Below are 72,089 nucleotides of genomic sequence, written 5' to 3' on the forward strand. Positions count from 1 at the left end.
CTTCAGTTATTTTATGAACATCGGAGAAAATTGGAAAACGGCTTTCTGGGGGCAGGGAGTGCATTATATGTTGCTGCATTTAGTAAAAAGCCAAAAAAAAAAAAAAAATGAAATGTGGTCCGTAGTGGATGGGAAACCATTGCGATTTGGGATGATAGAATATGCCCTGGTGACAGGCTTAAGATGCAGGGCATTTCCAAATGCAGAAGAGCAAGAGAGAATAAAAAAGAGTAGGGCAGCCGATAACTTGGCTAAAAAGGTTTTGGGGGGGAAGGCGTATGTTCAAGATGTGCCTAGTATGGTTCATTCATTCGATCATAATGGCTTCAGACTTAACAAAAGCCGTTAATGTGGATTGGGTGAAGTTTGCAAGCAACATGGACTTCTTTAATGCTTATCCATAGGGACAAGTATCATTTCAACTAACCATGGACTCCCTGCAAGGAAAAGACATGGCGTTAAAGCATCGCCAATCTGTTGAGAAGAATAGACCAAGCATGTACAATTTATTTGGCTTCCCTTGGGCCATGCAGGTAAATATTAATAGCTTTTTGTTATATTTTTTTGTATTGTATGTGTTTTAATTATGATATGGATTGTTTTTTTACAATGTAGGCTTAGATGTATAAGGTCGTCCCTATCTTGGCTAAGGCGGGGGGGAGGATGAGGACTTCCGATGAGCGACTGCAATTTCCTAGGATATTATAGTGGCACATCAAGAAGTGTACTCATTGGGATTATGACAAAATAGACATAGAAATTCAAGCGGCTCGGGTAAGATTAAATGATTAATCTTTTGAATATGCAGTTGCTTTTAAATGTGGCTTAAGTTTGATTAATTTTTTTTCTTCTTGTAGGGAGTCGTCCGTCCTTTCCTCATCCCCACTAGGGGAGAAGAGTATGTTTCATCGTTTGATGCAGCAGATGAAGGGATAGAACAACTAATGCGGGACCTAGAAAGGATCCCGCATCTGAAGGCAGTTGCAAGACCATTGCTTGAGAATGTTGAATAATATTGTGAGTTTTTGGGTATTTTACTGTTTAACTTTTTTGGGAATACTAAAAGTAGTATTCCCAAAATGCAACTAAACGAAGCCTATAATATTGTAATTTAATGTAATTGATACATTTCACATTTGTACAAAAGCAATTGAGTATTTCTTTCCTTCTTTTGAGTTTGGGTTTATTTAGTATTCTTGTTACATAGAATTGATGTGTTGATGCAATTAGTTGTCAAATTCAGGAGAAAATATGGAATTAATGTTTGTTGGTGATTTTAGTTTGTCAAAATTCAGGAGAAAAGTTGCAAAAAATATGTATTGCCCATGATCACTTAAACGATCCAAAAGTGACTAAATTATCGCTTAAGCAACAAAAGGTTTTCCATACAGGATCACTTAAGCAAGATAATAAATTGCTTAAGCGATCATGCATCTGGGTAGATCTTTATTTTGCCTTACACATGATCACTTAAGCGACCAAAGATAAAAGTAAAGAATCATTTAAGCGAGACAATAGATCGCTTAAGCGATCGTGCATCTGTGTAGATCTTGATCCTGCCTCAGACTTGATTGCTTAAGCGATACCGAAATTGCTTAAGCGACCGAGGGTAAAAGAGAGAAATCGCTTAAGCAAGACAATAAATCGCTTAAGCAATTGTTCATCTAGGCAGATCTTGATTTTGCCATGGACATGATCACTTAAGCGACCAAGTGCAAAAGCAAAGAATCGCTTAAGCGATCCGTTAATCGCTTAAGCGATCATGCATCTGGGCAAAACTTGGTTCTGCCATGGACATGATTGCTTAACGATACTAAATCACTTAAGTGACCAAAGGCAAAAGCGAGGAATCACTTAAGCGATTGTGCATCTGGGAAGAACTTGATTCTACCATGGACATGATCGCTTCAGTGATACCAAATCACTTAAGCGACCAAGGGCGAAAGAGAGTAATCGCTTAAGCAAGACAATAAATCGCTTAAACGATCGTTCATCTAGGCAGATATTGATTTTGCCATGGACATGATCGCTTAAGTGATACCAAATCGCTTAAGCGACCAAGGGCAAAAGCAAGGAATTACTTAAGCGATACATTTATAGCTTAAGCGATTGTGCATCTAGGTAGAACTTGTTTCTGTCATGGACATGATCGCTTAAGTAACCAAGTGTAAAAGCGAAGTATCGCTTAAGCGATCGTGCATCTGGGCAGATCCTGATTCTGCCTTGTACATGATCGCTTAAGCAACAGAGGGTAAAAGTCAAGTATCGCTTAAGTGATCCTGATTCAACTTTGGACATGATCGCTTAAGCGACTTTGGACATGATCGCTTAAGCGACCAAGGGTAAATGTGAAGCATCGCTTAAGTGGTCTTGATTGTTGCTTGTGCGTGATCGCTTAAGCGACTTTACTAGATCACTTAAGCGATTAGGTCTAAATGCACAAGATCGCTTAAGTGAGAAATGAAATCTCTTAAGCGATCCAGTGTATTCTGATTATTTTTATTGACTTTCACAAGATCGCTTAAGCGATGAAAGCTTATAAACACTTGATCGCTTAAGCAATGATATGATCTCTTAAGCAATTTTATTTTATTTTATTTTATTTTTTTTGGAGTAGGTTTTTAACCCTATAGTAAATGACATTAATGTGAACTTCGGATTTTCACAACATCACATGATTGTTAACGTTAATGTTAAGCAACATCGATTAGTAACACTTATTAAGGCCAATTAAGAAAGATTATTTGCAACATAATTCCATCAACACATATTAATGTTACAACCGTATGATATATGGATTAATGTAATAGTGCACTAGCATGACACGTTAGTAGCAATGTCCTGATTTCATAAATATGGATGATGTATTTGAGAACGATTAGATTGAAATAAGCTTCAATTTTGACTGTACTATTAGTTTAGTGGACCATGATCTGTCTTGTGTCAATTGATTTGATTATTTATATCACTTTATCGATTTTTTTTCAAAATTATATTTTAATTAAATTAATTCTTCTAATTAAGTCTTGACATAAACATGGTAATAAACATGAAAAAGAAATATTAAAGTATAGAATGATTCTATATAATACAAATTTTAATGTTTTGAAAGTATGAAAGTAAATTACCCTTAATCGTTTAAGCGATATATTGTTTCGCTTAAGCGATCTCACCTCTTTGTCTTTGGTCGCTTAACAATACCTTGTTTTTCTTAAGCGATGTTGTCTATTTAGCCTTGGTCGTTTAAGCGATAATAAATCACTTAAGCGATCTTATCAAAGGCAAAATAAAGGTCGTCCGACTATAGTGGATCGCTCAAATGATATTTTCTCTCTCTTAAGCGATCCAGTATGTTGAGCCTTGGTAGCTTAAGCGATCACATATGAGCGAGGATCAAGATCATTAAGCGATGCTTATCTTTTACCCTTGGTTGCTTCATGATCGCTTAAGTGATCATGTCTAAGATTGTATATAGTCACCCTAGTGAAGGATCACTTAAGTGATTTAAAGTCTCACTTAAGCGATTCTTCTCTTTTGTCCTTGGTCACTTAAGCGATCCTATAAGGCAGAATCAAGATCACTTGAGCGATTCTTAACTTTTGGCCTTGGTCACTTAAGCGAGGGAGGCCATTTTGCTTCTTTTCTGATCGATCTTTTGATATTGTGCACGTTTGATTGAGAAATGAGGTATGTTTCTACTAATGTGCCACACTCGTGACTAATTCAGTAAATTGATTGATTGATTTATTGTCTTGATATGACAATTATGTTGATAATATTTATTTTGCTTGTCTTACTTCTTTGGGCAACAATCAATGCTATGCAAAGGTAATATACGAAATTTTACTTACTTAAATCCCTATGCAAAGGTAATATACGAAATTTTACTTACTTAAATCCTTTGTAAAATGGATGAAAATGAAAAATAATTGATTTGATTTGATACGTTGTAAAGGATGATTTATTCAAGGTAACAATTAAATTGAAAACATAAAAAATTGAAAACAACAACTCTTCAACGGTTGGTCTTGGCAACACTCTCGATTTCATCATTCTTCTTGATGACTTAGCCGGAAATACAGGACATAAAATCGGTTTAATGCACCACAAAAGAGAAACATAATAACTCCATCAGATCGCTTAAGCGATCTATTAGTTAGATCTGCATATAAGAAAAGATTGCTTAAGCGACCTGACGTTGCTTAAGCGATTTGGTTCTCACCATATCTAATCTAAGTAGCAGATCGCTTAAGCGATCTGGTGTTCAAATCTGATCTAAGTAGCGGATCGGTTAAGCAATCTCAGGTTGCTTAAGTGATCCGATGTTCAGATCCACAGATAAGCGCAGATCGCTTAAGCAATTGATTGTTATCTGTAGATTTGAACAACCAATCGTCTAAGCGATCGGCTGTTATCTGCAGATCTGAACATCAGATCACTTCAACGACCTTAGATCGCTTAAACGATCTACTGTTCAAGACTGCAGATAATAGCCGATCGCTTAAGCAATCTTATGTCACTTAAGCGATCTGATCTTATCTGCAGATTGCTTGCTTTCTTGCTACTAATTAATTCGAACCTAATTTTCTAGATCTGCATGTGATCAATTCTGGCAACTGCTTCTCTTGTGGTCAGGTTGCTTGCAAATTGAGTACTTATTCATCATCCGAGGAACCTCACAAGTGCCTTACAAAATCTAAAGCTTCTATATCTTTTAACCATAGAAGACAATTTTTCAATCTTTTTACTTGATGGGTTTACCTTTATTCACTATTAAACCACATTTTTGGTGCCCAAATTTTTTAAATATTGATTTGCTCTTGAATAAGGTCAATCCATGGCCTTACTTTCTATGTGTTTTCAAAATCTATGTTAATTAATTAATTATTCCATTTTGTTTAATTTTTTTTTATATATGGTGCTTTGAAAATGTGTTTCATGTTATGATGGATCAAATATTGGTGATTGATCCTTTAGGTGGTATTAATTGGTTAAGAGATTATTTTTTAATACAGTAATACTATGTATATAAAGTTGGGATAGTAAATGATGTGACTGATGATATTTTAGTATCACATTAAATGTAGGATTTTGTGGTGTGATACTGTATATCTTACGATTAATATAGTGTTCACACATTGATAAACCACATCAGTCAGATCCTAACTTTGTATATTTAACATCACTCTTTAATATCACTAAAGAATTTATAAGGTCGATTCTCTTGAATTCTTCATGTCGGTACTCTTTTTTTAGTTCTTATTGATTGAAAATCTACAAAAGATACATCGACGAACTCCGACAGTCATTTGCCGTAATATATACATTTGAGGGCATTTTGATTTTTTTTAAGGATTTTAAACCCTAGAAAATATGGATTTTTGTTGTAATGCTAGTACAAAAATGTAATGGGAGTTAAGGAAGTAGTTGAATTGACAAGGGGGCCAATGCCAAAGGGCCTACTCCCAAAACTTGTGAATTCAATTGAAAACGTTGATCTCTTGGATTGGGCCATCTAGTGATAAGAGTCTTTTTTTATTTCTTTTTAGGTGGAATATAAATAGTATAGAATTGCTTGAATGTTGAGCTCATCTTTGAATTTGTTTATAGTGTACAGGACAGGAAGATAATTAACATGGTATAAATTTGGACTAGACTTGTAGCTAAGATCCATACCAGTAATTCATCTCACTCCCGAATCAAACTAGGCAGATTTAGTTTTATCAAAGTTTTTATTATGTTATTTATTAGTCCTCATAAGACTATTGATAGTGATGAGTGACAATATTTTGATTGATATTATGATTAATTATTAAGTTTAGTAAAATATATAATTAAATAAAAAATGAATTTGACAGTTTGGTTATTCATCCTTGTTCAACTAACTCAAGAGAGTAGGGAGTCTAACCACAACATTTTACTAAATCAGTAATGTGGGATAAATACAACTTTTAACAAGGTCAAATCAAATCCACACAAAAGAAATGGAAAATTCAAATGTTAATATGTTATCCGAATAGGAATTTTAACTCTAAATTATGTTGAATAATCATTTTATTCAAAAATCAGTTTAAGCTATCAAATAAAGTAAGTAACTAACCACTTAGGTGTGGCTGGATGACACAACTTTGGGTGACCCAGAGGTCTTGTGTTCGAGTCTCACAAAGTGGCACCTATCACATTTGTCATATACTTGACCCATTGAGATTGTAGGGTGTTCGATAGACTCCGAAGATTAGTTAATGTGTATGCAAGCTGGTCTGGATACCCCAATTACCAAAAAAAAAAATAGTAGGATTAGTTGAGGTAGACGTAAGCTGGCCAGGATATCCCCGTTATCAAAAAAGAAAGAAAGTAATGGTCTAGTAAGTAATCACGATGTTCAAAAACCAATTTAAGCTGATACCCTGATTATCAAAAGAGAAAAAAATAGGATTAATTGAGATAGATACAAGCTGACTCGGATACCCTAAGTACCAAAAAAGAAAAAAAGTAAGTAATGTTCTAATAAATAATCACGTCGTTCAAAAACATGTTTAAGCTAATAAACTGATTACCAAAAAAGAAAAGTAGGATTAATTGAGATGTACGATCAACCTGAGACTATACTTCCATTATCAAAAAGGAAAAAAGTAAGTAATCACTTCGTTCAAATACCAGTTTAAGCTAATAAGTGAGTACCATTTATTAGAAATATAATTTCAATCAATTCAATTCAATAATATTACAATAATAATCAAAGAACTGGAAAATTTCTTCAGATGCAAGAAGCTTCAGTCTAGTTTCATTGAAAGAAGTTTCAGGTACACAATCCATATGTACAAAAAAAAACCAGAACGACCAGACCCAACAACATTATATACAAAAGGGTGTTCATCTTCATCTTCATCATCATCATCAAAAGAAAAAAGAAAAAAAAGAAAAAGAAAAAGAAAAAGAAAGAAACTCTAAACTCTCAATTAAGAAGCAAAGTTATCTCTGAATTCCCTCTCTCTGAAACTCCAAGAAGCATCATTGATTGGTTCAGCTAGCTTGTTCTGCCATGGCTGATCCTCTCGCCCTGAACCATCTTATTCATGTAGTTGCTAACATATAGCTTAGGCTAAATATTTATATATAGATATAGATATATTAGATATAATTTCCACAAAGGTACGGTTCTCTATGTACAAAAGTGTGTTGCTGCCGATTCTTTCTTGCAAAATCGCCATTTTTAACTCTCCTCAACGATCCAAAGCACTTATCACGATCCTGTAACACACACATCGTACTCATTAGAACATGAAATATTGTAGTTTTTCATAGATCGAATTTGTTTTTCATTAATAGTAAACATAAACGAGAAGTAACCAATCGTAAACTGTCGGACTTCTAGGCTCATCAGCATCACGTTCTAATGCCACTGTTGATAGTTTTCTTCTCGTAAATTTCTTGAAATCCCCGCCTGGTGTTCCCGCTGCACGCATGCATAACAAATAACATTAATTTCATGGTTCAGATTAGAAGATTATCCTGTATTAATTTCCTTGCTTCACAAGCCTGAGGAAATAATGGACAAATACCCGTAAGGGGCTCTCAAATCCAGATCTTGTGGGAACAAATCACGTGAATTCAAATGAAAAAGAAAGAGAAAAAATTCAGAGATCTTTGGAGTTTCATTTTCCTTCACGTTTCTTGGCAAACAAACAAAAAATATTTACATGTTGATGGAGAAAGAAGAAATGAACTCACGTGTCTTGGGAGTTCTGGGGGTGTCAGGCCCAGCAGGAGACTCCGGAGCAGAACCAGGATCCAAGGATAAGCTTCTAAAATTAGAGTTACTTCTAAGAATCGTAATACTCCTAGTGACCACAACATCATCGGCTCCATTAACAGCCGGTGAATGTGGAGATCTTGTCCCGGAAAATGAATCGTACTTCCTTAGTTTGCCAAGCCCCGTTTCCGGAGCAGGCCCGGCAAGCGTTTCGTCCCAGAGCTTATGAAGAAACCCCATGATTTCAATATTTATGTATCAAAATTATTGTTCTTATTATTTAGCTTCTCTGTGTAACAACCGATGATGGGCAGGTTTTGGTTTTGTTTTTGTTTTTTTGTTTTTTTGTTTTTTTTTTGGGGTTGGTTGATGGACCCAAAACGACTGTTACTTAGAGAGAAGGGAGCGAAACGTAGATAGAAGATAGATATGTGGGGATGTGAAGAGAGAGCTCACTTTCTTATTATTTTTCTTAAGAAAACAATGGTGGTTTTAGGGATTTTATAGACGAGTTTCAGAGAGAGATGATGATGAAGAAGAGAGTTGAAAACCTGAAAATTAATGGCTAAAGTCATTGCAATGGCTCCGGCTAATATGGCTTCATTTTGAGCCATCAAAATAAATAAATTATATTTATATAATTGGTCAATTTTTTATGGATTTGATTTCAAATTCATCACTCTAATTATGACTTAAGAGAGCTTCGTCGGTTTATTTACTAACTATAATTAATTTGTAGATTAGGTTTTTTAGAACAACAAATTAGAAAAAAAAAAAATGTATGGATAAAATTTCATTCTAATTTTAGTAATTTGCTCTAACTATATATTTAGATGATATAAATTAAGATTATATTGGGTTGATCTTATTGCTTTTCTCCTTTAATCTTTAATGGGTATGATTTCATCGGAAGGATGTTGCATTGCTCCTTGTGCCGGATGACAAATCCTTTAGGTGTTACATCCAAAGGTCTCGTCTTTAAATTTAAAGACAATCTTGTCATCCAGCTACGAGGAAGCGGTTAGTTATTTATTTAAGGGAGAACGACATTTTCCCAACCCAAGGTTTGACAAAACGTTGTCCCACCCTTCAAGTTTCAAAACAACACTTTCCCACCCACCGTCAAGATCCATTAGTAGACTTTGTTAATTGACATGGTATAATCACAGTAAAGTCGAAAACACCCTTTATTATTTGAATCTAAATCCAAATCCATAATTTGGAAAAAAAAAAATTAAAAAACTAAACAAAAATGGTTGGTCGAAATCACACCTGTGCTGTGCTGTCGACTGCTACTACTGCAAATCGTCGGCGAGGCCACCAAATAACCCATGGATGCTCAACCCAAATCCATCACTAAGTAATACAAATCCGGCCAAAAATCCACCATCAAAAATCCGGAGTGGATAGCGGTGGACTGTGGAGAACGACGGTGGGGTATGAAGGGGTGGGGAAGAAAGGTAGGGTTTCTATGAGGTTATATATAGGGGGTGAAATGACTTCATTAACCTGTGACTGTTTTATAAATTTACAATTTTGTCCTTCTTCAGTTAAGGTTAATAGAAAGTGGGTGGGAAAGCTTCGTTTTGAAACTTGGCAGGTGGAAAAGTGTCGTTTCATGAAACCTTGGGTGGCAAAGTGTCGTTCTCCCTTTATTTAACTACTGGATTTGTGGCCAGATGGCAAGACCTTAGCTATCTGAGTGAGTTATCCAGAGGTCTTGTGTTCTAATCCCCATAATGGCTACTTACCACATTTGTGACTTACTTGATCTATTAGGTTATAGAGTGTTCAATGGGTCTCGAGGATTAAACCCTTGGTTATAAAAAAAAAAAAAAAAAAAAAATTAAGAATAATGAAATATCTTTTGATATGAGTGTTTTACTAAACTTTAATAAGATTAAGATTACATATATTGGATAATATGATAAATAATAAGGTAATTATAAATCTTCATCACTTTCTGATACATAAAACCCTTAAGCGGTATCATTTTTTTCATTTATTATATTTCTGATATGTATTGATTACCCTCGTATGAAACTTAACAAGATGAAAAGTTGAACAATAAATCTAATTTTAGATGACTCTAGTGGGCTCATCTCTATCTATTGATCACCATTAGTGCATAATTTTAGGTTTAGAAAATGCCCACTAGTAGAATTGCATAACAAGAAATGAACATGTACACTATCATAGAGCCAAGCCAAGTCGAGCAAAAGAAAAAAGCCACCAGCTATGGTTAAAGCGAAGGAAGCCCAAGATTATAGGATCAAAAAATAAGAATGACTTGGTCAAGTGGGCAGACAAGAAGGTCCCCATATCAATTTTGTCTAATTTTACACGTCAGGTAGATAAGATTGAGCATTGAAGTAATTCTAGATCTACCAACACTTTGACAATAATAATGTCGGAGTTGGACCCATCATGAATTGCATTGCAAGAAGATTTCATCAATTTAATTTCAAACCAATTACCAACCAGATTGTGTGTTTATTAGCTTATAATTGATTAAGAGTTTATGCAATTACTTCACCTATCAAAGTCCTCTCCACTTACTTAATTACAAACTAGGTATAAGATATTTATTTATATATCCTTTTATTTCACATGATTTGATTACCTTTGTGTCGATACTACATCGATTATAAAAAGGTAATATATTTATTTCATCGTCTTATAATTATTACTGTGTTGTTATATATACGGATTAGTTGAAATTCAAACATATCAGTTAAACTCTTTACTTTTTATATAGTGTACTACTAACTCTTCACTCTAAAACTTAATTTGAAACCTAAACCTAAACCTTAAACTTTATTTTGCATAAAAAAACTAAATTGTGTGTGCAGGCGTCACATCCATTATAAAAAAGTAACATACTTATCATGTTATTTCATATGATGTGGTTACTTTTGTGTCGATATTATATTGATTATAAAAAAGTAATATATTTATCTCGTCATCTTATAATTACCATTGTGTTGTTACATATACAATCAGATCAATTGAAATTCAGACACATCAGATAAACTCTTCACTTTGTATATAGTGCACTATTAACCCGTTACTCTTAAAACTTAATTTAATCTTAGTGACGACGCTTACATTGACCAATTATAAAGTGTTGTGTGTTACGGAATCATAAAAATGATTGCTTCATTTGTTTTGATGACAAGTTTTATTTGATTAATAGAATTTTATTGAAGTGTTTTGGAAGGAATCTTGATGGGGATGTATTTAGAAGAAGCACTTGGGTTTTTGTTATAAAAATTCTACTAAACAAACAAAATGCTTATTATAAAAACATATCCATACACATCATATGATATATGACAAATATTATTTGTTTATGTTGAGTTGAATATCTATATTGAAAGGTTGAATAATCTTCAACTAAAATAAGCTTCCTCTTTTAAAGATTTATCAATTATTGCTCCCTTAAACACTGATTTTGTGTTCATAGGGCAAGACTTTAGTCATCTGGATGGATTATCTAGAGGTTTTGTGTTCGAATTCCACAAAGTGACCACCTACCACATTTATGACTTACCTAATTTATTAAGCTTGTAGGGTATTCAATAAACCCTGATTTCCGTACCCTTGAAAGGATTTATCAATTATTGCTCCTGTTCCCTTATGCTAGAGCTAGACATTCACCAACTATGTTGAGTCACGGGAACCACACATATATATCTTGCCACAAGCTTGAAGGTCTTCATATATCCACAAATTTTGTAATAGTTTCCTTATCACAAGTTAATACAAATGGGACCCTAGAAGACCCCCTATTGGCTAACGGTATTTTTTGCTAATTGAGGCACTTCTAAATTTAATATCTACATGATGATACCTTCTTTGTAAAAGACTAAGATTTGTAGCTTCTATAAAAGACTACAGTAAAAAAGCCTCTCTATATGAATTGATAAAGACTTAGTATAAGATTTTGTGTAATATTTTATATACTAAGTAATCATTTCACAAGGTAGAATTCGCACTTATAACTGGTTTATAAGGGGAGGATACCTTGTCCATACGGATATAACTCGCTTTTAAAACTGGCTTATAAAGAGAGGGCGTTATGTCTATAAAGACGCCCTCGCTATGTGATGCCTACTTTAATACCAAATTTTTATGAACCCACATGATAGCTAAAAATCGACTTGTAAAAGGAAGATATTTAATGACTGCTAAACTACCAACTAATCTTATACTTAGTTGATGTATGATTCTAATTACATTGATTAGTTAGTATTCATAACAGAAATATCTACTTTGTAAATGTAATATTATTGAAATGTAAATATACAACATTAGATTACCTTAACCTCTCTCCTTGTGGTCGGATGACAAACTCTTTAATTATTGGAGCTAACTATTTTTTGTCTCTTGTGTTCGAGGCGTTGGAGAGATAATTACCGGGTTTACCAAAAAAAAAAAGTTAGATTACCTCTTAGAAATTGGAATGGGTTTTATATTAACACCACAAACCTAGTTTGATTCAATAAATGGTCCCATGAGAGACTTTCTTGCTGTTCTCCACATAGACTTGAAGCACTCATAAGCCAATAAGCCTTATATATTTTGCCTTTGCCCTTATATAATTGCTTCAAATAATTTAGTTTATTCGGTAAGCTATGATAGAGAAAGCAAACATTAATTGATTATTATTATTATGTAAATTAAATTTGTTCATATGTTACATCAAGTTGTTTCCCCACAATTTTCTTCCTTTAGTTTAATTTCTTGTTTACTTTGTGTCTCATTTCTTATTGAAAAAGTCATCATTGATATGGCCTTGATTTCATCAACATCCTTGTCTTCTTTTTTCTATTCTCCTTGAATTACTTGTACATTTTAGAGGTAGCTTGATTGGGAAATGGGAATTTAATGGCCATCTTTAAAGTTGAAATTGACATGTAATAATAATAATAATAATAATAATAATAATAATAATAATAATAATAATAATAATAATAATAGACCCATTTGAATATGTCAAATTGTATTAACATCAAGGCATAGTGAGAGAGTAATTGGGGTAGCTAAATTGAATCTTGGACTTTTCTTTAAAGTAGCAACTCAATCTTGCCACAAAGTTACTATAATATTGAAGTTATTGAGGTGTTTACACTGATGCTAGCTAAATTATTTATCTTATAAAGATTTGTCAATAGGGTTGTGCTTCTTTGAGGCAGCTAAAGCTCATTTCCGGCTCTAGGAAACTTGAAGGTTTTTGCTCCAAACTGTATGTTGATATCTTAATTCTCTATAATGTTTTATTTTCGTGTTTAAATACACTAGATCACTTAACCCAAAAAGCTTAAATTCTTCATTGTAAAATTCTAATTTTATTCAATTAAATAGACATTGTTCATTTTGGGTCTTTGAGTATGGTCAAATCAAGGAATCGTATAACAATCCAAGTCCAATCTTGGGTTTAGCGGCCTAAGTCTAATCTTGGGTTCGGTCCAATCAAGTAGATAATTATCCGTGCAAATCCAATCTTGTGTCTAGTCTAATCAAATAGATATTTATTTGCTTTGGGGTAGGATTGCCCAGATTTGCTTCTTTTGAGCTTCATGTGAACATCCCTAACCTCAAACCTGTCTACTTAGATATAGAAATCCAAGACTTATAAACTGATTTCAGGCCTTATTCATTAGTGATATGAGACAATAGACATAACAAAATCGAGTTCCTTTTTGCCTTACTCAAGGCCTAATATCCGTCGGGTCCGAAGAAACCTTTATATGCCTCTGTTATCTTTTGGGCTTTACATTCAATAGGTAGCATGGCCCAGAATAAGAAGTCCAAAGACTATCAATTGGTCCATAGTGGGTTCCATGGAAAGCCCAAATAATTATCTATTACTATTTGGCCTTTTTTAAAATGTTTCAAGCTTTAAATTAAGAAAAGATTAAAGATCTTCTATGATATAGACATCAAAATTGGACTTCACAACACTCAACCATCTCACTTTGGGAAACTAAATTAATTAATCTAGTTTTGATTATTAAAGAAATTGCAATCCCTTCCCAAGTGGGAGATCAAATCTAGGATGGAGATTTCCAAGAGTAAACAAATGATGAACCCTTTTGATGTTTAATTATTCTATTCTAAAATGGCAACTTGTTACTTTTATTAAACATGTTTAATGCTTAATTTTAATATCAACTTGCATCTTTCTTCAACTTTTTGCTTCAACTTGCCCACAACAATACAACATTATGAAGACTTAGGTCTAATAATTTAAAACCTAAATTCTATAAATCTCCATCGATTCTCATGGTTCAAGAATGGGGTTCCTATGCTTTTGTAGCAAGGTTGAAACTTTTGATAACAAGATTATTATTATTATTATTATTATTTTTGTCGTTTTAATAATCGAAAATGTTATAGTAGTTTAATACTTTAAAATCCATCTTCTGATAATTTATCCAGTACGAAATCCGTGTATCGAATGTATCATCATTCTGTTATTATACCGACATGTTGCAATGTTTTGTTATTCAATTTTTTTTTTTTTTAATAACTTGACAGATTTATAGTCCGTACATAACGTAACAAACTATTATTTTATAAAGACGATGCGCTACAGTAACTGAAAGATGAACAAAACGAAGATTGATATACCTGTTAGAAGTTGTATCTGTCTCACATCGCCAAGTTGGTGAGTTGTTATAATGTATATATGTGGTTGAACTCTCTTTTTCCTTAAGCTAACTTTTGAGGGTGGGTTCTACCCAAACCCAACATTATATTTTTAATGGAAAGAAAAATATAAAATAAAAATAAAAGTAAAAGTAAAATGATACAATTTGATCATACTTAAAGATTGAAAATCAATATAAAAAAAAATGTTCTTTAGACACTAGTATATGAAGATCTTTATGTTGATACCAGATATCTCACATATTCTTTATAAATTACCATAAGCTCAAAGGATAATATTGTATATTGCATAGTTTATTTTGGCAAACTTGAAACAAAGCTGGAACGCATGTACTACTAAATTGAAGTACATGAACTTTCTAGATTTGATCATTAAGCTTAAACCAAGTGGGTTATTATATAATTAATCCCTTAATCTTTTTTCTTCTTTTAATGAATTCTTTAATTCATTTGTTTATGTACGAAGACGTAATGTTTGAATGCTTAATGTTATAACTATAGATAGGGACGCGACTTTATTTTCTTAAATCATTCGTCTCATACCCAAAGTTTAAGGAATCGATTCGACCTTTTGAACTCTGGTTAGAATAACCCACCACTTTGAAACGAGAAGTTTTAGATATTTTAGATAAAGAAATAATCGTGAATATTGAACCGACCTGTCTTAACGAGACCCAGAATAGAAGCAATAAAACCAAAGAAGTTGTGTGCATGACCGTGTTCTTCTTCATACTCTTCTACTGCAGGAAGCAACACAAGTTGTCCAACTTGTGGGACATTTGATGAGTGATGGAGAGAAAATGTGGAAAAAAGGCCACCAAGAGACACATTTCTACACTCAAAAGTTTTGGCAACTTGCATTGCCAATGGGGATGGACCTACTTCTTTCACAAAACTAATTTTTTTTATTTTTTATTTTTAATTCTCTTCTCATTAAAACCAAAAAGTGATGATGGATTGGGGGTGCTTTAACTCTGTTGTTTACCTCTCACCATCAAGCCTAAAAGCAGACAATTGAGGCTTTTTGGTGAGTCCTGTGCCCAGATTTTTCAATGCGCCTGACCCCATTTGTGGGTCATTTGCCCACGTGGTGTAGAGCCCATTTGCTGCCCACCTAACCAATACAGCCACGGGTTCTGCAGCTTCTTCATATTTGACCTCTCTTAGAGCCAGTTTTGGTAATATTATCTCTAGCGCTGGTCCAATTTCACCTATGTGCTACACATTGGTCCCCAAAGTTGGTACCTATGGCTTATCGATGGAAAAATTTTGACCAGAAATTGAAGCCATAGCCAGATGCTGAATAGGGTCAATTGTTGATCTAAATATCAGGCAGATTGATAGCAGCTAACACCCTTTCTAGCCCTGTCCAATATAACCAAAGATTACTGGGAGTGAAAATTCACAATCAACTTTCATGGATATCCCTTTGGTTATCAGTAAGTACAAGAATGAATATGAAACGCCCTTTCTGGTGTGGTATCTCTCAAAACATATCCTCATTAGAACCACAAAAAGATTCAGAAGAAATGTATTGGGATCAAAAGGGACCATTTTGTATGCACATAAATATATAAAACTCACTGTATGATAAGTTTGGAAAGATTAAATGTAAAATGTAGCATCAGGGAAACTAGTTATTAAATGTTTAATAAGCTCTTACAATCATCTGTTTCCTATTTAACTAAACCCTCAAGCAAGAGAAGAAAGGTAAGCAACTTAAGTTGGTTATAGCTTTTGCTTCATTGCTGGTGGTGTTCAGCATCCTCCACGCCATGATTCAAGATTTCTCCAACTGTGATTCAGCATTGGTCATGAGGACTTCCAAGGCTTCGCCTCTCGCGGCGTTTAAGTTAATATGGTAAGTTTGGCCTAAATGCTGGGGTTGGATTAGCAATCATTGATGATATGTCAACTAGTGCATCATGAAGCAGAAATACTTGAATAATCATGGGAGGAGAGATTATAGCCAGATGAAAAATTTTTGTTTTTTGCTGTGTCTTTGGCTACCGCCCGCTCCTCCTGGAATTCCTCCTCTTACTCCCTTCCCCTTCATGAAATTTTGCTGGTGTTCCACCTGTCTTTGTAGCATTCAAAGATTGTATCAATAAAAAGACTACCGAGGAATGACAATCTACAACTGAATACAATTCGCGAAATCTTATAATCAGCATTTATTCCAGAAAGCCATTTTTTGTACCATGTGACTCAAAAATTTAAGCTCACAAGAATAGATCTGTCCAAGAACTAAACTAATCCAGAGTCATACGAAAGTTTAATCTGTTAAGAAATATGTCTCGACAACATCAATAGATGAAACATACCCCAAAACAGAAACTCTGAAAATGAGCATTGAAACTAGAGGAACCCTCAGCATTTGTCTTCCCAGAAGTCATTTCAGATGAATTGCGCTTGTTTGTACTCGAACCATCACTGTAAGACACATATGACGATGAAGAAGTAGAACATGAACTAGTATCCTGACAGCTAGAACCGAATGCCTCAACGTCCTCTTGAAACATCTCTTCAAACAACTCCTGCAATTCCTCAAAACTCTCCTTCCCATTTTCCTGCCAATTATACATTATATCAATCACCAAACAATTTTATTTTGATTCATAGATCAATTATTCAATGCTTCCAAAGAATAACTTTTTTCTGGGGGTCCACAAAGTCTTTGATACACTTGATATTCAGCAATTCTACAGTGTCCACGCAAAGACCTCACAAATGATTGGCCAAGACAAAAAAATGGTCCCATCAAAAACTGATTTTTGGAGATGTCCACACACAGAGTATCATGTCTCCATAAAGGCAAAAAGTCTGTCAGCCTACTAAAAAATTAGCCAATGTTGGACCCATTAGCAATCAAATTAGGAAGAAATCTTTATACCATGATTGTATAAACAACCAACTAAAGCAAAAAAAACCATGAATAAAGCTAGAAAGGAAAAAAAAAAAGCCATATCTACTTCCTAGGATTTTCCAATGCCAACCTGTAAATTTTATTCACAAGAAAGCATAAGAGACTTACACTAGTCTTTGTTTGGCTCATCATGCATGCCATTTCATTCAAGAAATCACCCATTCCCTGCATGCAAAATTCCCAATAAGTTCACTATACTTTTCATTTCTAACAAAAAGACCCCCAAGGCCTTATGGGTATGGATGTAACATACATTTTGATCATCATCATCATCATCACTGTCATAGACACCTACGTCGTACAGAAACCTCTTGTTGGCGTCAGACAGAACTGTACATAAAAACAGCATCTCGTGAATCTAATAATAATCCATTATTATAACATAAAGTTTTAAAAATAGTCCCTTTTTTTATAATGCAAATTGCACAAAATACTAAAACACTAATAGAAAATGGAATTGGGTAAAGTTACCAGAATAGGCTTGTTGAATGGCCTGAAATTTCTTCTTGGCTTCCTCAACAAACTTTGAATTTCCCGTTGCTGAACAACGATCTGGATGCCATCTCTATATTCCAAAAAAAAACAAAAACAAAAACAAATTTTCTTTCACTACAACTTCAAGACAACTTTCCCGGGAAAATTTTGATTTCCAGGGAAAAAGAAGTAACTTTCCAATTCAATTTTTGCCACTTTCACCAGGGTGGTGAAGAGAACCCAGAAACCATGGGACTTGTTCGAAGCAAAAGGACCCAATCAAATAATATGGAAAGGTCATGCACAAAGACCAAATCAAAAGGAGAATGAACAGAAGTGATTATAAGAAGGGCTTTTCCATATGATCAAACAGTATCAAAACAAAGCTTAGCATGCTGAATCATCACCAAATACATGGCAAAATTGGGCTTTGAAAGAGTTCATTACATTGTTTAAGGCCATGCAAAAACAAAGACCAGATCAAAAGAAGTGATCTTTAGAAATTGTTAGAATTTGAAGAACAACCCACTTGATTGAAAAGTGAAAAAAACCGAAACGAGACAGGCGAAGAAAAGATGTTAACTCTAACCAGTGCAAGTTTCTTATAGGCATTCCTCAGCTCTGTTGCTGTACATTCTTTATTCAATCCCAAAACTCCATACAAGTCATTGCTTTTCTCTTCTCCATTGGCCATTTTTCTTCAACACCAAACAAGACTCAAACTTTCTCCTTTTCAAGTCGACAAATTACAAAACCAAACACAACCCACAAAACAAAATCCAAAACCAAACCAAACCCACCTGTATCTTACAACAAAACGCCTTATAGACTTACAAAGATTACATCTTTATCAAACTCAACACCAAATGGTCAAGTTGTGTTGGAGAGAAAAGAGAGAAAAGAAATAATTTTTCTTTACTTCTTTCTCTCTGTTTCTCTCCCAAGTTAAAAAAGGTAAACCAAAGAAGTCTCCAGAAGATATAAAACTGGAGATTAAGTTACATACTTACATATAGGAGCCTGAGGTTGGTGTATTTTAATAGAGCAAGTAAAGTTAATTACCTAGAAAGAGTAACGAGTTAAATGTAGGATGATAAGGTTGGGAATGGACGGTGGAGATTCAATGTAAGTGGTAGATATTTTGTTAGATTGTGTGTCCAGAAGGTTCTGTACTGTCATCTGCTTGTTTAGAGTCAAGTCTTTATTGACAGCACTATTGTGTTTCGGATCCCTTTCATGGTCCTACTCTTTGTTTTAATTAACCATTAATGGTAGTTTATACCTTTTTCAAGTTTTCCATATTATACTATACATAATTTATTTGATTATGCTTCTCGCATCTACGCGAAGTCTATATAAATTCAGTGTATAAGGTTAGAATTTTCTTTTTCGATTTAATGAGCGTGTGCATTTTGGTTGGATAATATATAAAGCTGAAAAGCAAATAGGAGTGAAACTAGATCCAAATATATTTGATTAGTCCTAAAATATGACAATAAGTATAGAAGCTTTATTTGATAGGATTCGAGACGTGGGTATTAAGCTGCTTGGTTGGACCAGAATAGGACAATTTGTCAATGGATTTGGTTAAACCTATAATTCTAAATCTAATAATCGCTATTAAAGTGAACTCACCACAAGTCTTGTGTTTGATTCACCTAAATTATTAATATAGGTGATCATTGAGGAGATTTATCCGACTATCAACTTCAAGATCATAAAAGATTAGTTGAAGTGCATGCAAGCTGGTTCGGACACCACTAGTCACAAAAAAAAAAAAAAAANGACAGGGCAATTTGTCAATCGATTTGGTTAAACCCATAATTCTAAATCTAATAATCGGTATTAAAGTGAACTTACCATAAATCCTGAGTTTGATTCACCTGAATTATTAATAGGGATGGTTATTGAGAAGATTTACTTGACTGTCAATTTTAATGTCATAAAGAATTAATTGAGGTGCATGCAAACTGGTACGGACATCCCCGATCACAAAAAAAAAAATTATCACCCTTGGGTAGCTGAAGTGGTAAGATGAATATTGGGATATGGGGTTAAAATATACGGTTTCGAACTTAAATACTTCTAATTCTTAAGATTTAAGCGGGTAATTATGACAGTTTCATGTTTGAATCTCTATTTAAGTGAGTAATGATAACAGTAGAATGCTGTGCCCCAGACACCCTTTTTATACTAGAGATTGTGTGTTTGCATACTTTTTCAATCATACCAACCCAGTTCATATATTCAACCTACGATAAGTTCATTTATTAAACATTATCTTTATTTTAAGTTCTAGAAAGAATAAATATATTACCTAATTAATTAAATCTTTTACCTCTTTGGATCGAAAAAGCATTTCAATACAATTTTGTTTTTTTATGATCACAGAATTAAGAATATATAAACTTTGCACATGATAAGGTTTTTGGGTACAACTAATTGATCATATAAAAATGAATCTAATTGGGTTTTCAACACGTGCACAGCTACCCATAACTCAATTTACATCCACTATTTGCTTTACTATACCTACCATAAATTTTACGAACCAATTTCGATGATGTTTTATCTTCAATATTCTTATCTTAAATTATAAGTTTTAATTACTTGATATATTATTGGGTTTGATTTTTGTAGACATTAGAGCATTGAGAGGATCTTTTCTTAGTACAAGAATACTAAAAAGGAGACACCTCTGGTATACCAATTATCGTGCTTATAGTAAACGTTGGATAACCAAGTGTAAACTAGATAATTGTTAAAAGTATCTAAATAATAAGCTCATCGGAAAAGGAGTGTTCTCCTATTCTAACTTCCCTAGAGCCTCTGTTAGCACAATCGAGAAAGAGACGAGTTCTCTGCCCCTGCGAGGATGGAGTGACCATGCATCATTTATTAGATTTAACCGATTTATAGTAATAGTCTTTTCAAATGTTAAGCATAAATTAATGATGTATAATACATATGGTTATATATAAATGATATGATAGATTACAATCACTAGCTTGTGGTCCAAAAAGGCAAGTAATGCCCACATTTTTATCTTTCATTTTAGCTAATATATATTGGAAGATGCTGGAAATGGTCACGACTCACGTGCCTTATGATCTAAGTAGCTTGTAGAACCTGCAAGGGCAAGAGCTCTATTATCATGGTTTTAAAACCCAGATTGGCCCGGCCGGTTTAACCCGTTGGACTGAGACTCGGGGCCTTCTCCGGGTTGGGTTACCCTTTCAACTGTTTAAGTTTGAAATCTAGCAAACACACCCTGATTAATATGCATCAGTCCCTGAAGGTTTCAAATCTAGCGAACACACCCTCGGCCAAATGCAAATTGATGATGACCTCCCATTTTCTGGCGACCTTCCATCTTCCCTTGCTGTCGAAAACCACCTTCTGACTTTTTCTGGAGCTATGACGTTTCATCTCCTGCCGCAGAGCGATGTTTCATCGTCTAGCAATTTTTCTTCCATTTCTCGGCATCGATGGGCCACCCCCTGGATCGGGTTTTAAAACCTTGTCTATTATTAATTCACACATTATCATATGCATATATGTATAATTTAACCTATATTAGGGTTACTATTCCTGTATACACGTTCGACTTGAAGAAAGAAAAGAGACATATACATGCACGCATGCATGCAGGGAAATGGAGGCAAAAGGAGAGACAATATCTCAAATTCTCAATTATATAATACAGGATCAATCAATCAATAAATCAATAAATTAATATATATATATATATATATACAACATTATTTATTAAACATTACGTGGTACTAGATCTTTCTTAGAAAAATTCTTATTTTTAGAAAAATAAATAAATATTTAGATATCAACATGATTAGTAATCTCACAATTTTATTTAAGNATGAGAGTATATTTATGCTATATAAACGATCAAAGCCCTCATCTTCTAACCGAAATAAAATTTTAGCACCAATAACTACAAATGATTTATCCCAAAATTCAGGAATAAAAAAAGAGTGGACATTGAGAATTTTATAAAAATGCGAATGAATGAAACAAAGTTGATAGCAGGAGCACAAGGCAAAGCTTGAAATAAGGCAACACATGCACATGACACAACACAAGTATCGGCTAGAAGTGTTTTCTGGAAACAGTTTTATAGTATTATTTATATTTTTTAAGTATTTGGTCAGCATTCATTTGCAGTCCCTTTTGAACTTCGATATGCATCTAAATTTGTGTTATTGGAACTTGTTCGTCCACGTCTTCTATGATATTTTTTTCACCCTTCTCAAACTTAATTTGTGGACTCCACCTACACCACCTTCAATTGCTTCTGATATAACAATTTGAGAGTCATTACTTTAAGCTTAAAGTTCATATCAGTCTAGAAGGTATGGCAGATAAGACTCAACGTGGGATCTCCAAAAACTTTGAAGAACAAAAGGAGAAATGGAGATAGCATATGAATTACATACAACTAGCTAGCTAGCAAGCAAGCAACTAGTCTATTCTGATGAAAAGACATAGCATATGAACAATATCTTATATGAAGATTCTGGTTTTGTATCCAGCAGGTATATATGGTTGGCTTCTTGATAACTACCTACGACTTGAAGTTGTATATCTTGTTGTGTAAAAAGCAAAGGAAGGAAAAGGGAGGTGCGATTGTAGCATTATGACAATTTGCAGAGAGAAAATAGACAAACCATCAAATGGGATTGATAACTTTTGATTGAGAGTCCTTTTCGCTTCACTTTATAACCAAAACATTTTATGATTTCGATGGGTCAAATCAAACAGCTAGCTATGAACTACCAGACTTGCAGTTTTTACCGATAAACAAAAGAGTAGTCAAGAGTGAAATGATAATAAATATAACCAAACGCTCCTCAAAGAGGACCCTGGCACCAACCGCTATTCCAAGTGGGGCGGCCATTCTTTAGCTGAATCTGTCACTAAAATGATTTGACAGACTCGAATCTGTCGCATCATATTAGCCTAATTTCAATGTGATTAGTATGTGATAATAAAATATTATTTTAAAAAGGACTAGTCAAATTCTGGCTTTGAATTTACATAATGTATTGCTATCAATCTGTTTCACTTGGCCAACTTGCTAACGTGAATGACATGGAGAACCTTTAAGTTTTCATCTACGATTTCTTTTGCAAATTATTATCAAAGTCAACAATGAGTTTTATATACATCGTTGCATCGAAACAGCTATGTAAAACTTGTAAACTGTATTGATGTAACACTGTATTATAGCTAAATAAGATGGATGAGTGCCACTTTATGTCCAAACTTTCCTTCTTGGAGCCAACAAGCACTAGGGATGGGCACATGCCGGGTTGGGTCGGGGCTGGGGACCCTTGTCTTCAGCCTTGCCCCGAGTCCCAAGGAGATTCCTCGAATCCGGCCCATCCCTGAAACAGGGATTTAGGGGAATCCCAAACCCGATCCACGGGGATATGGGGAATTTCGGGCCCAATCCACCCAGCCCTAACTCATCATCGTAAGCCCATATATGCTTGAATCTTGGGCCTATTAGAAAGCCCACTTCTATCGAAACAGGGTCGGACAGTTTCTCAACTGGGCCTTAGTCAACTGTTGGACCCTTTTTCTCAAATTCTAGATAGAAAAGTTTACGACATTTAGATCTGCATTTTTTCAATAAAACAACTAAGCTCAACCTAACCATGCTATGCCCATTTGTAAATAGTAATTGCTATATGTTGAAACTTGGACTAATAATAAAATAAAATACCAAGTATTTTCCTAAAAAAGACTTGAGATTTTCGAAATTATCAATAATAATTTATATAATCATTAGACATAGGTTACATCATATCAAGTCTATTTGATAATATCATATAATTTACAATTTTATATAATATCATTATCATATGTTAAGAGACTTTATATGATATTATCCAATAGATTTTATATGATAAGAGACTTAAAAAATAATTATATCCAATTTTCTTTTAAGTCTCTTATCAAATTATCAAATAACTCAATTCTAATCATGTATTATAAAAAATATATCTCTTATCAAATGATACATTATGTCTATTTGATAAATGATAAATTATATCTATTTAAGATATAATTTTTTGTAAATCTCTTATCAAATTATTAAATAGAATTTAAGATAAATTATAAATAAATTATAAAATGACTTAATACATATATATTATGTATTTATTTCATTAACATTTACAAGTTATTTGAATAAAAAATATGTTATAATCTATCAATAATATAACATATATATTAACATTTACATATATATATCAAGTAATTTATATATACATGTTTAGCTTATTATATTTAATATAGGCAATTTCTCTATTATTATTTATTACACATTTGTATGGTTTCACTCAATGTTCACACAATTATAATATTATAATCACATTTGAATTTGATCAATTAATAATGTGAAACAATTAATTATTAAAGTGGTAATTCCTTGACAAATGTGTTTTTCTTTTACATTAGTAAATTAGTAGATTGTGTTTTGTTATATGATACAATTTATTGTGTCTCTACATCTTTATAATACAATGTATGAATTCTTTGAATATCACATAAAATTCCTCTTTCTTCTTATAATTAATTGGTAAATTTAATTTACAACAATTTTAAATATCGATTTAAGTAATTAATTTGTTTTTGTATAATTTATGGCTTTACTGATTGATTTTCAACTATTCAAATTAATATAAGATTAATCAGTCTTACCTGATTAAAATTTTTAAGTAAGGCTATTAACAGCAGTTAGATGCAATTAGATTCTAATTAGAATGAAAATATATATATACATCAAAATAACATAATATCATGTCCTTCATCTGTTCTGTTAGTAGTACCCTTCTCCTCAACCTTCGGCTTACCAAACTGCCGTTATCTTTTATCTTGTCTTATGAGTTGTGACTTCACTGGCTGGCCCTCAGTCACTTGAATGATAATATTCATAGAAAATCTAAGGATTTCCGTCTTTCATTTACTGTGAACTAAGGGGTTTAACCTGGGCTGAAAGCTTCCACGTCTCGAAGGGCTATCTGATCCGATCAACTGCGAAAGCCGTAGCGCGCTAGCGCGCGTACTCTTCCTCTAACTCTATCTATGAGCGAGACTCCATCCAGATCTCCATTAGGGAACAGTTTCGTCATTATGGGTAAAATTTTTAATAATTGCAATTTATGTTGAATTTAAGTAATGCAAAGCGTTACGTTTTAGTTCTTTGGTTTTTATAATGAACTTTATGGTGAATTGAAGTAGAAGAGGTAAATTTGTTCAGTTGTTGCATTTTTTTATTATTTATTTTGTTAATGTGTGTTAATATTTTTTTTTTTCTTTTGAGTTGAATTTTAAGAATTTCAATTAGGTTCAGCTTTAGAAGTAAGTCCATTAATGGTTTAAGGTAATGAAGAGTTATATAAATTGTTTTTATTTTCCTAAATTTTAATATTTTGAGTGTACACTGTGCGAATATCGTGCATATATATATTTACCTATTGAAATTGCAAGTTTAAGTTACAGTCTCATATATAAATAACGTACCCTTTTGACAATCAAAAGTAATTAAAACACACTTATGAAACATGATATGATATGATTGGGAGATAACAAAATAATGTGCTAGTATGAGGTGCATTTTCACTGTTCTTGTTCATGAAAAATCTTTCTTTAAAAAAGAGCTGCAGCACCTTTTTGGATTTTGAAAAACTTACCTCTATTTCTGGATTTGATTTTACAACAGTTATTCAAAAAGTAATTTTGCAACAAGTAACCAAACTAGCCTTAAATATTTAATACATTATTTGAATAGTAAAGGACTAATGTTTGAAGACTTCATATTCTTCATTCCTGAATACCATCTCATTATTAACACTTAATTACATTTCAGATATGAAAGGCAACATAACGGTTTTCTGTTGTTTAAGACCTCTAAATGAGAAAGAAGTTGTTGAAAAGGAAAGAAATGTTCCTTCAAGTCTAGATGAGTCCACAATAGAACATCCATGGAAAGATGATAAGGCAAAGCAGCATATGTATGATCGAGTCTTTGATGGTTATGCCACCCAAGATGATGTCTTTGAGGATATACGGGCAAGTTTGATTTACTTTTGATAATTTATATCTTATTATATGGCATCTACATGTGGTAACGTTTTAATCAACTCATATTTTAGCATGTTTATAATGCAGTACTTGGTTCAATCTGCTGTTGATGGCTACAATGTTTATATATTTGTCTATCGCCAAACTAGATCTAGAAAGACATTTACAATATACGGATCTGAGATCAATCCTAGAATTACTCCACGAATTATCACGGAACCTGTTAGCATCTTAAAGAGAGATAGTAATAAATTTTCATTTTCCTTAAAGGTGAATGATTTTAATTGAGTACTTGATGTGGATAAGAAATGCTATAGGCAAATATGGTGGAGTTGTATCAAGGTACCCTTGTAGACCTTTTACTACCAAGGAACGCAAAAACGTTTAAAATTGGATATTAAGAAAGATTCATAGGAAATTAATTTTATGCCTTTATTTATTTGATCTTGTCATGAGTTGGAGTTCATTCCTTATTTTGTTTTGTTTAGGGTATGGTGGCAATTAAAAAGCATTTTTTCGAAAAAGGATCTAACCAACGACATGCATTTGGAATTCAGATGAATGAAGAAAGTTCAAGATCTCAGCTGATACTTTCAATTGTCATTGAGAGTACCAACCTTCAAACTTAATCTTTTGCAAGAGGAAATGTAACATCTATTATGGTGGCAATGTTATTTGATCAAATCATGAGATGTGCTTCTAGACACTTTAAATGTAGGAAGATAATGTTAACGAGAATTTATTTGTTCATCTCATGATTATTTCAACATCTTATAATGCAAAGGCAGATATTAGATGCAAATAATGACAAAAATTTCTTCTTTCAATATATGGGAAAATAACTTATTGATTTTATGTGACAAAATTTAAGGCCATCTTAATGAAAAAATATAGTTCTCCTATTTCTTTATCTAAGCTATGTATCCATTTATGTTTTTGACAAACGTGGATTTTATGTTGGTAGCTCTAAATATTGGTGTACATGGAGTTTTTTATTGACATTTTATATTTAATATGTTAACGTTGGTTTCTAAATTAGCTTTCTTGGTAGTTTGTCTTGTGAATGTGATCTAGGGTTTAGAGGTTTTGTTTTATACCAATCTGTCACGCCCCCTCCCAAGTATCCTTATCTTGTCGGGCGACCACAATTTTCAACCTTAGCCTATACCCATTGGATGTCCACAATTTCCATCCCAGCCTATACCTGCTAGATATCCACAATTTCCATCCTAGCCTATACTCGCTGGATGTCCACAATTTCCATCCCAGCCTATACCCTTTGGATATCCACAATTTCTATCCTAGCCTATACCTATTGGATGTCCACAATTTCCATCATAGCCTATACCCGCTAGATGTCCACGCTTTCCATCCCAGCTTATATGCGCTGGACGTCCACAATTTCCATCCATTCGATTAATACAACAACCACCCACCACCATCACACTAGTACCCACGATCCCTAATATAAACAGCCAACTAGGCCACCTACAGTCTACCCTCGGGGTGGAGCTATCCACAGTCTATCATTGGGATGGCTAAAGCATCACAAGATGACCATACTCAACCCACGGTCTACCCTTGGGGCGTCATGATATGGTATCAGAATAATAGAATCGTGCCCACAATCTACCCTCGAGGTGTGATCTCGCTTAGAGCTTGTCAAGTGCTCATCCTATCTCGATAGGATGGTATGTGGCAATATCGTTTGGTAGTACGGGCCATCTCGATGCATACATGAGGCTATGGTATGCCACACCACCCATAGTCTACCCGCGGGATGGTATACTCATCACTGGATGTCCATACTCGACCCATAGTCTACCCTTGAGGTGTCATGATATGGTATCAAATAGAATCCTGCCCACAGTCTACCCTTGGGGCGTCAGAAGTCCCACACCGGCCAATACCCACCTGGTGTAATCCCACCTAGAGCTTATCAGGAGTTTGTCCTGTCTTGGTAGGATATTGTAATCGTTCGGTAGGATAACCATCTCAATGCAAGCAACCATACCTCCGAATTTCCCAACCTAACCTTCACTGATATTACATGCTTTCATGCAATGATCGAATATGAGTGCTATATAGTTCTTACTAAAGCCAGCGTGTAAAAACGAGTGTATCATTCCAAAGTACGAACATGTAATATATCTTTATCCCCTAAAATTTTCACTCATTTGTTTAGTCCCAAACGTTTTAGATCCTTGTAGTCAACCCCCTAAACCTTTGAATTCTTGCAGTGAAACCTCTATACTTTTAAATCTTTGCAATCAACTTCATGTCTTTTTAAATCCTTATGTTAGTCCCATGTATTTCCAAACCCTTACGATTAGCCCCCTATCTAGCGCCTGATCCAAAACCACCATGACAACTCAACAAAACATCACAATATCACATACATGAATCGGCCAAAGCAAGACTTTTCACAACCTTCATTCACGTTTCAACTATCTACGGTATTTCAACTCCAAAATCATGCAAACACAACACAACACAAAACACATACAACCAGATTTGAACAACACTAACTACCACTAGAAATTCGGCCAAGGTAAGATGAGATACAAAGGCACTTACTTGAATAAAAAAAGGGATAGAGACAAAAAGAATCTTCAAGCATAAAAGATCTCTTTACCAAATTGAAGTTGAACTACCACCAAATCCCTTGTCAAGACTATTTCATTGTTCAACCTTACAAAATGAGAGAGGGTTTGCTTTTATAGTAACATTACAAGGGTAATTAACTACTTAAGTAAAATAAATGTGCCACCTAGGACAATTAACTAAACATGACAATACTTAATTAAATTCTACTAATAAGTGTGCATAAGTTTTAGCCTTAGAATTCATTGAAGAGGCCCCAAAAAGAAATAGCATGGGAATGCTCTTTGGGCTTGGATAATGGGCTGTTTTTGACCTCTTGAATGCTTGGACCTTTTTTTTTGTTGGATTTGTACTTCACTTGAAGAATTTGTGCTTGAATGGGCTTGGGCTGAAATGTCTTCTTTATGCACATGAGTTGAGTTGTTTCCTTGCATAGTTTGGGCTAATTCCTCTTCTTGAGCTTGGGCCAAATCTGACTTGCCTTCTTGGACAACTTGGGCTAGCTTCCTTCCTTAGGCTTGGACTGAATTACAATTCTTGTGATCTACATGTCATGTACCAAGTGTTTTAGGACTTGGATTGACTATTTTTTATTCAACCAAATTTGCAAGTGTGTTATGACTTGCAATTCCATTTCCACTCAAGTTCAAAAATGTTTTAGAACTTGTAAACGGATCAACATCTGTTGCTTCAATACTTGCAGAAATGACAATCTGGCCCCTGAAAATCCTTTTACCAATTACAATCAATTACTAACCCAAAACAAAGAAATCTAGGCCTTAAGATCACCAAAGCAAATCAAACTCATCAATTTAATTATATAACTTAATACCTCTTAACACATGAATGAGTCATATCTATAGCCCAATCCCAATAGGCCCAAAGTAAAATACTCAAACTCCTTGATAAACTAGCCCACCAATTCTTTAATAAATCTACTTATTCAAACTAAGTAATTAGACCTCATTATTTATAGGCCGACCCACTTAAAGAATTAAGCCCGCCGATTCAATTAGTCTATCAACATAATTAAACTGACCATAAAACCCAACCAATTGAAACCCAACCAACTGGGCCTCGATAATAACAATCAACCCACCTCAACAATAAAACCCAACACCCTAATATAAAAATGGGCTACATTCTTCTTCTCACAACCCAAGTAACAACATAACCTCAACAAGGCCCAAGAAATTTAAATAAAGGGGGCGTTTGGTTCAAGAATGTTAGATTACTAGGAATGTTAGATTACTGGGAAGATAGATTACCTTAGAAGATTACTGGGAATCTTTAAAAAAATATGTTTGGTTAGTTGGTGGGTATGTTATATGAATATGTTTGGTTATGGGGAATAAATTGGTAGGTATATTATTTAAATTACTAAATTGTCCCCCTTTTAAATATTAATATAAGATTATTTTTATTATTAATTTTTGAATAATTTCTTTTAACCCCCAATATTTCAGATTTAGCTAAAACACCCCTGTTTATATAAAACTTTAATTTATGATGAAATCACCCCCACCTCCTGCCGCCGCCTGCCACCACCGCAAACCACCGCCGGAAATCTCCGAAAGCACCCGTGAGCACCTCATCGTGACAAAGACGCTTTGATATGGCCGTTTTCGGCCATTTCGATGGCCGAAAACTGCCATATCAGGCAAGATCTGGCCGTTAACGGCCAGATCCCTGGCCATTAACGGCCAGGTCTGGGCTAGATCTGGCCGTTAACGGCCACGGACATGGCCGTTAACGGCCAGATCTATTCCGGCCGGAGATCTAGCCCAGACCTGGCCGTTAATGGCCAGGGATCTGGCCGTTAACAGCCAGTTCCATCGATCTGGCCGGAAATAGCCAGAATAGATCTGGCCATTTCCGGCCAGATCTGGCCTGATATGTCCGTTTTAATGGCTGAAAACGGCCATATCGAAACCTCTGGAGCCTCCCACGAAATTTCGTTCCTTTTCAAGGACTCTGATGATTTTCCGGCTGTGGTCCGTGGTGGTTGGCCGCTGCCGGTGGTGGTGGCTGGGTGAGTGGTGGTTTGTAAATTATTTTAAATATAAGGGTATTATTGTCCAAAATTTTAATTAACAAGGGTAAAATTGAAATAGAATATTTATGTAAATTTGTTTTAAAGTAGGGGTATATTGTCCAAAATTTTTATTAATAAGGGATAAAATTGTAACAAAAAAAGATAACCCTGATAATCTCAGAATACCTAAGAAAATGGAGATAATCAGATTACCTCTTATATTACTAATAGTAACCACTATTGGTATTTAAAGATTACTGGTATCTTATATTACTTGACAACCAAACATGGTAATCAAGTAATATAAGATGACATAACCCCAGTAATCCTACTTAACCCCCAACCAAACGCTCCCAAAGTAATAAAAACATATAATATTTATAGGCAACAATTAAACAAAAACAATATTTAGTATGATAATATGATATTTTGAATTTGGGTGGACAAAACAGCTGTAATAACCTTTTGAATACCCTAACAAAATCAGTTAAAGAAAACGAAAACAATTTCAAAAATCTTAATATTTATCAATAAAATGATGTTAATTTACATACTAAAATTGTTTCGAATCACACTTGGCCGAATCGCGAACAACAAAAGCATAGGAAGACCAAGAACAAGAAGAAGAAAATGATGAAGCTTCGCAACTGCAAGGCAGTCTCAGTCTCGCCCAATGTGGCCCCATTGTTCTTCCTACTTACAAGGGGCATCAAGAAGAAGTGGATGTGGAAAGTACCTTTGACAGTATTATCAAGCCAATTTTATAGATTGTATGATAAATAAGGGAAAATATATGATTATAGGTTGTAAAAATACCACCCATACAGAAAGAAAATCAATAAGATTATATGATAAATAAAGGAAAATATATGTTTCCTTATTTACAAATTCTTTTACCATAAGGCCGGCTGGGTTTATTTGCATGTTAGCAATAAGGAAACATATTTTGGTAGGTTACAGATTAGCCCACCCATACAAAAAGAAAATTATTGCTACTAGATAGCATTTTATGGTATAATATATGAAATAAAATTTAAATTTTTGTTTAGCAATTTCTCTTTATTAATGAAAATATTGTGTTATTGGCTTGATAATACTGTCAAAACTCAAAAGTACTTTCCACATCCAATTTTTCCCACCCATAAATTTTGAAAAACAAGTTTCCACCCATCATCAATCTTCGTCAATCCAATAATTTGCAGACCAAAGAACAAAAAAGTAATCCAAGTCAAGTGGATTTTCAAGAAGAAGCTTAATTCGGATGGTTCAGTTCACAAGCATAAAACTAGATTGCTACTTGCTTTGGCAGCTCAATTTGGTTAGAAAATTTTTTAGTTGGATGTCAAGTATGCATTCTTGAATGGTTGGCTCAATGAAAAGATTTATGTTGAGCAACCGGAAGGGTATCAACTTGAGGGCCAAAAGAACAAAGTTTATCTCATAAGGAAGGCATTATACAACCTAAAATAGGCTCCTAGAGCTTAGTATAACAGAATCAATGACTATTTGATTAGTTTGGGATATACGAGGAGTCCCAATGAGAACACCTTGTATGTAAGAGAGTTGGAAGGGGAATTGGTCATTGTCTCATTGTATGTAGATGACCTACTCATCACTGGAAGCATCTCAAGTCAATTGGATGAGTTTAAAAAGGTCATGCATAGTGAATTCAAAATGAGTGACTTGGGGCAAATGCTCTACTTTCTTGGTATGGAAATCAATCAAGCTTCATGTGGGATATTTGTAAATCAAAGGAAATATGCTAATGAAGTTTTGAAAAAGTTTGGCATGGACAAGTGTAAACTAGTGGATCCTTCATTGGTTGCAAATCAAAAGCTGAGTAAAGAAGATGGGGTTGTGAGGATAGATGAAGGATTGTACCGAAGCTTGATTGCTTGTTTGCTATACTTAACAGCAACCAAGCCTGATTTAATGTATGCAACCAGTCTTCTCTCCAGGTTTATGAGCAACCCGAGTGAAATTCACCTCAGGGCAGCCAAAAGAGTGGCGAGATATATTAAAGGCATCCCTGAATTTGGTGTGTGGTTCAAAAGGTTTGAAGATTTTCGGCTTGTTAGATACTCTGACAGTGATTGGACTGGATCAATTGATGATATGAGAAGCACATTCGGCTATATGTTCTTCTTAGATTCTGGAGCTGTTTGTTGGCTATCCCAAAAAAAAGATACAGTAGATCAGTCCATAGCAAAAGCAGAATGCATCTCTGCTGCTGCTGCCATGAACTAGGTCATTTGGCTAAGAAAAATTTTAGAAGATTTGAAGCAAAAACAGAGGAATCCTACTGTGATTCTATGTGATAATCAGTCTACAATTGCAATGGCTAAAAATCATGTCTTACATGGTTGAACTAAGCATATCAAGATCAAATTTCATGCTATAAGGGAGGTTGAATGTAATGGAGAAGTTGAGCTAGTCCACTGCAGGGGTGAAGACCAAGTAGCAGACATCCTGACCAAAGCTTTGTCCAAAGCCAAGTTTGAAGATGTTGGATCCCCGCGCATTCAACAACTCAAAATTAAAGAAACAGTAACTCAAATGAAACAGGAAATGGCGATATTAAAAATGGAAATGCAAACTGAATATTTTATATTAACCAAGCAAAGCATAAAACGGATGAAACTGAACCAATAATTGGAATCAGTCAGCCTCACATAAAAGAAAACTACAAAATTAACAGAAAACTACTCCCATCCCAGCTGAACTTCGAGGGTCAGCCTCCCCCCGATTCCCCATATAATTTTTTGATGATAATCCTCTCAATTGCCTCCCTTTTTATTCACTTTTCCTCTTAACAGAATTAGTCCCTTATCTCATCCTTTACTGTCATCTGTTCACCCAATAACCAATTCTTAACAGCTCACTCTAACACCTCACTCAACTTTTAACACCTCACCCACCGGAATCTTCTTGTTACAGCCCAAAATCCCCTGCTTGCCTTCCTTAGTTTTCTTATTGAATACCACATGTCGGGTGGTTTTATCAGAAGAATTAAGGCTCAAACTTGGTGTTTCCAGCAAAAATATCAAGGAGGAGTGTTGAAGCTGGTGATATTTTGCTGGAAATGCAGAAAATTCAGTCAACATTTTTGAAAACTTTTCTGGCGCCAAGAGTTCAAGTTGTTGTTCTGGTTGTAGTAGGTGGAGCTGCTGTCCTGATGCATCTTTGTGATGTAATTTGTGATATGTTTAGTTGAGTTCAGTTGTGATTAAGTGTTGTATTTGATAATAATGTACTTGTATTAGTTGTGAATACTTAGTTTAAATTCAAAATTGCAAATATCCACTGCATTAGGTGAAACAGTGGACTGATTCAGTGTATAAATTACCCCTGTTTCCTGAATGAAATATAGAGCACTTATTCATGCAGCCGTCTCTCTCTCTTTTACTTAATATCATTCTCCTTAGCACTCTCCAGCAAAACCAACATGCACCAATATATACGGACACAAGTTAAAAGAAGTTATAGAAGTTGCAGGTGTATATTGTTGGTGCTTGAAATGTGAGTTTTGTTGGTGTGTGACATTGTGGGTGCAGCTAGGCGCTAGAGAAACTGAAAGTGAGCAGCCTTAGATTTATTTGAAGAAGAATGGATTGAGATTGACTGGCAATAAAACCACTATTATTCAGGTATCAGGTATGCTTTACATTTTCAGATTGTTTAAGGATGACTGTACTTAAATGTATTCTGTTTTCCAGTATGTTTCTCTTTATAACTGTTAGTGATTCTTGTATGAATTCTTGAATCTGTTTTTTTTTCCAGGGATATCGTGTTGAAAAGGACTTTAACATAAAGAGCTTAGCGAGTGGGATAGTGGTTCAGAGAGAATATAAGGCTCGGGTATCGGAAAACTACTTGGAAATCCACTTCTTTTGGTCTAGGAAAGGGACTTGCTGTGTTCTTAGCCAAGGTTCACATGGACCTTTGATTTCGGCCATCAGCACTACCCCAGGAAAAACAAATTGGATATTTCCTTTATATTTTTGGTTGATTTCCTTGTGCTATGATATTGAGTTAACTATTAAGCTTTGATACAGATTTCATGAACTTTTGTTAATATATTATCATAAACCATTCAGATTATGGCTGTCACAGGGTGATCTCCATAAGTAGCTGAAGGAAAATGGTGGAGTTAGTCCCTCAACAGCCATTGACATTNCGTTCGTAGACTGATTTAAGTTGTGATCAATGAGATAATCCTTGACTGAAGAAAGCTAAAGGTCATCATTAATCTTGCATTAATATAGCTCCAATCCCACTCCCTCAAGCATCAGTTTCGACCACAAAAATCTTATAGAAATCTAGCATAGCAAGTACTGGGACCAAGGTCATTGCTTGTTTCAACTCCTCAAATGCTCTTTGGGCCTCTAAATTCCAAGAAAAATAGTCTTTCTTCAAAAGGGATGTTAGTGGACGGGAAATCTTCCCATAACCCTGAACAAACCATCGATAATACCTAGTGAGTTCCAGAAATCCTCGAAGAGCCTTGTTATCTTTTGGTGTCGGCCAGTTTACCATACTTTCTATTTTTGAGGGGTCAGCTGCAACCCCATTTGAGGAAATGATATGCCCCAAGTACTCTATCTTCTCTCTACCGAATACAATTTTTTTCTTGTTAGCGACGAGTTTGTGCTGCTATAATGTTTGAAGAGTAATCTGTAAATGCCTCAGGTGTGCTTCAAGATTTGGGCTATATACAAGTATATCGTCAAAGAATACCAGAATAAATTTCCTCAAACATGGTCAAAAAATATCGTTCATGAGAGCTTGAAATGTTGAGGGGGCATTTGTCAATCCAAAAGGCATGATCAAAAACTCATAATGCCCTTCATGAGTTTGGAAGGCAATCTTGTAAATATCTTCTTCCCTCATTTGGATTTTATGGTAACCCGACTTAAGATCGATTTTGGAGAACACTGTTGCACGCCCTAATTCATCAAGTAATTCTTCTATGGCTGGTATTGGAAACTTATTTGGAATGGTACTCTGGTTAAGAGCTCGATAATCTACACAAAATTGGCAACCCATCTTTTTTTTTCTAACTAACAAAATAGGACTAGAGAATAGGCTAACACTTGGTCAGATGATCTCAATTTGGAGCATTTCCTTCACTAAATTTTCAATCTCATTTTTTTGGTAGTATAGGTAATGGTAAGGCGTATATTTGGGGGTAGGGTGCCGAGTTTCAAACAGATGACATGGTCTTGGGATCTCACAAGTGGTAATTCATTAAATGGAGTAAAAATAGTATCAAATTCTCGTAAGGTACTTGGGAATCCATGCTAACTATTTATTCATGTTGCATCTGAATTTGTCCAAATTCGACTAAGCACCCATGTCTTTCAGTTTAGAGGGTCTTGATAATCGCCTACAAAGAAACTAGAGTCTTGTATAAGGATGGATCACCCACTAGTTTCACCTTTTCTATCCCCAATTTGAATTTCATGACATGTTTCTTCCAATATGTCGTTGTCTTGCCTAATGTTTCAAGCTAGGCAATTCCCAAAATCACATAAGCACTTCCCATGTCAAAAGGGAAAATTTTCTGAACAATCGTAACTTCTTGAATCTCTAAACAAACCCATTGACACTTGCCTTCACTTCTAACTTTATACTTGTCGCCCACTCGAACTCCAAACGATTTCGTCCGTGTCACTGGGAGAGATAACTTATTAATGATGTTTTTAGTCCATTGATACCTACTACTGAACTTCGGGAGAGTTCAACAAAATTTTGTTGGGGTGTTTGAACCTCTTCTTCAATTTCCCTTTGTTCTCCCATTTCCTCCCCAACTTCTTCATCTACTAATATCACTTGAAACCGGCATTCCCCACACTTGTGCCCTAGTACGAATTTGCCATTACACCTGAAACAAATTCATTGCTACCTCTTCCACTGGATTTTGGCCTCTGTCATGAGTTTGAAGAAAGCTTCGCCAGAAAAATGAGTTGGAATCAGTAGGTCTTGGTCATGGGATGTTGTTACTCTAGTAACTAGCTACTGATATGCTATTGGGTTGACGATTTCGCTAGGTTCGGTGATTCCCCGAAGACTGACTGGCAAACCATGGCTGTTGTGGCTGCTCGGTGACGGGAAGAGATTTGGTGGAGCTAGAATTCAGGTTGAAGGGAGATTGGGTTTTAGACCCAACTTCTGATGACCTGTAATATCAAGCAGCTCCAAACCCAGTAACATTTAACCCACGGCCGAATCCACTCTCTATACGAACACGCCCAGTAGGCCCAATATTCTTCCTAAATTTGACAGGCCCAACCTTTAATTCTTCCAAGGCCCAGTTCTTTTCTTCCATTCTTTGGGCCAAATCCAAGAGCTGGATTAAAGTGTGGGGCTGGTTCAACTTAATTTCGGCCCTAATTTCATATTTCAGTCCATTCAAGAACGCTGGATTAAAGTGTCGTGATAGCTTCAAAGCGTCGCCTATAGTCCTCCATGGTTCCTACTTGCTGGATGCCCATGAGCGTCTCATATGGGCTCCCTTCTTGGGACCCACTAAAACAATGAAGAAGGGCTAGTTTAAAGGCCTGCCATGTTGCCACTAGAGCCTTCACTGCCATCCACTAGTACCAATTTATGGCATCTCCCTCCATGCATACCACCACAGCAGTTAGCTTCTCCATTTCTCATATTTAGTTGACCTTAAAGTATCGCTCAATCCTAAACAACCACCTATGTGGATCCTCGTCAGAGAAGACTAGTAACTCCAGCTTTGTAACGCCCATATTAAGATACGTAACTTATGTATGCTTTAATGCCCTTAGTTTCAAAGTGAAAGATTGAGAAATTAGAATTTGCAGACTTCGCCGCAGTAAAGGAGTTTTGCTGCAGCGAAGTATGCAGTCTTTACCACGGCAAGGAAAGAAGTTCGCCACGGCAATGTATGCTCTGGAATGTCTCGCGGAGGCGAAGAAAAAGCTTCGATGGGGCAAAGAACTTGTTGGCATTCTAGAAAAACTTCCTTAACGGCAAAATGGTTATTCCACCCATAATTAGTTCAAAATGTGGTGAGTAAAAAGTAGTGGAATTTCATGGAGAATGCAATGGAAATGAGGGTATTGTTGTAATTGACCAAAGGGCAAAGATGGAATTTCATATGAAGTACAAGGGCAAAATGGGAAAGAATAAGTAATAAATGAGATATTAAGGGTTTAAAAATGAAAACCCTACCATTCTCTACCCCTCACACGCCACCTTCATCCCCAAATTTTCTCAATTTCTTCATTAAATTTCCAAGGCAATTTAGAGGATTTTTGGTTAGATTTTGGTAGATATTCAATCCTAAGCATCCAAAGGTAAGAATTCTTGCAATAAGATGTGAGATTAATTTTAAAGTGTTGAATTCTTATAGGTTATATGCTTAGGGTTAAGGAAGAAGAGGAAGTCTACCAAAGAGGAGGGATTCTAAGTGGAACTACCCAAGTTCAAGGTAAGTAAATCCAACCCTAGTGCTTGATTTGCAATAAGGTTTGTAGAGAAAGTTTTATATGTATTTTGCTTGAGTGTTGAGATTTGTGTGGAATTGATGACGATTCATGGTTAGAATTCACATGAGTTGTGTGATTGTGTGCATAGAAATTGATGGAAGTTTGGAGAGTTAAGAAAGAATTTGAGGAGTTATGGAGTGTATTTCTTGGCCAGGTTTGAAGTTGTTTTTAGGGAGTTGCTCCAAAATTTTGGTGGTTAGAGATTGTTATGGAAGTACAATCACCTATGCTTTATTTGTGTATACAAAGTGTTTGATGAAATTTCATAGAGAAGTGCATGTATGAGTTTGCTGATTTATATTTTGATATCACTTGTAATGGTAGAGAAAGTAGAGAATGACATGTTTACATGCCATACTGCATTCTTGCATTTAACATTTGAATTGAGAAAGAACAATAAGAAAGTCCCTCTACATGCATACATGCATATAAGAATATTAAAGAACAAAAGAAAGAAAGAAAATTACTAAAGAAAAGAAAAGAAATGAACACTACTTTCTAAAGAAAGATAGAGAAAAGAAGGTTGTTGCGATGGAGAGCCCGTGAGTGACAAGAGAAAGATATTCCTACATGCACGCCTTCAGTGAGCGGCCTAAGAATAAGAAGAAGAATTTGTACAGGTGCGTAAGAGTGCATATGGATAAGGACTGTACCCAAAAGAATATACCTACCTGCATGTCGCTTTAGTGAGCGGCCTAAAAAGAAGAAGAATTTGTACAGTCCGTATAGAAGTGCATGTAGATGAGGACTGTACTCACTCACCCGGCCAGGATTTCGAATCCATGCCTCAACGAGTTGATCGGCAAAGAATAGAAGAAAGAAAAGAAGAGAATAAGAAAGAAAAGAAGAATAGAAGAAAAGAAAGAATATAATGAAAGAAAGAAGAAAAACAAAGAAAGAAGAAACACATAAAAGAAAGAAAAATGCACATCCTATGCATTTGTGCATTTGCATGATACCATGCTTACTATCATGAGTAGTGAGAAATTAGAAATAGAGAAATAATGAGAGAATTACAATAGAGAATGAACAAAAAGGAGCCGGAAGAATAGAAAAGTGTGATGTAGGAAAGAAAATCATAATATGAGCAAAGAGATAGAAGGGTATCATAGAGATTTACTTACTGAGCAATTAGTGCTCACTCCGTTGATTTCTCTGTTTTTGCAGGAAATGGTGAGAATGGTTGGATTAGAACGTCGAGAGTGGAGGAGAATGGCACTACATCCACTGTTTTTGAGAGTATGTACTTATTAATGTAAGAAATTTTGGGCCTACTATTTTGTACTTAATGCTATATAATTTCTATGATATATTAGTGCCTTCATATTATATTTTCCAAAGTCTACTAGCTAGAAGAGTTTACAAGCTTGTGGCTACCAAAGTCTCCCGGATAGTGGGTTTGTGCTACTTGACTCATCGTGATGTTGGTTCCGACTTCCAGTTCCTGGTTGACCATCCCGGTTTTCCCCTTCGTTCAAACCACGTCTATTATGTTGTTGCCCAATGGCACCTCAGCCGATTTGCCCCTTTCTCTCTCCGACTTCTTCTTCCTCTTCCTCTCACCAACCTGTGTAGCTATGTTAAACACTCTAATTGTAACATGTCCACCCGATTTTGGCTATCTCCCTTCCCCATCTTCTACTCTTGTCTCCATTCTCGTTGCAACCATTACGCAGGTGAACTTGCAACATTACGCAGTGAACTGCTCTGATACCACTTTGTTGGATCCCCGCATATTCAACAACTCAAAGTTAAAGAAACGGTAACTCAAATGAAACAGGAAATGGCGATATTAAAAAGGAAAAGCAAACTGAATATTTATATTAACCAAGCAAAGCATAAAATGGATGAAACTAAACCAATAATTGTAATAAGTCAACCTCACATAAAAGAAAAAATACAAATTAACAGAAAACTACCCCATCCAGTTGAACTTCAAGCGTCAGCCCCTCCCCGATTTCCCATAAATTTCTGATGATAATCCTCTCAATTGCCTCCCTTTTTATTCACTTTTCCTCCTAACAGAATTATTCCTTATCTCATCCTTACTGCCATCTGCTCAATAACCAATTCTTAACAGCTCAATCTAGCACCTCACTCTACACCTCACCCATCGGAATCTTCTGTACGACACACAAAATCCCCTGCTTGCCTCCCTTAGTTTTCACTATATAACCACATATCGGTGGTTTCATCAGTTTTTGGTTTGAAAGAAAAAAAGAATATTTTGTTTATGTTTGACATTGTTGGATTTGATTTTGAGAAGTTTTGCTCTGTTTTTTTGTTGAACTTGAATGTGTATGATGCTTGGTTTGTGGGCAGTATTACCAAGGAAGAGGACAAAACTCCCATGCATATACTCATGGAAGCAGAAAACCATGTCCATACAATATTGAAAGAAATTTATTGCCTTCGAGATGGCTATGAAATTAATGACCATCATTGGACGATATTTGGCCTGTGCTAAACCAAGGTATTATCTCTATGAGCCCCTGTGGACCTCCTCTTTCTCATCATATTCACCATATATTTGCCCAACTATATATCTTCATGCCTATTTGCTTAGGAGCATTCTGTACATTTTTATACTTGTGCATGTGCTAATGTGAAATTGAGCCACTGCCTCCAAATCAATCTATTTTGCCAGAGCTTCTTCTTAATTGGTTGGCATAGTTTTTTGTTATGCAATACTATTCATTGTTGCTATACTATTCATTCTCATTATAATTTGATACATAAAAGTACTGGCAATTTTAATTTTGTTATGATGTTTATGAAGGTTTACCAAAGAACAAGTAGCACAACTTGACAAAAATAAGCTGTGGTCTAGGGCTTTGGATGGTTCAGACGAGCTGCCAGGAATGGTACTTATCTTTGTTCTCATGGACGGATTTCTTCATTTTTTGTTAATATCTCTAGACCATTTTATAAATATCACTTAAATATGAAATGATATATCAGATTTGGATCTGTGTCTGATGCTGCTCTTGTTTTTGTATTTTATCAAATCTTTAGGTGGGTTTGAATAACATTAAGGAGACTGAATTTGTGAATGTCACAATTCAATCCCTAATGAGAGTTACTCCATTAAGAAATTTCTTTCGTATCCCTGAAAACTATCAACACTGCAAATCTCCTCTTGTTCATCGATTTGGAGAACTCACAAGGAAGATTTGGCATGCTCGAAACTTTAAGGGTCAGGTATCGTCCTTTATGTTTATTGTGATGAAGTTATGGTTCTTGAAAGTATCAATCTTTAAAGTTCAATTCATGTCTCCTGAATTTCTTGCATCTACAGGTGAGCCCACTTGAGTTTCTGCAAGCAGTTATGAAAGCTAGTAAAAAACGTTTTCGAATAGGTGCACAGTCCAATCCTGTTGAATTCATGTCATCGCACACACTGCATGTGGATCTTAGAACAACAAAGAAAAATACTAGCATCTTCTACAACTGCTTTCAGGTTTTCTTTCTAGCAACCTGATGTTCATTGTTTGTAAGAATTTTGCTTGTTTCCATCATTTACATAAGTTTTGCTTATATTAGTATAATTCTTGATAGGGAAAATTGGAGGTTGTCAAGGAGATTCCCGGTAATACAGTCACTGTGAAGAAAGAAACTGGTGATGACCAGAATGCTTCTCAAATAACAGATGGTGGGAGTGAACATGATACTATTACAACAGAAACCTGTAGAATTCCTTTCCTGATGCTGGGCCTGGATTGCCACCACCACCTCTTTCCAAAGATGTGATGGAGACAAATTCCATTCCCTAGGTATTCAATGCACTTGGTTTTAGGTTTTTAAAACTAATGAAATTTAATTTGAAGTACCTTTCTGATGTGTAGATTGTGCCTTATATAATAGGTTTTTAATTTCAATATCCACTTGTTCTTATTGAAACTGAGCTGAAATGCTGCAAATAAGTTATTCCTTGCTCAACCCGAACAAGAAGCTTATTATGGTAAAGCATGACAAATGTGAGAGGTTATTGATGAATATAATGTAACAGATATGATGTATTTTTGTCATCATGATACAAACTCTTATGAGGAGTGCTGTATGAAGATAATATAGTGTATTGACAGAATTTAAGTTCCAAATTGTTGCACTAGATAGATGGAAAAAGAAACTAAAACTAAATAACAGGATTGGAACATGAATTTTAGATACTGTAATTGCTAGTGCAATGGGTGTAAAAGTGTGTTTTTAATAGTGTTTGCTTTAGATATGAAGTAGCCAAAAGCTTGTCATATTCTAAGCCCCTTTTGTTTGGCTTATCTAATAGTTAAAACAATTTTTTTAATGTCAAATGCTATTTTGAGTCATCTTCATGGTTGCGATTCAAGGAGGGCACACAAATGATTAAATAGTTGGTTTATATCTACTGAAAGAAGCTCAAAATCTGGGCTTTTCCAATAAGGGTTTGTTTTTCTCTGTTTTTTGGAAGCTTTTTTAAAGTTAAAGTGTCCTCATGTTATTTTCAAAAGAGCAAACAACATGTTCCCACCTGAGGTTTAGTGAAATCCTAAGTTGATACCCTTAGTTGTATTTATTCCATATTTCTACCCTTAAACTTACACCGTTTTCTTTATTTTAACCGTTAAAGGGTAAAAGCGTCAAAATACCCTTTCCTGGCCTAATTGCCCCTTTTTGGCTGGAAGTGCCGGAGTTGCTGCCTGCTGGTTCAAGTCGATTCCGATTGGTTTTCTCACCGAGACCAGCCAAAATCACCTCCTTTTTGCAAATCCAACCCTTGCCCACCACAAATTAGCCTAGATTCCACCATTTTCGCCGTCACCAATCTTTTTTTTTGCTAGTCGCCTCTTGTCTTTCTAAGTCAAATTCCGACTGAATCCGACAGCCAAAATCAGAAACCAGAAAATAGAGAGAATAATTAAAGGAAGAACAATGCAATCCTCTTACCTTTAAGGTAACCTAAGCAATGATTACTTTAGACACAATAAAATTTAGTGGACTGTCATTTTAAACATCTCAAAGAAACACTCTTCTTTTGTCAACAAGATTTGCATGGTCCTTGATGACTAAGAAATCATAAAAAATTGAAAGTTCAATACACGAGAACATATCATAAAGATATGGGTGAAAAAATATGGAATAATCATAATAATCTTACCGTGTCATCGGCTCTATAAAACCATACCTTTATGATTATGTTTGTAAAAGTCAGGTATGACAATGTGTATTTCATATCATAATACAAGTCACAAGGAGAAGTATTTCACGCCTTTGCCTTTAAGTTCATCTACATTGTCAATTGAACAAGTTATGATCCTTTATGTTGATATGAATGCACCAACTGAACTAGAATATGGAAAGAATAATTAAAGGACACAATTCAATCCTCTTACATTTAGGGCAACCTGAGCAATGTTTACTTTAGTCACAACACAATTTAGTGGATTGACATCTTTAACATTTGAGAGAAACACTTTCTTTTGTCAACAAGATTTGCATGGTCCTTATGACCTAGAAATGACCAAAAATTGCAAGTTCAATACACCAAAACAGATCATAAAGATATGGGCGAAAAAAATATGCAATAATCAGAATAATCTTACAGTGTCTTTAGCTTTATAAAACCATATCTTTATAATTATGTTTGTAAAATTCAGGTTTGGTAATGTGTATTTCAAATCATAATACAAGTCACTGGAAGGAATATTTTCCTCCTTTGCCTATAAGTTAATCGACATTGCCAATTTAACTAATTATGACCCTTTATGTTGATATGAATGCTACAACTAAACAAGAAAATGGAGATAATAATTAAGGAAGCACAATTCAATCCTCTTATGTTTAGGGCAACCTGAGTAGTGTTTACTTTAGCCACAATGCAATTTAGTGGATTGTCATCTTTAACATCTCACAGAAACACTCTTCTTTTGTCAACAACATTTGCATGGTCCTTGATGACCTAGAAATGACCAAACATTGCCAGTTCAATGCACCAAAATAGATCATAAAGATATGTGAAAAAATATGAAATAATCAAATAAACTTACCGTGTCATTAGCTCTATAAAATTATATTTTTATGATTATGTTTTTAATAGTTAGGTATGACAATGTGTATTTCATATCATAATACAAGTCACAAGGAGGAATATTTTCCTCTTTTGCTATTAAGTTCATCTGAATTGTCAATTGAACTAGTTATGACACTTTATGTAGATATGAAGGCAACAATATTTTAACCAGAAAATGGAGAGAATAATTAAAGGAAGCACAATGCAATCCTCTTACATTTAGGGCAACCTAAGCAATGTTTACTTCAGCTACAATACAATTTAGTGGATTGTCATCCTTAACATTTGAGAGAAACACTCTTCTTTTGTCAACAAGATTTGCATGGTCCTTGATGACCTAGAATTAACAATAAATTGCAAGTTCAATATACCAAAATAGATCATAAAGATACGGGTGAAACAATATAGAATAATCAAAATAATCTTATCGTGTTGTTAGCTCTATAAAACCATTTCTTTATGATTATGTTTGTAAAAGTTAGGTATGGCAATGTGTATCTCATATCATAATCCAAGTCACAGGAAAAAATATTTTCCTCCTTTGCCCTTATGTTCATCTGCATTGTCAATTGAACTAGTTATGACCTATTATGTAGATAGGAATGTTTACTTTAAAGGAAGCACAATGCAATCCTCTTAAATTTAGGTCAACGTGAGCAATGTTTACTTTAGCTACAATACAATTTAGTAGATTGTCATATTTAACATCTGTGAGAAACACTCTTCTCTTGTCAACAAGATTTGCATGGTCCTTGATGACCTAGACATGAACAAAAATTGCAAGTTCAACACACCAGAAAAGATTGTAAAGATATGGGTGAAAAAATATGGAATAATTAGAATAATCTTCCTGAGTCTTTAGCTCTACAAAACCATATCTTTATGATTATGTTTGTAAAAGTTAGGTATGGCAATGTGGATTTTATATCATAATACAAGCCACATGGAGTAATATTTCCCTCATTGGCCTTTAAGTTCATCTGCATTGTCAATCGAACTAGTTATGACCCTTTATTTTGATATGAATGCAAAATTGAACTAGAAACTAGAAAGAATAGTTAAAGGAAGCACAATGCAATCCTCTCACATTTAGGGAAACCTGAGCAAAGTTTACTTTAGCCACAGTACAATTTAGTGGATTGTCATCTTTAAAATGTGAAAGAAACACTCTTCTTTTGTGAACAAGATTTGCATTGTCCTTGATGACCTAGAAATGACCAAAAGTTGCAAGTTCAATACACCAGAACAGATAATAAAGATATGGGTGAAAAAATATGAAATAATAAGGACAATTGATATGTTTACAAGTCCTAAAACACTTGCAAACATGAGTGGACAAGGAATTACAAGTTCTAAAAACACTGTTAATTCGGTTGGGTTGAAATTCACTCCAAGTCCTAAAACACTTGGATTGTGGAATGTGGAATGCCACAGAGGAAATTCGGCCCAAGCAAGTTCCAAGGAGGGAGAGAGTCCAAACATTTCACCCAAGCTCAACAAGGGAAGCTCAAGCCCACCAAGAAAGAAGCCCAAGTGTTGAAGTTGTCCAACCCCCAAGTCTTATTACAAAAGGGAAGATCCACTTGAACCCTTATTGGATCCATTTGCAAGATTCTCAAGGCCCAAACTCTTGCAATAGGATCATTGATCAGGTTTTGATCTAATAAAGTGAGCTTATTCAACTAAAGGGTGGTTAAAGACATAGATCCTAGAATTAGGGAATCATGTCTCTTTTGCATTAACTAGGCATGGCCTTGCTTTTTGAATGAATGGCTTGTAATATTAGTTAATTTTATTTCATTTAATGTATTTTTCAATATTTGTTTACCCTCGTATTAGCCTATATAAAGGCAACTATTCTCATTATAACATTTAGCTTATGAAATATACTGAAATTTGTTTATCCATTTGAGAGAACTTGTGTGTTCTTGAGTGTGCATTCTTTATCCAGTCTTGGCAAGGGGATTTGGCGGTGAATCAATTCAATAGGTGGAGCAATCCTTTATGCTTGAACTGTTTCTACTTGTCTTGGTTCGAAAATTGCAAGTAAGTGACTGGAACCCTAATATTTGTGTTGGCCGAATTTAGCTTGGATTTGTGTTGTGTTGTGTTGTGTTGGAATTTGATCATTTGGTATCAAAGATAGGTTGTGAAGTGGAGTAAATCTTTTTAGGTTGAATTTGTGTAGTTTTCGGCTTGAAATTGTTTTTCTTTAATTAGCATTTCATTGAACCTTTTTCTCTTTCCTCAAACACTATTCCCCTAACCAACTCCTTACATCTTTTCCCTTCTAACTAAGTCCATTGCCACTCACCCACCCTAACCAATTCCCTCCAAAATCAACTAAACCCATTCCTTCCCAACCAAATGAACTTTAACCCTTAACCAAACCAAACACAATTAATTAGCCTAATCCCTACTATTCATAAACACTATTCATAGATTACTATCACTTCAACCAAAATCACCAAAACTTATACACTTGACCTTTCCCTCCCACTTTTCATTTTTCCAACATTAAAAAAAAAAATTACTGTTCACATAGGTAAAACTCACCCAATTCTCATGCAAACAAGACTACTTCCCCCAACTTCACCCCCAACACAATGGAGTGTGCCAACCTAAAATTGAAGAGGAACTTAATGAAGTAAAGAACTGTCCAGCATGATGGAATTAATGGTTAACATTCTAAGGACATTGCTAACCTATCGCAATTAAATCCACCTTGAAGAAACCCCACAACCACCCCAACAGAGGTCAACCACACTACTACCAAAGAACCATCATTAGGACACCACTATGTATGGAAAACTTAAGAGGTAGTACTGATTCATCTAGTGAATCTGAGGCACCTAGAGGAGAAGATTATGATGATAGGGGTATTAAGGTAGACTTACCGGAATTCAATGGAAGTCTTGACCCAAATGACTTCTTTGATTGGTTACATGAGATTGAATGGGTATTTGAGTTTAAGAACTACAATGATGAGAAGAGTGTAAAGTAGCCATATTGAATTTCAAGGAGTATGCCTCCTTGTGGTGGGAAAATATAGGAAGAGAGAGAAAGAGACAGGAAGACTAGAATTAGGTCTTGGGAGAAATTGAAGAGAGTGTTGAAGAAAAGGTTCTTACCCGACAATCACAAGCAGACCTTTATCTAAGCTCCATAATTTGAAGTAAGGAGATAGAAAAGTTGAAGAGTATGTTCAGGAGTTCGAAGGGTTGATGTTGAGAAGTGATATTCTCGAAGAGAAAGAGCATACAATTGTAAATTCATTGGCAGTTTGAGTAAGGACATTACATATAAGATTGAATTGCAAACTTACCATTCTTTGGGGATGTTTGAGAGTTGTGCACAAAGATTGAGAAGCAATTGAAGAGCATGAAGTCCTTGGCCCCCAAGAAGCTCTTTAAGGAGAATAACTACCAAAGGGGTTCATCTTCCTACTTCAAACCATAAATGGCACCTACGACTTATGATAGAATAAAGCCAATGAAGCACAAAGAGAGAAAATAGGTTTTGTGAAGAATGATGCTCCATACTCTTGATTTAAGAATAAGAAGTGTTTCAAGTGTCAAGTTATGGACATTCCAAGCAAATTGTCCAAATTGAAGGTTATGACTCTAAGAGATTATGAGATTGATGATGTATGTCAAAGGGATTCTAGTGAAAAAAGGAAGTAGGTGAGAGAGAATGAGGTTATTGAGGAAGCCGATAGTGGGAGATGCTTTTGCTCAAGAGGTTGCTAATACTCAAGTAAACCCTTAGAGAAACCAAAGGGAGAACTTGTTTCATACAAGGTGCACCATTAAGGGGAAAGTTTACTCAATGATCATTGATAGTGAGGTTGTACAATGTGCTTCCACCAAACTTGTGTGGAAATTGGGACGCGATTGTGAATCATTCTCATCCATACAAGCTACAATGGTTTAGCAATGGAGACACCATCCAGTGGTCAAGCAAGTAGTAGTACCATTCTCCATTGGTAGAACTATTCGGATGAGGTACTTTGTGACATCATTTCCATGGATGCTTGAATCTTTTACTTGGAAAACCATGACAATATGACTAGAGGTGATCCATGATGGCCGCAAGAACACCTACTCATTCAAGCTCAACAAGAAGACCATTACCCTTGCACCATTAGCCCCACCAAGCCATTGTCCAAGCTCCCATACAACTAAACACCATCCAAGGAACCAACCGAAAAACACTTTGCTAAATAGCACCCAATTAGAGAAAGCCTTCCAAAACACAAACCTATCATTGCACTCCTTATAGTCGAGCAAACCAAGAGAGAAAACAACCTGAATTTCACCCAATTTGTGAGAGAGAGCATGAGTCCTTGTTCGGTTCCAGCCTTGCTTTGCCCAAGAAGGATGACACTTACCGGATGTGACTTGAACCCTAATTTTGTGTTGGCCGAATTAGCTTGATTTGTGTTGTGTTGTGTTGGAATTGGATCAATAATCTTACCATGTCTTTAGCTCATAAAACCATATCTTTACATTATGTTTGTAAAAGTCAGGAATGACAATGTGTATCGCATACTAAATACAAGTCACAGGAAGGAATATTTTCCTCTGTTGCCTTTTTGTTCATTGCATTGTCAATTGAACTAGTTATGACCCTTTATGTTGATATGAATGCACAACTGAACTAGAAAATAGAGAAATAATTAAAGGAAGCACAATGCAATCTCTTACATTTGGGCAATCTGGGCAACGTTTACTTTAGCCACAATGCAATTTAGTGGATTTCCATCTTAACATTTGAGAGAAACATTCTTCTTTTGACAACAAGATTTGCATGGTCCTTGATGACCTAGAAATGACTAAATGGCAAGTTCAATACCAGAACAATATTAAGATATGAGTGAAAAATATGGAATAATCGAATAATCTTACCATGTCGTTAACTCTATAAAACCATATCTTTATGATTGTGTTTATAAAAGTCAGGTATGACAAGTGTACTTCATATCATAATACAAGTCACAGGAGGAATAATTCCCTCTTTTGCCTTTAAGTTAATATGCACTGTCAATTGAATAAGCTATGGACCCTTTATGTTGATATGAATGCAACAATTGAACCAAAAAAATGGAAAGAATAATTAAAGGAAGCATAATGCAATCCTCATAAATTTAGGGCAACCTGAGCATGTCTACTTTAGCCACAATACAATTTAGTAGATTGTCATCTTTAACATCCATGAGAAACACTCTTCCTTTGTCAAGAAGATTTGCATGGTCCTTGATGACCTAGAAATGACCAAAAATTGCAAGTTTAACACACCTAAAGTCATAAAGAATGGTTAAAATTATTGAATAATCAGAATAATCTTCCTGAGTCTTTAGCTTTTAAAACCATATCTTTAGGTTATGTTTGTAAAAGTCAAGTATGGCAATGTATTTCATTTCATAATACAAGTTATAGGAGTAATATTTCCCTCCTTTGCCTTTAAGTTCATCTACATCGTCAATTGAACTAGTTTGACCCCTATGTTGATAGGAATGCAACAATTGAACCAAAAACTAGATAGAATAGTTAAGGAAGCACCATGCAATCCTCTCACATTTAGGGAAACTTGACAAAGTGTACTTTGCCACAATACAATTTAGTGGATTGTCATCTTTAACATTTGAGAGAAACACCTTCTTTTGTGAACAAGATTTGCATGTGAGATAATGAAAGAATTGAAAGAGTTGTTGAAAGAAGCAAAACAAATTGTATTCTCAACTGAATTGAATTTTGTTGGGAGAGTTCTTCCCTTTTATACAACTGTTTTTTACTAAACTAAAATATAAGTAATATAGAACACATAAAAAAATAGTGCTTTAGCACACCATATTAACATCAAAACAACACCGTTTTTGGCATTTTGTATTTCTATAACACATTCCCTCAAATAGAACCATATGGTTTGACTTGATCTTCCTTCCAATTGCTCTATGGCTAATATGCTCCCTAAACAAAGCCACGTGGCTTTGTTGATTTCTCATGTGACACTGGATTTCAAGTAAGGACATTTAAAGCCAAAAAACTGCCTATCTTCAATTCCAAAAACTAAAAAAGAAAGGAAATTGCCTATCTCCAATCCAAAACTTAGCAGTGCAATGCCAACATGAGAGAGAACACACATAGATGCAACACTCAACATTATATCAGTTGAACAATATTAGTCACTAAGCTCCATTATTATTGTCCATTATAGCAACATCAAGATATCCTGTAGAAAAATTACATAATCTCCAGAGTTGAACTATACTTTACTAGCTCAAATAAGAGCTTTTCCTGCTGAACCATAACTTCAGTAACAACAGAGCTCAACCATAACTACATCAACATCAGAACTCAACCATGCCATAATAATTCCATAACACAATCAACTTCTGAAACAGAATTGTCCTTGATGACCTAGAAATGACAATAAAGTGCAAGTTCAATACACCAAAATAAATCATAAAGATATGGGTGAAAAAATATAGAATAATCAAAATAATCTTATCGTGTTGTTAGCTCTATAAAACCATATCTTTATGATTATATTTGTAAAATTCAGGTATGAAAATGTGTATCTCATATCATAATACAAATCGCAGGAAGGAATATTTTCCTCCTTTGCCTTTATGTTCATCTGCATTGTCAATCGAACTAGTTATGACCTTTATATTGATATGAATGCAACAATTGAACCAGAAAGTGGAGAGAATAATTAGAGGAAGTAAAATGCAATCCTCTTACATTAAGGGCAACCTGAGCAATGTTTACTTTAATCGCAATACAATTTTAGTGGATTTTCATCTTTAACATCTGAAGAAAACACTCTTCCTTTGTCAACTACATTTGCATGGTCCTTGATAACCTAGAAGTGACAAAAAACTGCAAGTTTAATACATCAGAACATATCGTAAAGATATGTGTGAAAAAATATGGAATAATAAGAATAACCTTATCACGTCGTTAGTTTGTAAAACCACATCTTTATGATTATGTTTGTAAAAGTTAGGTATGACAATGTGTATTTTGTATCATAATACAAGTTACAAGGAGGAATATTTTCCTCATTTGCCTTTATGTTTATCTACATTGTCAAATGAACTAGTTATGACCCTTTATGTTGATATGATTGCAACAATTGAACTAGAAAATGGACAGAATAATTAAAGGAAGCACACTGCAATCCTCTTACATTTAGGGTAACCTGAGCAATGTTTACTTTATACGTTCAAACTCTGCTCTAGCTTTTTATCTGAAACAGAAATCAGAATTGCTGACACCACTTTTCCCATTCCTTCAATCAAAGACAAAAAATCGTCTATGCCTTCATACCTCACCTGCTTATCAAAAAATGAAGAAATATCAAACTTAACCGAAAAATATTCTATAGACGAACAATTAAGAGTACTAATTTAAATTGAAACACACCTTGGTCTCGAGACGATGTTTTTTCAAACTTTTACTGAATCCATTTTTGTGTCACAGCCCACCCTACATTAAAAACATAAAGAATCAACTGCTTCCAATAAGTTAAAAAGTAATATCTTCAAATTGACATAATCAATCCTTTCACTAAATGCTAATGGAAATATCATCAGATTTCAATTATTTACTTATAATTACTAGTTTTACTCCAGATAATGATGCACCAATCACTACTATAAAAACTCCTTTCTTAATGGGTAATACTGTTAGAAATGTGTGTTTTTGACGTTTTTCACCCTCATTGAAACCCCTATCAAAAAAGGTGGTGACCCATTTTTGAATTGTCACAAATTTCTTGACTGATACTTGACAGTTATAAACTCAAAGATTTGACCGAATTTTAACCAATCCTTGACAGTCTTTGAATTGTCAATAATTTTTTTGTTAAGTATTTTTTTTTTAAATATATATATATATATATATATAATATATATATAATATTAGTTTTATTTTCCATATTATTACCAATTAAATAATAGAATAATGCAATGAAAAATCTCATAATTGCCTCAACCAACAACAATTATCACAATTCATAAATAAATTTAAATTCACAATGTTTCAATTAATTTAGTAACAAATCAACAAAAGTGGTATATCATTCAACAAAAGTTTAATACATATTTTTCCATCATTGATGCTTTGACATTAATGAAAAAATCAACAACTAAAGAAGTTTGATACGTAAATTACCCATTCTCCTCTACTTGCATCTATCATTTAAGAACTTACCTTTTCTTTAGCAAACACTTCAAAGAAGCATCGGGTGGAACGGATGCCAAACTGATGGTTTAAGCACGTAGCAAGCTGAGAGAGGCACTGTCAAAGGAAGAGGAAATAAATTAACAGATGAATGTAAAGCGACAAGAAGGTCAAAATTCGGCACGTTTAAAGATAATTTATTTTCTGTCACAAGGTCAATCTTATAGAATGAATAACCAGAACCATAATAGAAGGCTCAATTGATATCAATCTTAATAATTATTCATACCGGTTTGACAGGGCTTCTTTCTATATCTGTCCATTCCAATTAGGAATGTGGGCCTCATGAACTGCCATAATCATAAACCCACTGAAACAATATTTCTATATATAAGTTCAAAGATTAAAAGAAAAGAACAAGTTTCACATCCACAATGGTGTGAAATTTCACAAAATTTTCAGAGAAAGTTGCTGGTTTGCCAGAATTTCTGGCCCTATTATCAATTGAAAAATGAATCAATCACTTTAAATGAGACAGAAAACATTAGCATCATAAAGAAAACTGATATCAAATACCAAATATGATGATTCAATGAAGTGCTATAAAAATTCCTTAACTCTACATAAGAATAAATCACCAAAGAGCCGATGGAACTCTTTTTTTATATGAAGTACTGCAAGTCCTTCATTATAATGAGAAAATGTTGCACTGAAAAGCCAACAAGCGTAATTACAAAACTTCTCGCATACAGAAAGGTATATATTCTAGAAGAACTCCAGGGTGAAAGAAAAGAGTAGAACTGCATGATCAAAACTTACTCCTTAACAAGTGCTTAATATACACCATTATAAATTAACTAAATGAACAAAAGATATTAGATACCTCATGTTGGCCGAGACTTTGAAAAGGTAATTATAAAAAATAACCTCTTGATGCAACCTCAAGGAACGATTCAACTTGAATAAAAACTGCAAATTAACATAATCATGATGAATAAGGCTTTCAAGCTAATCAAAATGAAAAACCTCTTTAACCAACCTCATGTTGAGCTTAACAAGTGCAGTTCAATCATAAATAACTTAAATACTGTCTAAATTCAATTCCATGAACAATCATCTTGAACAATTTGTGTGCATGGTTTATTTGCAGATTAAGAAATGCCGCAAATTCCCCTCTGCTTCCCAGTCACATTAACTGCTAAAATTGGATAAAATATGAATACTCGAGAAGAAGGCTGAAAGAAAAGTAGGTACTGCTTTTACAAATAAAAGAAGCATCAAAGGTTATTTGATGAAATTGCTACAGAAACATGTAACATGCCTAGATTTCAAACTATCATACAAATTTCTTGAACTCTGGAACATTGAACAACTTTTGAAGAACACCACTAAAGCAGTTTCAACTATTAAAAAAAAACTAGGATATGTTTAAAAACTATTATCTAGAAGCTTTATAATATAGAACATTAAGCTTGCAAACAAAACAACTTGCAAATTTTGCCAAGTACATATTACTTTCCACAAACAAAAGTTGCATCCCTGTAATTTTTATCTATATAATAGCTATCTAAAACTTCAAAATATGTTCCTTGTATTAATTTTAGGCAAATTTTTGCTGACACATTCCTATGTCCCAGCCTATACTGACGACGGAGCTATACCAGTGTAGCAAAATATACTAACAGAAATACTTAGTCCACGATCTTCAATTCACACCTCCCTCGCCTTCTACAATTGCCATAAGGTATTCCTGATTCTTGCATGAGTACATTCAATAACAAGCCTTTAAGGAATCAATCATCATTTTGTGGTTTGTTTGCTATAACGTATTTCCTAATTCATTTCATGAGTACAACTATAACTAAATCTTAAAAACAAGCCTCCTCACCCAGGTTCGCTCTTCAAATGCATCCACGTCTCTTGTTGTGGAAAAAGCAAGTTACATAACAGGTGAATACACTTTTAGAGCCCTGTACCAGTGAAACAATATCAACAACAAAAGACAAAACAATACCAGTATCGCAACAAAAGCCAAAACAATAGCATGAAAATGGAGCTTCTAATATGCTTTACACGATAGTAATGATGCTATCCCTTTGGAATAGGAAGAAATCTGTGAGAGTTACACACAACATTAGTAAATATTGGACAATTACCTATGATCAACATTTCCGTAGCATGTGGCATCCAAACAGAGACTTCTTCATCTTTGGAACTCCTTTGAAGCCCAATATGCATCCAGTAAAACCGACAGTTATGGTTCTTGGTGTTTTCCTCTCATACAACTCTGTGATGGTTAGAATTTCTCCCGACAAACTCACACACAAAGCACCTTTTTGCGCTTTTCTAGAGTTCTGGCCCCCAACCCTTTCCATCAGAGTAAAAACACTTAACATGTAAAAGAAATCAGTCATTAATACACATGTAACTAAAAAGGATATCCATAAGAGTAGTAAACAGTGATAGTGTCATTATAACTCCAATTTGAAGAGAATTGTATGATGAACAATTCATGAACATTTTCAATAGTTTAGCTATTACTAGTGTTAAACATAAAACTGAGGGCAAAAACTTTGCGAAGAGGGGGATAAAACCTGCAGTTCGCAATTTATGCCACGCTGCCACCACACGATTGCCCACACTGTCTGTAACAGCCACATTTGCTCGAACATTCCTTTATAATATTTCCTTCAAGTGACCCTTACATGGTTCTGAATACCTTCATTTCTTGATCTTTCAAGTGGGCAACATTTACAATTCAAGAGGCTTGTTGTTGAGGATCCCGAGTCATTGAGATATACTCATCAAGAATCTTTATCTAGAAGGCCTTCTGAGGATTAAACATACTTCCCCCTTTCGAGTGCACAGGTACCGCTGATGATAGACAATCACCAAAACAAGAGGAACAACAATTCTCATCACCACTCCGATAAAGAGAGCATTTACACAAGCATTTTGAAACACCAAATTTTGGATAAATAGTGGAATGGCAATAGACGCTCATTGAATTTCATTAATCCAAGGATTACAACAAATGAATGTGTTATAACAACCTAAATACATATAATTTATTGCATGTTTCGAAAAATGTTTGATTATCCTAAAAAACAATATATCTCCTTGAGCACTTTATTCGATTACAAAATCTTTATACTGTAAATCCTTTTTCTTTCATTGAAAACAAATCAAGAAGCATGTGGGCATAATCAACAGTTCAATATAACATTTAATGTCCTCATCTAGCTTCCAGGAATCTGAGATCAAAGTAATGATTTGTAATCTCATCCATTACTGATATCAAAATGCCAGGAATAAAAATTAAATTTTAAATTAAAAAAAATTAATTAGAATAAGCAAATCCCCCAGACAACGGAAACCACTGGAATTTATGGAGAAGAAAGCCGAACGGATGGAGAAGTCCGATTCCAGCATCAATGAGAAGACGAGGCGAACCGATTGGAGAAGTGAAGGTTTTCAGGCAGAAATTGAAAGCAGAGGCGGACGGAGTGGAGAGCAATGGCGTCGTCGGCGGTGGGGTTTTGTGGTTGGGGATTTTCTGTAGAAGTGACGAGGACTGTTAATTTGGAGTTATAATTTTTTTTTTTTTTTTTGTTTTAAACTTGTAACTTGTAAGGGTTCAACAGTTTTTTCATTTTGGTGTGTACAATATATATATTAGCCGGGTTCGGGCTTGATTTTCTTTAATTTTAGATTTATAATCTTTTAATTAAATTGTTTTTTTTTTTTTAATTTTAACGAAAAATTGTTTACTTTTTAATTTTTTTTAATAAAATCGGAAATTCGTTTCTTTACTTCTATGGCCCAAATGAACCAGTTTTTCGGGATACCCACTTCGGTTCCCAATTCGATTCGGTTTTTCACATTTTTTTGAACACCCCTAAATTTGGGTGTTGGAATATGCCCCACAAGACTCACTGAAGTTAACAAACTTCGTCGAAATAGGTACTGAGTACACGCCAGAGTCACTGAGCGAGTCATGTCTACTAAATAGGAGTGGTAGAAATAAGAACTTTTTTCCAGTGTCAGAATATGTCAACTATGAGGGTTTGAAAAATGGAGTTATATAGGGATAGCTAAGTTTTTAAGGAAAATTGTGGGAAAGTGAATGAAAAATTGGTGGCAAAAATGGTGAGAAAAGTATAGGCAATTTTTTGTTTTTGTTTTTTATATACTTATCTTGATAGCTAAAATTATCAAGTGATGGACTACACAGCCAAGAAACAAGATTTGAAAATTTATTTTTAACTAATTCCTTGACAGTATAATAACTATCAGGAATCATAAAAAAACGGTAATGATTATTTCAAATTCTTGACAGTTCATAAACAGTCAACCAATCAGTAACTATTACAATTTCTGACAGTTTTTTAAAACGGTCAAAAACATCTTGTTAATTACTTTATGTCAGGGAAAGGGAGTTTTTCTGTAGAAATGCAAAGATTAGTAACTGGCACCACAACCTGTATACAATCTTATGCCTAAAAAGTCAGGGCTAATGTGGACTCTCGCAGCAGAGCCAATCAGAATTCAGGGAGGCTATGTTTCTGTCAGACATTGCCACGTCGCGGAATGACGAAGAGGTATGGTTCTTGTTAGTGCCAACAGGTGAATGCCATAATTGGAGTGGCTAGAAATCGTCCCACCTACCCAACCCTATGCAATTTAAGGATATCTCTCGTGCAACAACCATGGGAAGTAGGTTAGGAATTGTACCCCACTTGCGGACTGCGCTCTGATTATTACCTGAATCCTCCCACTATAATAGAGGGCCTCCTCTCTTTTTACAGATGATTTATCTTTAGTTCTTAAACAGCATACTCTCTCTCTCTCTCTCTCTCTCCCTCTCTCTCTCCTCATTCTATATATATATATATATTATATAATAAATATATATTATATATATATTATATATATATATATTCTCGCTAGATTATAACTAGCTCCGCTACATGCGCCCAGACTGTAACCATCTATTAATACCAACTACATGTGGACGTAGGAATTCTTTTTGAGCATTGAACCAGCTTTAAAATCGTCTTTTATTACTCTCTTGCTACATATTCTCATATCTGTATAACTTGTAAGCCCACTATGCACTTTGCCCGTGTGAGTTGTTGTGTTCAAATCACGCATCAACAAAGTCCAACAAATGCTTCTCAAAATTCCCAGGTAGTTGTTGAACCACTCTCACTTGAAATAGTCATTATCCTATCTCTTTTTATCAATGTTCTGAGTTAATAAAGCAAATAGCATCAATTAATTGAACAACAAAATGAAAAATTTTCATATTATAGGAGCAAATAAATTACTTGTGATTATGTTTGAAAGTCAGTATGACAATGTGTATTCCTACCATATACAAGTCACAGGGATCAATATTTTTCCTCTTTTTCCTTTAAGTTCATCTGCATTGTCAATTGAACAGTTATAATCGTTTATGTTATATGAATGCAACAATTGAACTAGACAAAAGAGAAGAAAAAAATTAAAAACAGGAGATGGAGCAATACAATCCTCTTACATTTAGGCAACTTGAACAATGTGTAACTTTAGACACAATAATTTAGTGGATTGTTATCTTTAACACACGAGAGAACACATTCTTTTGTCACAAGATTGTGCTGTCCTGATGACCTAGAAAAGACCAAAAATTGTAAGTTCAATACACCATAACATATCATAAAGAATGGTTGAAAAAATATGAATATCAGAATAACTTATTATGTCTTCAGCTCTATAAAACCACATATTTATTAAGTGATGAAATAGTATAAAAGAGCTTAACAACAAAGACATATAGAACAAATATGACACGTGGCTATTTTTCCACCATGAAATGTAGAATACCTAAAATACAACCTAGGTTCTTCACTTGTTTAGGATCATCATAATAACAACTAATACCCACCGCTTCAAATCCTCATTAAACATTAGAGAGGCTTTATCATTTCTTCTTTCATCATCTTCTTTCTCTTTTTTCTTCTTTGCTAACTGATTCAAACTCGTTTTGGCTTTTATCTGTAAAAATAAGAATCGCCATTCAAAAAAGATAAAAAATCTGCCACTGCTTTCATCCTCATCTGCTCATCCAAAAAAGATGAGATATCAAACTAACTGAACAAACTTCCAAGATATGAACAATTAAGAGTACTAATTTAAAGGACACTGATATTGTGTCTGGGATGATTGTATTTCAAATTTTTACTGTATTAGTATTTATGTCACAGCCCCCTTACCTTAAACAAGATAAGGAATCAACATGCTTCCAATTAGTTAAAAATTGATATCTTCTATATTGAGTAATGCAAATCCTTTCACTTAAAGCTAATGGAAATATCATCAGATTTCAATATTTACTTAAAATTACTAGTTTTACTCCGATAATGATCTTCAATGCAAAGACTAGTAGACATGCACCAAACCAGTATACAACCAACAAACGCATCTCAAATTCCCAAGGGTGTTGTCTAAACCACTCTCACTTGAAATAGTTATGTCCTCACTATCTCTTTTATGAAATTACGAGATAATAAAACAATACATCATTAAATGAACAAAAAATGAAAAATTTCATATTGTACGAGCACAAATAAATTATTGTGATTATGTTATAAAAGTTAGGTATGACAATGGTATTTCCTATCATAATACAAGTCTCAGGGAGGAATATTTTCTCTTTTCCTTTAGTTCATCTCATGTCCAATTGAACTAGTTTATGACCCTTTATGTTGATATGATGCAAAATTGAACTAAAAACGGAGAGATAATTAAAGGAAGCACATGCAATCCTCTTACATATAGGGAACCTGAGCAGTGCTTACTTCAACGAAAATACATTGGGATTGTCATCTTTAACATCTGAGAGAACACTCTTCTTTTTTCTTAATACAATACAATAAATTTTCATAACGATTTCATATTAAAATAATGAAAAAATAAATTGAAAAAAATGAATAGAGATTGGACCTTTTCAATTTGGTATATTGATGAGAAGTTGGTTGATTCCTTTTGTTTGTTTGGATATGGAAATGACGGTGACTTGTTTATTTAATTTATGGTATGGACTATTTATTATATAGTTGAAATGTTCAATTTACGGGGGCCTACTTTACGAAAAAGGTTTTTGGTTCAATTTGTTTTATCCGTGTGATGCGTTTTTAACTGTTGACTATTTTGTTTTTATACAAACCACTCTATTATTTAATAAAATCAATTATTAATCATTAAGAATTAATATTACAGTTGAGTTAAAAAGAAAAAGAAAAATCAGGTAAAGAAAGATCTGCATACAAAACTATGTTTTGCTTCACATAATTGCATTGTACTAAAAGGTGGGATGGCACTAATCGACATAATTTTCACATTAGGTGAGGAACGAAGCAGTGCAAGATTTTTTGTCTTTGATGAAAGAAAGGAAAACATTGTGCCAACAATTTTTTTTTTTTTTTTTTTTTAATTCAAAAAAATAGCCAGAACAAAGTTTGATCTCGGTTAGTAAAAAAGAGAAAGAGAAAGAAGAAGATGAAAAAGAAAACGATAAAGCCTCTCTAATGTTTTTGAACTGGCGAGATTATTAGCTGTTTGTGATGGTGATCCTAACAAAGTGAAGAAACCCAGAATGTATTTTAAGGTATTCTACGTTTCATTTGGAAAAAATTGACCACGTGTCATGTTTGTTATATTGTGTTTATTGTTAAACTCTTTATATAACATATTTCGTCACTGATCATATTATTCACTGATCTTAAAGATACGATTTTATAGAGCTAAAGACATAATAAGATTATTCTGGTTATTTCATATTTTTTCACTCATATCTTTATGATCTATTTTGGTGTATTAAACTTGTTATTTTTTGTCATTTCTAGATCGTCAAAGACTATGCAAATCTTATTGACAAAAGAATAGTGTTTCTCTCAGATGTTAAAAATGACAATCCACTAAATTATACTTTTATCTAAAGTAAACATTGCTCAAGTTGCCCTAAATATAAGAGGATTGCATTGTACTTCCTTTAATTATTCTCTCAATTTTCTGGTTCAATTGTTGTATTCATATCAACATAGAGGGTCATAACTAATTCAGTTGACAATGCAAATGAACTTAAAGGAAAAAAGAGGAAAATATTCCCCTCTGTGACTTGTATTATGGTATGAAATACACATTGTCAAAACTAGCGTTTACAAACATAATCATAGGCAATTTATTTTGTTCCTACAATATGGAATTTTTCATTATTAGTATTTTTTTTTTGGTTCATTTAATTGATGTTATTTGCTTTATTAACTCAAAAATTAATAAAAAAAAGATAGTGATACATTGTCTATTTCAAGTGAGAGTGGTTCAAACAACACCTGAGAATTTTGAGATGCGTTTTCTAGCTATGGTACCATGTCTACTGGTGTATGCATTGGTGCATCATTATCCAAAGTAAAACTAGTAACTTTAAGTAGATAATTGAAATTTGATGATATTTTACATTAGCTTTTAGTGAAAGAATTTGCATTATGTCAATATAAAGGATATTACTTTTTAAATAAGTAGAAGCATGTTGATTCCTTATTGTGTTTAATGTCGAGGTAGGCTATTGACGTAAATAGTACTGCATGTAAACGTTTGAAATACAATCATCTCGAGACACAAGTATAGTGTCCTTTTAAATTATTGCTCTTAATTGTTCGTATGCTGAAGATTTGTTCGGTTAAGTTTGATATCTGATCCTTTTTTGGATGAGTAGTGGAAGATTTTTTGTATTTATTGAAGGAATAGGAAAAATTGTGCCAGTAATTCTGATTTTTTGTTTCAGATAAAGCGCTAGAACAGAGTTTGAACTCAATTAGCAAAAAAGAAGAAGAGGAAGAAGATGATGATGATGATGATGAAGAAAACGATAAAGCCTCTCCAATATTTATGATGAGGATTTTGAAGTGGAGTTGTTATTAGCTGTTTGTTATAGTGATCCTAACAAAGTGAAGAAACCCAGAGTGTATTTTAAGGTATTCTACATTTCATTTGGAAAAGACTAGCCATATGTCATATTTGTTCTATTGTCTTTGTTGTTAAGCTCTTTAAATGACATGTTTCCATCACTTATCAATAGAACAAATAAGACACGTGACTAGTCTTTGACCAATGATGAAAGATGTCATATAAAGAGCTTAACAATAAAGACAATAGAGCAAATAAGACACGTGACCAGTCTTTTCGAAATGAAATGTAGAATACCTTAAAATACACTCTAGGTTTCTTCACTTTGTTAGGATCACCATAACAAATAACCAATAACAACTCCACTTCAAAATTCTCATCAGAAATATTAGAAAGACTTTATTGTTTTCTTCTTCATCATCTTCCTCTTCCTTTTCTTCTTCTTTGCTAACTAAGTTCAAACTCTGCTCTGGCTTTTTATCTGAAACAAAAAATCAGAATTGCTGGCACAACTTTTCCCATTCCTTCAACAAAGACAAAAAATCTTCTACTGCTTCATACCTCACCTGCTTATCAAAAAAATGAAGAAATATCAAACTTAACCGAAAAAATATTCTATAGACGAACAATTAAGAGTACTAATTTAAAATGAAACTATACCTGTGTCTCGAGATGATTGTTTTTCAAACTTTTACTGAATCCATTTTTGTGTCAACAACCCACCTCTACATTAAAAACAATAAAGAATCAACATGCTTCCAATAAGTTAAAAAGTAATATCTTCAAGATTGACATAATGCAAATCCTTTCACTAAACGCTAATAGAAATATCATCAGATTTCAATTATTTACGTATAATTACTAGTTTTACTCCAGATAATGATACACCAATCACTACTTTAAAAAACTCCTTTCTTAATGGGTAATAACTGTTAAGAAATGTGTTTTTTGACAGTTTTTCTCCCATCATTGAAACCCCTATCAAAAAATGGTGGTGACCATTTTTGAATTGTCACAAATTTCTCGACTGATACTTGACAGTTATAAACTGTCAAAGATTTGACCGAATTTTAACCAATCCTTATTAGTCTTCGAATTGTCAAGAATTTTTTTCGTTAAGTATTTTTTTTTTTAAATATATATATCTATTTGTAATTAGTTTATTTTCCATATTATTACCAATTAAATAATAGAATAATGCAATGAAAATCTTCATAATATTCCTCAACCAACAACAATTATCACAATTCATAAATAAATTTAAACATTCAACAATGTTTCAATTAATTTAGTAAACGAAATTCAACAAAAGTGGTATATCATTCAACAAAAGTTTAATACATATTTTTCCATCATTGATGCTTTGACATTAATGAAAAAATCAACAACTAAAAGAAGTTTGATACGTAAATTACCCATTCTCCTCTTACTTGCATCTATCATTTAAGAACTTACCTTTTCTTTAGCAAACACTTCAAAGGAAGCATCGGGTGGAACTGAAGGCCAAACTGATGGTTTAAGCCAAGGTAGCAAGCTGAGAGAGGCACTGATCAAAGGAAGAGGAAATAAATTAACAGATGAATGATAAAGCGACAAGAAGGTCAAAATTCGGCACGTTTAAAGATAATTTATTTTCTGTCACAAGGTCAATCTTATAGAATGATATAACCAGCAACCATAATAGAAGGCTCAAATTGATATCAATCTTAAATAATTAATTCATACCGGTTGACAGGGCTTCTTTCTATATCTGATCCATATCCAATTAGGAATGTGGGCCTCATGAACTGCCATAATCATAAACCCACTGAAACAATATTTCTATATATAAGGTTCAAAGATTAAAAGAAAAGAAACAAGTTTCACAGTCCACAATGGTGTGAAATTCTACAAAATATATTCAGAGAAAGTTGCTGGTATTGCCAGAATTTCTGGCCCTATTATCAATTGAAAAATGAATCAATCACTTTAAAGTGAAGACAGAAAACATTAGCATCATAAAGAAAACTGATATCAAATACCAAATATGATGATTCAATATGAAGTGCTATAAAAATTACCTTAACTCTACATAAAGAATATAAATCACCAAAGAGCCGATGGAACTCTTTTTTTATATGAAGTACTGCAAGTCCTTCATTATAATGAGAAAATGTTGCACTGATTAAAGCCAAGCAAGCAGTAATTACCAAAACTTCTCGCATACAGAAAGGTAATATATTCTAGAAGAACTCCAAGAGGAGTGAAAGAAAAGAGTAGAACTGCATGATCAAAACTAATACTCCTTAACAAGTGCTTAATATACAACATTATAAATTAACTAAATGAACAAAAAGATATTAGATACCTCATGTTGTGCCAGAGACTTTGAAAAGGTAATTATAAATAAATAACCTCTTGATGCAACCTCAAAGGAACGATTCAACTTGAATAAAAACTGCAAATTAACATAAATCATTGATGATAAGGCTTTCAAGCTAATCAAAAATGAAAAACCTCTTTAACCAACCTCATGTTGAGCTTAACAAGTGCAGTTCAATCATAAATAACTTAATAAATACTGTCTAAATTCAAATTCCATGAACAAATCATCTTGAACAATTTGTGTCAATGGTTTATTTGCAGGATTAAGAAATGCCGCAAATTCCCTCTGCTTCCCAGTCACATTAACTGCATAAAATTGGAATAAAATATGAATACTCGAGAAGAAGGCTGAAAAAGAAAAGTAGGTACTGCTTTTACAAATAAAAAGAAGCATCAAATGTTATTGGTATGAAATTGCTACAGAAACATGTAACATGCCTAGATTTCAAACTATCATACAAATTTCTTGAACTCTGGAACATTGAACAACTCTTGAAGAACAACACTAAAGCAGTTTCAACTATTAAAAAAAAACTAGGATATGTTTAAAAACTATTATCTAGAAGCTTTATAATATAGAACATTAAGCTTGCAAACAAAACATAACTTGCAAATTTTGCAAGTACATATTACTTTCCACATAACAAAAGTTGCATCCCTGTAAATTTTTATCTATATAATAGCATATCTAAAACTTCAAAATATGTTCCTTTGTATTAAATTTTAGGCAAATGTATTTTGCTGACACATTACTATGTTCCAGCCTATACTGACGACGGAGCTATACCAGTGTAGCAAAATAATACTAACAGAAATACTTAAGTCCACGATCTTCAATTCACACCATCCCTCGCCTTCTACAATTGCCATAAGGTATGTCCTGATTCATTGCATGAGTACATTCAATAACAAGCCTTTAAGGAATCAATCATCATTTTGTTGTTTGTTTGCTATAACGTATTTCCTAATTCATTTCATGAGTACAACTATTAACTAAATCTATAAAAACAAGCCTCCTCACCCAGGTTAGCTCTTCAAATGCATCCACGTCTCTTGTTGTGGAAAAAGCAAGTTACATAACAGGTGAATACACTATTTAGAGCCACTGTACCAGTGAAACAATATCAACAACAAAAGACAAAACAATAACCAGTATCGGCAACAAAAGCCAAAACAATAAGCATGAAGATGGAGCTTCTAATATGCTTTACACGATAGTAATGATGCTATCCCTTTGGAATAGGAAGAAATCTGTGAGAGTTACACACAACATTAGTAAATATTTGGACAATTACCTATGATCAACATTTCCGTAGCATGTGGCATCCAAACAGAGAGCTTCTTCATCTTTTGGAACTCCTTTTGAAGCCCAATATGCATCCAGTAAAACCGGACAGTTATGGTTCTTGGTGTTCCTCTCATACAACTCTGTGATGGTTAGAATTTCTCCGACAAACTCACACACAAAAGCACCTTTTTGCAGCTTTTCTAGAGTTCTAGGCCCCCAACCCTTTCCATCAGGAGTAAAAAACACTTAACATGTAAAAGAAATCAGTCATTTAATACACATGTAACTAAAAAGGATATCCATAAGAGTAAGTAAACAGTGATGAGTGTCATTATAACTCCAATTTGAAGAGAATTGTATGATGAACAATTCATGAAACATTTTCAATAGTTTAGCTATTACTAGTGTTAAACATAAAACTGAGGGCAAAAACTTTGCGAAGAGGGGGATAAAACCTGCAGTTCGCAATTTATGCCACGCTGCACCACACGATTGCCACACTGTCTGTAACAGCCACATTTGCTCGAACATTCCTTTATAATATTTCTCTTCAAGTGACCCTTACATGGTTCTAGAATACCTTCATTTCTTGATCTTTCAAGTGGGCAACATTTACAATTCAAGAGGCATTGTTGTTGAGGATCCCGAGTCATTGAGATATACTCATCTAAGAACTCTTTATCTAGAAGGCCTTCTGAGGAGTAAACATACTTCCCACTTTCGAGTGCACAAGGTACCGCTGATGATAGACAATCACCAAAACAAGAGGAACAACAATTCTCATCACCAATCCGATAAAGAGAGACATTTACACAAGCATTTTGGAACACCAAATTTTGGGATAAATAGTGGAATGGCAATAGACGCTCATTGTTAATTTCATTAATCCAAGGAATTACAACAAAATGAAATGTGTTTAAACAACCTAAAATACATATAATTTATTGCATGTTTCTGAAAAATGATGATTGATTCCTTAAAAAACAATAATAATCTCCTTGAGCACTTTATTCGATTACAAAATCTTTTATACTGTAAAATCCTTTTTCTTTCATTGAAAGACAAATCAAGAAGCATGTGGGCATAAATCAACAAGTTCAAATATAACATTTAATGTCCATCATCTAGCTTCCAGGAATCTGAGATCAAAGTAATGATTTGTAATCTCAAATCCATTACTGATATCAAAATGCCAGGAATAAAAATTAAATTTTAAATTAAAAAAAATTAATTAGAATAAGCAAATCACCCACTAGACAACGGAAACTCACTGGAATTTATGGAGAAGAAGAGCCGAACGGATGGAGAAGTCCAGATTCCAGCCATCAAATGGAGAAGACGAGGCGAACCGAGTGGAGAAGTGAAAGTTTTCAGGCAGAAATTGAAGAAGCAGAGGCGGACGGAGTGGAGAGCAATGGCGTCGTCGGCGGTGGGGTTTTGTGGTTTGGGGATTTTCTGTAGAAAGTGACGAGGACTGTAGTAATTTGGAGTTATAATTTTTTTTTTTTTTTTTTTGTTTTAAACTTGTAACTTGTAAGGGTTCAAACAGTTTTTTCATTTTGGGTGTGTACATATATATATATTAGCCGGGTTCGGGGCTTGATTTTCTTTAATTTTAGATTTATAATCTTTTTAAATTAAATTGTTTTTTTTTTTTTTAATTTTAACGAAAAATTGTTTACTTTTTAATTTTTTTTAATAAAATCGGAAATTCGATTTTCTTTACTTCTATGGACCAAAATTGAACCAGTTTTTCGGATAACCACTTCGGTTCCCAATTCGATTCGGTTTTCACATTTTTTTGAACACCCCTAAATTTGGGTGTTGGGAATATGCCCCGACAAGAACTCACTGAAGTTAACAAACTTCGTCGAAATAGGTACTGAGTACACGCCAGAGTCACTGAGCGAGTCATGTCTACTAAATAGGAGTGGTAGAAATAAGAACTTTTTTTCCAGTGTCAGAATATGTCAACTATGAGGGTTTGCAAAAATGAGTTATATAGGGGATAAGCATAAGTTTTAAGGAAAAAATTGTGGGAAAAGTGAATGAAAATTGGTGGCAAAAAATGGGTGAGAAAAGTATTAGGCAATTTTTTTGTTTTTGTTTTTTATATACTTAATCTTTGATAGCTAAAAATTATCAAGGATTGAGACTACAACAGTCAAGAACAAGATTTGCAAAATTTATTTTTAACTAATTCCTTGACAGTTAATAACTATCAGGAATCATAAAAAACGGTAAATGATTATTTCAAATTCTTGACAGTTCATAAACAGTCAACAATCAGTCAATAATTACAATTCTTGACAGTTTTTTAAAACGGTCAAAAAAATCTGTTAATTCATTATGTCAGGGAAGGGAGTTTTTCTAGTAGAAAATGCACAGATTAGTAGACTGGCACCACAACCTGTATACAAGTCTGTTATGCCTAAAAAGTCAGGGCTAATGTGGACTCTCGTCAGCAAGAGCCAATCAGAATTCAGGGAGGCTATGTGCTGTCTAGACATTGCCACGTCGCGGAATGACGGAAGAGGTATGGTTCTTGTTAGTGCAACAGGTGAATGCCATAATTGCGAGTGGCTAGGAATCGTCCACCTACCCAAGCCCTATGCAATTTAAGGATATCTCTCGTGCAGACAACCAATGGGAAGTAGGTTAGGAATTGTATCCCACTTGCCGGACTGCAGGCTCATGATTATTACCTTGAATCCTCCCACTATAAATAGAGGGCTCCTCTCTTATTTACAAGATTGATTTATCTTTAGTCTTAAACAGCATACTCTCTCTCTCTCTCTCACTCTTACAGCTTCCTCTCACCAGCATCTCTCTCGTCTCTCTCTATATATATATATATATATATATATATATAATATCATATAATCGATATATATATATATATATATATTCTCTCTAGATTATAACTTAGCTCGCTACATGCGCCCAGACTGTAACCATCTATTAATACAACTACAGTGGACGTAGGAATTGCTTTTTGAGCATCTGAACCACTTTAAAAATCGTCTTTTATTTACTCTCTTGCTACATATTCTCATATCATGTATAACTTGTAAGCCCACTTAGCACTTTGCACGTGTGAGTTGTTGGTGTCAAAATCAAGCATCAACAAAGTCCAACAAATGCTTCTCAAAATTCCCAGGTGAGTTGTTTGAACCACTCTCACTTGAAATAGTCAATTTATCACTATCTCTTTTATCAATTTCTGAGTTAATAAAGCAAATAGCATCAATTAATTGAACAACAAAATGAAAATTTTCATATTATAGGAGCAAAATAAATTACTTGTGATTATGTTTGTAAAAGTCAGGTATGACAATGTGTATTTCCTACCATAATACAAGTCACAGGGATCAATATTTTCCTCTTTTTCCTTTAAGTTCATCTGCATTGTCAATTGAACTAGTTATAATCTTTTATGTTGATATGAATGCAACAATTGAACTACAAAATGGAGAGAATAATTAAAGGAAGCACAATACAATCCTCTTACATTTAGGGCAACTTGAACAATGTGTACTTTAGACACAATAAAATTTAGTGGATTGTTATCTTTAACATACGAGAGAAACACTATTCTTTTGTCAACAAGATTTGCATGGTCCTTGATGACCTAGAAAAGACCAAAAATTGTAAGTTCAATACACCATAACATATCATAAAGATATGGGTGAAAAAATATGGAATAATCAGAATAATCTTATTATGTCTTCAGCTCTATAAAACCACATATTTATTATCAGTGATGAAATATGTCATAAAAAGAGCTTAACAACAAAGACAATAGAACAAATATGACACGTGGCTATTCTTTTCCAAATGAAATGTAGAATACCTTAAAATACACACTAGGTTTCTTCACTTGTTTAGGATCATCATAATAAACAACTAATAACCTCACCGCTTCAAAATCCTCATTAGAAACATTAGAGAGGCTTTATCATTTTCTTCTTCATCATCTTCTTTCTCTTTTTCTTCTTTGCTAACTGAGTTCAAACTCTGTTTTGGCTTTTTATCTGAATAAAAATAAGAATCGCCATTCAAAAAGATAAAAAATCTGCCACTGCTTCATTCCTCATCTGCTCATCCAAAAAATGATGAGATATCAAACTTAACTGAACAAATCTTCAGGATATGAACAATTAAGAGTACTAATTTAAAAGGACACTATATTTGTGTCTCGGGATGATTGTATTTCAAATTTTTACATGTATTAGTATTTATGTCAACAGCCCACCTCTACCTTAAACAAGATAAGGAATCAACATGCTTCCAATTAGTTAAAAAGTGATATCTTCTATATTGATTAATGCAAATCCTTTCACTTAAAGCTAATGGAAATATCATCAGATTTCAATTATTTACTTAAAAATTACTAGTTTTACTCCAGATAATGATTCTTCAATGCAAAGACTAGTAGACATGGCACCACAACCAGTATACAAGTCCAACAAACGCATCTCAAAATTCCCAAGGGTGTTGTCTAAACCACTCTCACTTGAAATAGTTGATGTCTCACTATCTCTTTTATGAAATTACGAGATAATAAAACAAATAACATCAATTAAATGAACAAAAAAATGAAAAATTTCATATTGTACGAGCAAAATAAATTATTTGTGATTATGTTTATAAAAGTTAGGTATGACAATGTGTATTTCCTATCATAATACAAGTCACAGGGAGGAATATTTTCTTCTTTTCCTTTAAGTTCATCTGCATTGTCAATTGAACTAGTTATGACCCTTTATGTTGATATGAATGCAACAATTGAACCTAAAAACGGAGAGAATAATTAAAGGAAGCACAATGCAATCCTCTTACATATAGGGCAACCTGAGCAGTGCTTACTTCAACGAAAATACAATTTAGTGGATTGTCATCTTTAACATCTGAGAGAAACACTCTTCTTTTTTCAACAAGATTTGCATGGTCCTTGATGACCTAGAAATAACCAAAAATTGCAAGTTCAATAAACTAGAATAGATCATAAAGATATAGGTGAAAAAATATGGAATAATCCTACCATGTTTTTAGCTTAATAAAACCATATCTTTATGATTATGTTTGTAAAAGTCAGGTATGACAATGTGTATTTCATATCATAATACAAGTCACAGCGAGGAATATTTTCCGTCTTTGCCTTTAAGTTCATCTGCATTATCAATTGAACTAGTTATGACCCTTTATGTTGATATGAATGCAACAATTGACCCAGAAAATGAAGAGAATAGCTAAAGGAAGTACAATGCAATCCTTTTACATTTAGGGTAGCTTGAGTAATGTTTATTTTAGCCACAATGCAATTTAGTGGATTGTCATCTTTAACATCTAAGAGAAAACCCTTCTTTTGTCAAGTAGATTTGCATGGTCATGGAAGACCTAGAAATGACCAAAAATTGCAAGTTCAATACACCAACACAAATCATAAAGATATGGGTGACAAAATATGGAATAGTCAGAATAATCTTACCATGTGTTTAGCTTAATAAAACCATATCTTTATGATTATGTTTGTAAAAGTTAGGTATGACAATGTGTATTTCATATCATAATACAAGCCACAGGAAGGAGTGTTTTCCTTCTTTGCCTTTAAGTTCATCTACATTGTTAATTGAACTAGTTATGACCCTTTATGTTGATATGAATGCAACAATTGAACCAGAAAATGGAGAGAATAGTTAAAGGAAGTAATTGCAATCCTTTTACATTTAGGGCAACCTGAGTAATGTTTACTTTAGCCACAATGCAATTGAGTGGATTGTCATCTTTAACATCTAAGAGAAACACCCTTCTTTTGTCAACAAGATTTGTGTGGTCATGGATGACCTAGAAATGACCAAAAATTGCAAGTTCAATACACCAGAACAGATCATAAAGATATGGGTGAAAAAATATGGAATAATTAGAATAATCTTACAGTGTCTTTAGCTCTATAAAACCATATCTTTAGGATTATGTTTGTAAAAGTCATCTTTAACATTTGGGAAAAACACTCTTCTTTTGTCAACAAGATTTGCATTGTCCTTGATGACCTAGAAATTACCAAAAATTGCAAGTTCAATACACCAAAAAAGATCATAAAGATATGGGTAAAAACATATAGAATAATTAGAATAATCTTTCCATGTTGTTAGTTGTAGAAAACCATATCTTTATGATTATGTTTATAAAATTCAGGTATGACAATGTGTATTTCGTATCATAATACAAGTCACAGGGAGGAATATTTTCCTCCTTTTCCTTTAAGTTCATCTGCATTGTCAATTGAACTAGTTATAACCCTTTATGTTGATATGAATACAACAATTGAACTAGAAAATGGAGAAAATAACTAACAGAAGCCAATGCAATCCTCTTACATTTAGGGCAACCTAAGCAATGTTTACTTTAGCCGCAATACAATTTATTGGATTGTCATCTTTAACATTTGGGAGAAACACTCGTCTTTTGTCAACAAAATTTGCATTGTCTTTGTTGACCTAGAAATGACCAAAAATTGCAAGTTCAATACAAAAAAAAGATCATAAAGATATGGGTAAAAAAATATAGAATAATTAGAATAATCTTTCCATGTTGTTAGCTGTAGAAAACCATATCTTGAGATTATGTTTGTAAAATTCAGGTATGACAATGTGTATTTCGTATCATAATACAAGTCACAGGGAGGAATATTTTCCTCCTTTGCCTTTAAGTTCTTCTGCATTGTCAATTGAACTAGTTATGATCGTTTATGTTGATATGAATGCTACAATTGAACCAGAAAATGGAGAGAATAGTTAAAGGAAGTACAACGCAATCCTTTTATATTTAGGGCAATCTGACCTATGTATAAATTAGCCATAATACAATTTAGAGGATTGTCATCTTTGACACCTGACAGAAACATTCTTCTTTTGTCAACAAGATTTGCATGGTCTTTGGTGACCTAGAAATGACAAGAAAATAGCAAGTTCAATACACTAGAACAGATCATAAAGATATGTGTGAAAAAATATGGAATAATCAGAATAATCTTACCGTGTCTTTAGCTCTATAAAACCTTATCTTTATGATTATGTTTCAAAAAGCCAGGCATGACAATGTGCATTTCTTATAATAATACAAGTCACAGGGAGGAACATTTTCCTCTTTTGCCG

The 72,089-nt window shown here is 34.0% G+C and overlaps 2 protein-coding genes, 1 long non-coding RNA gene and 1 pseudogene across 5 annotated transcripts; 1 reads left to right on the top strand and 3 right to left on the bottom strand.

Annotated features, from left to right (window-relative positions):
* Window positions 1-6,756: 6,756 nt before the first annotated feature.
* LOC116130936 (dormancy-associated protein homolog 4-like) lies at window positions 6,757-8,239 on the bottom strand. 2 transcript variants are annotated; one of them, XM_031416620.1, is made up of 3 exons: window positions 7,732-8,239; window positions 7,370-7,456; window positions 6,757-7,251 (listed from the first exon to the last, which is right to left on the bottom strand). In XM_031416620.1, exons 1-3 carry the CDS (start codon window positions 7,991-7,993, stop codon window positions 7,244-7,246), a joined length of 357 nt encoding a protein of 118 aa, XP_031272480.1. In that variant the 5' UTR covers window positions 7,994-8,239; the 3' UTR covers window positions 6,757-7,243. The 2 variants fall into 2 exon arrangements, with proteins under 2 accessions (XP_031272480.1, XP_031272479.1); XM_031416619.1 differs by having other exon boundaries at window positions 7,351-7,456; window positions 7,732-8,238.
* Window positions 8,240-15,962: 7,723 nt separating this feature from the next.
* On the bottom strand, window positions 15,963-18,827 carry LOC116130934 (dnaJ homolog subfamily B member 6). Of its 2 annotated transcripts, none has more exons than XM_031416616.1 (6): window positions 18,418-18,827; window positions 17,826-17,919; window positions 17,608-17,684; window positions 17,463-17,519; window positions 16,753-16,998; window positions 15,963-16,505 (listed from the first exon to the last, which is right to left on the bottom strand). In XM_031416616.1, the coding sequence occupies exons 1-6, from the start codon at window positions 18,520-18,522 to the stop codon at window positions 16,392-16,394; spliced, it is 693 nt and encodes a 230-aa protein (XP_031272476.1). In that variant the 5' UTR covers window positions 18,523-18,827; the 3' UTR covers window positions 15,963-16,391. The 2 variants fall into 2 exon arrangements, with proteins under 2 accessions (XP_031272476.1, XP_031272477.1); XM_031416617.1 differs by having other exon boundaries at window positions 15,963-16,509.
* Window positions 18,828-33,658: 14,831 nt separating this feature from the next.
* On the top strand, window positions 33,659-42,107 carry LOC116130944 (annotated as a pseudogene).
* A 19,462-nt stretch (window positions 42,108-61,569) lies between these two features.
* Window positions 61,570-62,807, bottom strand: LOC116130920. The gene is made up of 3 exons (XR_004128157.1): window positions 62,736-62,807; window positions 61,941-62,005; window positions 61,570-61,846 (listed from the first exon to the last, which is right to left on the bottom strand). It is a non-coding gene; the product is annotated as an uncharacterized LOC116130920 (long non-coding RNA).
* Between the last annotated feature and the right edge of the window lie 9,282 nt (window positions 62,808-72,089).

Source organism: Pistacia vera, unplaced genomic scaffold, assembly GCF_008641045.1.
Source record: "Pistacia vera cultivar Batoury unplaced genomic scaffold, PisVer_v2 Contig227, whole genome shotgun sequence".
Taxonomy (NCBI): Eukaryota; Viridiplantae; Streptophyta; class Magnoliopsida; order Sapindales; family Anacardiaceae; genus Pistacia; species Pistacia vera.

What these genes read in the sequence shown, in the direction of transcription:
- LOC116130936 (XM_031416619.1), bottom strand. Translation starts at nt 7,993, where the DNA reads ATGGGGTTTCTTCATAAGCTCTGGGACGAAACGCTTGCCGGGCCTGCT. An exon ending in CCCCAGAACTCCCAAGACAC is followed by an intron (nt 7,457 to 7,731) that starts GTGAGTTCATTT and finishes GCATGCGTGCAG; the next exon opens with CGGGAACACCAGGCGGGGAT. An exon ending in AGTCCGACAGTTTACGATTG is followed by an intron (nt 7,252 to 7,350) that starts GTTACTTCTCGT and finishes TGTGTGTTACAG; the next exon opens with GATCGTGATAAGTGCTTTGG.
- LOC116130934 (XM_031416616.1), bottom strand. Translation starts at nt 18,522, where the DNA reads ATGGCCAATGGAGAAGAGAAAAGCAATGACTTGTATGGAGTTTTGGGA. An exon ending in CATTCAACAAGCCTATTCTG is followed by an intron (nt 17,685 to 17,825) that starts GTAACTTTACCC and finishes TTTTATGTACAG; the next exon opens with TTCTGTCTGACGCCAACAAG. An exon ending in ATGATGATGATGATCAAAAT is followed by an intron (nt 17,520 to 17,607) that starts GTATGTTACATC and finishes TTTTGCATGCAG; the next exon opens with GGAATGGGTGATTTCTTGAA.